The following is a 60,948-nucleotide window of genomic DNA, read 5'->3' as shown; positions in this document are numbered from 1 at the left end:
CTGCAAGCCTGAGTCAGCTGACCCGGGCTCTGAGATTCGTTGCTGTTGGTTTGTCATTGCAGTGTAGATGTACCCTTAGGTGCTTCTGGAAATATTATCCATGTCTCTCCCCTTGATCTATCATTATAGGTGCAGGACTCCCAATAAACTAATCAGTGACTGATATTGCTCAACAGTCCTGATAATTACAGGTCACTAAAGAGTACTGTGTTTAATACCCAATGAATCAGCAGTCAGATTTGAAAACAAAAACCCTGCTGCCTTAGTACATATACAGTCAGCACGAAGTGAGTTTGATTTATTGATTCCTATCAGCTAAGGAGAGGGAGGCAGATCTGATGAAAACCGACCTAAGGAAAAACAGCTTTTTATGTGCAGTTGTGGAAAACAACTCACCCTGGGAAGCATCTAATGCAGAGTCTGGTTACTTGGGGGTGTTTATAGTATTGTTATCTGGGATGATTTTTAAAACCATTCTTCCCTTTAATTTTTTTTTCTCCCAATAAGTGTTTGTCTGGTCACTGTTCTTTAAATATAAGTTTGCAAAACAGCTGTGAAAAGTAACATGTGCCCCATTGTGACCACTAGAGGGCACGATGTGAACACAAATTGTTCCAGCAGTCCAGACTATGAGGGATGCTAGAGGAATAACAAACTCAAGTCAGATGTAAGGTGATGTGCTGTGAAATACAGAGACTGGGTATCATATGGATCCATTAGTTTGCATATTTACAGAGCACCTGACATTCCTCTATTGTGCTGGGCAGCTATAAACAGTTCCCTTTACAGGTTAGAGTCAGTTCTCTAGGATCTGTCAGTGAAGACCTCCAAGATGACAGTTCTCACTCGCTGTCTCTGGTTACTGCTTCTCTGGGCTCAGGGTAAGGAAAATACTTCTCAGTCATTCAAATGAAGTAAGATTGAGTTTAACAGCTTATGCCCACATTTTTTCTCTGTCTTTCTCCATTCTCTCTACCTATCTAGGCTCCAGGGGGCAGATTGTGCTGACTCAGACTCCAGAATCCCTGGCAGTGTCTCCAGGAGACAGAGTCACCATCAACTGCAAAGCCAGCTCCAGTGTTAGCACCAGCTACATGGCCTGGTACCAACAGAAATCAGGGCAAGCTCCTAAGCTCCTTATCTACAGCACTTCCACCCGTCCCTCTGGGATCCCAGACCGGTTCAGTGGCAGTGGGTCTGGCACTGACTACACATTCACAATCAGCCGGGTTGAAGCCGATGATGCTGGAGATTATTACTGCCAGCAGAGTCACAGCTACCCTCTCGCAGTGATAAAGACCAGTACAAAAACCTCCCTGCCATTGTTTCACTTACGTAGAAATCACAGCTTCTATTTAACTGTTCCTGTTTCTGTGAAAATCAATAGGATAGTGATGGAACGAGGACAGCGACTGTTACAAATGGGAGCAGGATGGTTACCAGGAGGCTGCAGGGAGAGTACTGGGTCCATTGTTGTTGGAGATTGTCAGCTTTTGCCGTGGTGGGGCTGGGCTTCAATAGCTCTTAAAGAAGCCATGGGAAGCCCATGCTCATGTAACTATTTCCTGATGTTGACTGTCTAGCTACTACTGACCAGTGTCTCATCTACTGGTGAGAAGGGTTCAGCAGGACAATTCTGGCAGTTTCTTGATTCCTCTGATTTCCTTGACTCAGGTCAGTCTGGCTATAGGCCGGAGCCTGGGGTAGAAATGGCACTGGTTGCACTGGCTGATCATCTCCTCCCAGCCATGGACAAAGAGAAAGGGTGAAATCCTGGCCCTCTTGATGTCAGTGGGAGTTTTGCCGTTGATTTTAATGGAGATAATTGAGGAGACACAGGCTGTCATGCATTCAGCTTGCTGGTGCCACCCAGTTCTAAATCTCCATCACATCCGATCCAGCCGGAGCAGTGGAACAAATGACCAATACATGCAGGAACTCAGAGAATGCAACTTTCAGGAAGCACTTGCTGAGACAGTGTACACAGATGTAGGAATAAAGCCTGAGTATTGCACTCTCCCAGCTCTGGCTATTTTAAACTCAGAAACTGAACAGCCTTTAAAATCCCAGCCTGAGGGCCTGATCCAAAACTCTTTGAAATTAGCAAGAGTCATTCCAATGACATCAGTGGGCTTTGGGTCAGACCCTCAGAACCATGTCTTGCTAGATAAGCAGCATCTCCTGCTCTGTACTGAATATCTTCACACATTGACATAAGCAGTCCTGTGCTGTTTGAGTGATTTGTAGACATAATACAGAAACCAAGATGTACTATAAAATGTACATAAGCTTCACACTGAGGTAACCATTCAACACCCAAATCATCTCACAGTGAACTTTTAAAAGTGTATTTGGGGATCCTGTTTACCAGGGAATTCAGTGAGACCTTTAGCATTGACTTCACACAACATGTGATAGATGTCAATCACTCGCTTAATGCACTTCTGGAAAGTGCTCAGATACTACAGGGATGAGCACGGAATAAGTACCCATATAGAATAGAATAGAATCGGGTCTTCATCAAGTAATAAACCTTTATGCCATGAGTACAGAGTACTACCACAAAGGGACTGTGCTCCCAGGCACTAACATAAAGGAAGTACCTCCATAAGCAGAGAGAATGTGAAACTAGAAATGGAAAATTTGTGATCTTCGAACTCTCGGTATAAGATGAGGGTGGGCTAGAGATGTGGGGTGGATAGCTATAGCAAGGCCCATTCAGAGTTTACTAACTTTGAAACACCTTTGATCATTGCAAGTCCTGTCTTCTTGACAGAGGCAAAACACTTCTTCAAAAATATGTGAATTTGCCTGAGTCAGGACTGCAGGATGAGGTCCTTTGAAGGTAAAGCATCTCTTTCTCATGTACAAAGATCCAGGGATCTTTCTCATGCTAAACTGTACGCTCTCCTGGTCCAGACCCAGGTCTTTCTATCTATTCTGTAAAGTTCCTAGCGTACACTGGAGTGTTGTAAAAGTAATAACCGATAATCAAACTCTAGCCACATACATGTTCTCACATGGCACCCGGCACCATGTTATCTGACCACGCCTGACTGACCATAAAGATATATTTATCTCTATATCAAACTGCCTGAGTAAAATGACTTGTACACAAACAACAGGTGTGGAAAAGTCTCTGTCCTGGGTTAGGGAGTCTTGAATTCTCTTCCTGGCTCTACTGCTGACCTGCAGTGGGACCTTGGGCAAGTTCAACTCATTTCGCAATCATTTAATTCTCTTGGGGAACAGAAATCATCAGAACTTGTGATTTTTATTTTACTAACTGAAGCAAGCAGATTACAGGAAATCCCTAACGATTAACTATTCTTATTGTATATACATTAGAAAAGTTCAGTAAACATCTCTAGATTTCTCAGAGTGTTCTAGGGTGAAAGAGCTGGCGTCACTAAATCTGCTGGATTATTTCCATTTAACTAGGAACGTGCACACACGTCTCCTGTTAACCTATCTCATGCTTAATGAGACAGATTGACAATCAGCTGTTTCCTCCTGATAATAAAGCCCTGAAGCACACAGGAAGCTAGTGAGTATAATTTAGCCCACTCTCTGATTTACATATCTTTCCATACGTGACAGTTAATAAATTCTAAAATTCTTCCCAGTGTTGCAGTTTAACAATTAGTGTCAAAGAAACTGATCTAGAAGGAACATGATTTTACAAATGCATTTGCTCTGGCTGCTGTTCTCTGTGTTTGGAGGTAGGTAACACAGCTCTCTTCATTGATTGAACTTCTCACCACTTGTTTTGATAAGAGATTCAGGGAAAAGGTTTTTATTTCTCTCTTTTCCTAGAATCCAGCGGGCAGATTGTTATCACTCAGACACCTGCTTCTGTGACGGTGCTTCCAGGAGAGACAGTCACCATTCAGTGCAAGGCGTCCAGCTCCATTAGCAATGAAATGGACCTATATCAATTCAGATCAGGAGAGGTTCCCAAGCTCCTAATTTATCATGCCACCAACCGTTTCACCGGGGTCCCCGATCGATTCAGTGGTCGATACAGCGGCACCGACTTCACATTCACCATTAGTGGGGTGCAGGCTGATGATGAAGGTGAATACTACTGTCAGCAGGACTACACAACCCCGCTCACAGTGATACAACTCAATGCAAAAACTTCATTCGTGCTGCAGCCTTCTTGGCGTGAAGGAGAAGGAAACAGCTGCAGTTGTTTCTAAACGAATGCATGTGCAAAGTTTCAAATGAGAATCATCCCTACAGTGGAAGCCTCCCAATGGACTTTCAGATGATTGGATTTATTCCTCTGAAATTCTTTCTGAAATCATTGTCTCAACTAGCAGGGGCAGGCGCTGTACAGGAAGTAGTCAAGATACACCAGCCAATCCCAATATCACACAGTCACGATAACTAAAACCAGATGGCCTTCCCCACTCCCAAAATAATTTCTACTGAATTTTTTTGTAAAATAAACCATATTTTTTCTTTGTGCACATGTCTTCCAGATCCTCTGTGGTTAATATTTTCAGCAACAATCCTCTGTGGTTAATATTTTCAGAACCATGATTATTAGCGCTGCGTTCCCATAGGCTGTCTCGACACTTACGGTGGCATCTAGATCACAGGGACTTCATTTGTAGCTACACGCCACAGTGAAAGGTTCCAGCAGCGGGGAAAGCTCCACCAGCTCCCCTCTGCTGGGGCCTTTCACTGCAGTGAAAAAAGGGTCTGGCTTGGGTAGGCTGCGGGGAAAGGCTCTCGCAGCAGGGAGGCAGTGGGACACGTGCTGTTAAAAATACCGGTGTAGACTTCGGAGGCACTGCTTGGGTCAGCAGAAAGACTGTGAAGGGTGCATACTCTGGTGGTTCAGGTATGTAGGGCATTCTACTCCACTCACCCAAGCCGTGATTTTCTGTCTACACTGCTATTTATACCTGTTCTACCTGGGTACCCAGGGTCTGTACTCCACATGACGCCGTATGTACAGACGTATCTTTAGGGTGACATTGACCCAAGGCTGTTACGGCTGTTCTAGGCCCCACACCATGGGATTTCCACCGCATGGGGATGGGCAATTGCTGAGCAGGTGATTAAATGGAGGGAGAAGAGGCCAGGTTAAATTGGAACTGGGGCCCATGTTCACATGAGCCATGTGGTTACAAACCCCTGTGCAGGGCGTGAGCTGGGGTTACAGCCCTATTGCAGTCCGTAGAGCTGGACAAAAAAATGTTTGACTGAAATGTTGTTGTCGTGGGTTTTTTTGGACAAAAAAATGTGGATTCGGTGATGTTCCTTAATCGCTGATTTAAAAGCATTACTTGAGAATGAACTTCCAAGGGAAATGACCATTCATCTTAGAGCAGGTGTCTGCCAAACTGATCTTTTCTAATAACTGAACTGCGGACGAACATACCCCTCAGTGCAGTCTCAGAGATACACAGGCACATGCCGTCTACTTGACCGCAGTACTCCCTTAGTGCACCTGGAGTATAACAATAATTTTAGCCCTTATACAGCATGTTACAGCCTCCAAGCAGGCAGAGTACAAACATTTACTCACTTGCTTCTAACCTGGATCCCAATTCTAACCCTCTGAAGGGGCAAGTCAATACCCCTGACAGACACAGGCACATTTCCTTCCCTGTCCCAATTCTCCACCCAGCTAACAGGTAAGGTCCAGGGACACTCATCTTCCACTCTCCTCGCCTTCCCACCCTGCTGACTAGACACAGCCATAGGCTCACAAGGCTGCCTAGGCTCATCCAGACTTTCCTTACCAACACCTTGCCACTCCCCACAGATCCCCTGCCCTGCCTGTGTCTCCCCCCACTCAGCTGGGGTCTTATCTTCCCCCTTGCTCAGCACTGCCCTTGCTGTCCCAGTGGGGGTAGGCAGCGAGCTCGCTGCTTTCCTCATAGCATCAGAGCCAGCGTGAGCCCCTTCTCCAGTGTGCAAGGGGGCAGGGAGCATCTCTCTGTCCCACCCAGCCCCAGGGGTCTGGTTACAGGCAGGCAGGTAGCCTGAGCCTAGCCGCTCCTCCCCCATGCCAGCCAGGTCATCTGCATTTTCACTGACCATTTCCCTCTCCACCGATTGGTTCCCTGGGTTCAAATTCAAACCCTTGGCAGTTACAGGAGCAGGGTCTGGATCCTGTCCCAAAGAGACACAGTCACCCCACAACAGGGTCTCGCAGCCGATATCCCGGAGAACCCCAACAACCAGCCAGCCTGACCCCTCCTGGGTCTGCACAGGGATCTGGGCAGTAGGCAGGGCGAGGGGTTTCGTCCCTGGGACCCTCACCCAGCTCACTCAGCCCCTCAGCCTCTGAGGCTGCACCATCCAGGGCCTGACAACAGTTCTCTCTGTCCCAGGATCTCACCACCCCAGGAATGTCTCCCCATTGACCATCACCTTCCGCTCCCCCTGGGGGTCCGAGGGGCCCGACCCCAGGAAACTCCACACAGACATATAGGTTGGGGTCAGGAGTGGGAGCCTGTCCACCTCCCCACCCATCTGGCTGACGGAGTCTACGGCCTTGGGACCCAGCAAGGGAGCTAGACACCGGGGCTTTTCTGCAGGGTCCCCCTGGTTCAAATCTCCAGCCTGCTTAAAGGCAGTAAGGTGGGCATCCACATCCCCCCACTCCTTAACCAGGGGCAGCAATTTAGTCTCGAGGTTCCCTGCGGAACTGGCCCCCCGGGGTCTATCCCCACTCACCCCTGGGAGGTCCCCTAGGCCTCTCCGCTCCCCCACCGCCAGTTCATGCTGCTGCTGCTTCTGCAGCTCTTTCTCGGGCTCTCGCTGTCTCTCACAGTCCTCTGGCTCTCTCGGACTCAGCTCCAATCCATCCATCTCCGATCCCCGGATGGGGAACCCGATCGTGAAGACCCTCGTCTGGTCGGGGACAGGAGTCTTGGCGATGCCTGGCTACCACTCCAGCTGCTCCCAGATCCTGCTATAGCCCCATTTGGGGTCAGGAATCTGTCCCTTAGAGCGGTCATCCTCCTCCAGCTGCATGATGAACTGTGCTTTGGTGAACTTTCCAATGCTCAACCCTCTCTTTCTGCACAGGGTTACAATGTCCTTCTTAAGGAGATGGTGACAGGCCGTCACCCCGCTCTTCCCAAGTTGTTGTGGACTCACAGGCCTGTGTGCTCTCAGCTCCCCACGGTTTCCAGGGAGAACCCCTAGTGTGCCAGCCCTTCTTGAGGTCACCACCTCTTTGCCAGGGTCGAGCTGCAGACTCCTCCGCCCCTTGGACTGCTCGCTGCAATCCCCAGGGGAACCCTGTTACTGCAAAAGTCCTTCTCTCTCCCAGGGCCAAGCCGCAGGCTCCTCCACCCCTGAGCCTGCTCACTGCAGTCCCCAGGGGGACCCCATTACTGCACAGTCCTTCTCGCTGGTCACACACTCCCAGGAGTTAACCACCCCCTGAAACCGTCTCTCTCTGAATCTTCAGCACGCCTGGTCCCCGTCAATCCCCCTTCGTTTTACTGCTCCCCAGTCACTTACTGCAGGAAGCGCCGTCCACGGGGTGCAGTACATCCCACCGCTGCCACCAGTTGTCACGGAGTCCCTGGGCGATACTCTGGAACTGCTCCCCATGAAGCCAGTCAGGACTCTGGGGCAGTCACCTTTCTGTGAGCAGCCTGTCTTCAGGACACACAGCTCCCACAGCTTCCACCTTCCTGGGTAAAGATGTTATTTTGAAGTATGATGTTTTTCCATTCATTGCAATGGCATTACATGGAGACCTTGCTAGAAAATTGGAGCAGACAGAAACCTATTTTTAAACATGATTTGCAACATAAATAATGGATTTCAGAGTAGCAGCCATGTTAGTCTGTATTCACAAAAAGAAAAGGAGTACTTGTGGCACCTTAGAGACTAACAAATGTATTTGAGCATAAGCTTTCGTGAGCTACAACTCACTGCATCCGATGAAGTGAGCTGTAGCTCACGAAAGCTTATGCTCAAATAAATTTGTTAGTCTCTAAGGTGCCACAAGTACTCCTTTTCTTTTAACATAAATAATGAATGTTTATCATAGTTTCAATGTTGTATAAGCACACCGTGAACCACTGTAGCAACTGCATGGTCAATGCACCTCTTCCTATCAGTGCGTGGTAACTGGCTCTTTCTCTTCCCAGTATGTCAAGTCTCTGACTGGTTTTGTCCCTGCTCATTTCCAAGGGCTGTGTCACTGACAGGGTCAGTTTCCTCATTGACTCTTCACTGCAGATGGCACTGAGCCCAGAACAGGGAATTCCCCTCTAGTCCCAGGAGAGCACACAGGTGGCTCAGACTGTATCTGCTGCCTGAGAGACCTCTCCTTTCTCTTCTCATTTTCCTTCTCTCATATCTCTGCCCTTTCTCACTTCCAACTCCTACCCTCTGTCCAGAACCTTTAGACACTTTGTATTTATTTTCCATGGTGATCATTACCCTACTACTGTCCCTGAACCATGACAGACACAGAGATCTCAGATGGCACCTTTAAAAGCTATGCTCAGCATTGCTACTCTCAGAGCAGTGATTGACTTTGTGCATTGGGACCAGAGGAGTTAAGGGCCTGGTTCAAATCTGGCTGTAGTCAGGGGAAAGTTTTTAAAAAAACAAAACAATTTAACAAATAGAAGAACCAACAATATTTTTATGTTTGGGGAAAAAAATGCCCATGGGAAAATTCTAAGCTGTTGTTGTTTTAATTTTACTGTAATCTGGCCCAATTTCAGTTCTTCTGTTCTGACCCAACTCTTCCAATGCGCATTCTCGGGGGTTGATGTCCTCTAAATAGGAGTTTTTAAAAAATCTGTGATAATTAAGTTGAGCCCCATTATCATCACTAGAAGACACCATGGGAACATTAATTCTCCCAGCAATACAGTGTGTACATTGCTAATCACCAATGGGTAGCAGACACATTACTGGCATCATACAGCCAAATCAGATCTAAGGCGATATGCATCGTGAAACACAAAGAGCAACAGTTAGATCGATCCATTGTTTTGCATGTTACTGTTTAAACAGACAGCCACTCAGCGTAGACAGCTGGCATAAATTAAAGCAGCTCCCAGACTGCTCTAACTTGTGCTGGGGCCATGCGACAAAATTCCTGGCAGCCCCACCTCTGCTGCACTGAACAGCAGTTGTGCGCAACTCACAGTCTGTCCCCTGGGGGTCTTTTCATCCTCTGTCCTGGTTTACACCAGTGCAACGTGTGTGCCAAACACTGCTCTTCAGATTGGGTAGAGCTTTCCACCATCATCACTCACTTGGCACAGGTGTAAATGACAACATGGGGCAAAGCAGAGGAGAGCCAGGCTCCAAGGGTGAAGTTCATTTGAACATTCAATTCAAGACTAATGTTTGTGAGACTTCACAATAAACCCTGGGGTTTCCAATGATGTATGCGTATAAGTGAAGCACAAAATACGTAGAGCAGAAACAGCTGGCATGTGATTCTGACCTCAGATCCACTCGTGCTTTCCATGTGCCAATGCACTGGAACTCCACATGCATCTGAGGCCAAAGCAGTGTCTGCCCAGAAGGGTAGCTGTGCCAGGATCCTTCCCTCTTCCAAAAGCACATCAGGTTAGATACACCCATTCAATGCGCTTGGGCGTCAAGATCCCACATGCAGAACATAGTTGTTCCTATCAGCTGGAAACATTCCTCACTCTATTGACTAAGGAACAATCTTTCCAGGTGCCGAGCAACAAATACCTACCGTAGTGACCTGTGCTATTGAAGAGTGACTTGATGACAGAGCACTTGAAACACAAATTCAGTTTCAAACACACCAAACTTCACAATGAACATCTACATCACTGCTGTGAGCACACAAAGCACGGATTTTTTAAGACTATTTTGTTTTTTTAGGGCCTACTCCTTTATCACTGATGTCAACAGACATTTTATCATTGGGTTCAACAGGAGTTGGTCCTTACTGAGCAATGAAACTGGATCTAATGAGCGTACAGTAGAAGCCAGTTAGAACTGGATCAGGCACCCATAAGCCAGGAACTTTCATAGAAGGAAAGTCTATAGCTGAACTAATATCTGAACTAAAGCTGAACTAATAATCAACTTAAAAGAGTTAATGATCTACATACTCATGCTATAGAAGGAGGGTCAGATGATGGCTAAGAAAATGTATCAGCAAATATGGTCATTCATACTGTGCTGATTCAAAAGCACACTGTTCGATTAATACATGCTCTGCTGTCTTGAGTAAGGAAAAATGTGTTGAAATCACTGGGATATTTGCCTAAGCCCCAGCTGGAGGACTGGACCCTTTCTAAGCAGAGCAACTATTTTCCATGCCCATCCTCTGTGCAGTAGACTGGAAACTGTTCAAGGCATGGCCCATCTCTTCCTATTTGTTCTGTAAAAACAGTCTTCCCCCATGGTATCTGAGCCCCTTCAGGAACGTTGCACTGCATATGAAGATAAACATTAAGCCCATTAAGCCCAATCCAAGTCTTTCTGTTAACTTCCCTGGGCAATGTGGGGGTCCCACTCTCTTAATGACCAGCAATAATGTCTTGTGTGCGAGAGGACGCCAGTTTTTGTCTTGAGGACACAATGTACATTCTGTTCCTATTAAGTGATTCTATTTGGAAAACTAAATCATCAGAACTTGGATGTTTTGTTTTTCTACTTTAAAGTATCAAGGCCAAGATTTACGGTTGAATCACTGGGTTATATTGAAAATCTTCCTATTGGTTTTGGGGACTTCACACGGCATTTGAGTATTAAGCATTCAGAGTCACCAAATGATTCCCATTTACACCGGACCATGCACACATGTCTTCATTAAAAGTTGGTCATCCTTGGTGATGCTGACAGTGACATGCATCTGTTTCCTCTTGATAAAACAGCCATGATGTAGACAGGAAGCCTCAAACAGAATTCTGCCCCCCCACCCCATATTTACATAGCTTTCCATATCTGACCGTTAAAAAGAGCTATAGTTCTACTGTGTAGTTATAAACCTCTGCTGCAGTTTAATAATATTGAGCAGTGCCACAAATAAAGAAGCAAGATGATTTTACAAATGCATTTGATCTGGCTCCTCTTTTCTGTGTTTGAAGGTAGGCAGAACAGACATCTTACCATCCAAACTTTAAGGCTGTTATTTCAAAGTCAGATTCACTAAAAGGCTTTTTCTTTCTCCCACTTTCCTAGAATCCAGTGGGCAGATTGTTATCACTCAGACACCTGCTTCTGTGACGGTGCTTCCAGGAGAGACGGTCACCATTCAGTGCAAGGCATCCAGCTCCATGAGTAATGATATGAGCTTATACCAGTTTAAATCGGGACAAAATCCCAAGCTCCTCATCTATGATGTAACCAGCCGGCAAACTGGGGTCCCCGATCGGTTCAGTGGTAGATACAGCGGCACTGACTTCACATTCACCATTACTGGCGTGCATGTGGAAGATGCAGGAGAATACTATTGTGGACAAGACTACAGCCGTCCTCTCACGGTGATACAGTTCAATACTAAAACCTGTTCAGAGCCCCAGCAAACACATGGTGAAGCAGAAGGAAGTGGTGGTGGCTGTTTCTAACCCACCTGTAATGTAACAAATTATTTGGAGTCAGATTTTTTTATTCATTCAGCTTGTTTGGAAAACATTGTTTTTCAGTAAGAGACCTGGGAGGGACAGAATCTCTCAGGGCTCTGAGATACATGTGACACTTATTCAGTATCACACCATTTCCTACCAGCGAGAACATTTTGGCCCAAGTTTTCAGTGGTGTTTGTGAATGCCCAACTTTCCACACTTTTAGGTTTATTTGAACTTTCACGTTCATTCCAAAGCCATCCACCTTATACCAGCCTCACAAATATACCAAATCCCTGCGGAGCGAATTATGGAGATGAAACTATGGCAGACACAACAGTTAGAGTTTAAACACTTTCACGGGCGGGCAGAGGATTCTGACCTCAGATCCAGACATGTCCTTCCTACCCCAAGGCCCTAGAACTTTATATACATCTCAGGCAGACGCACCCCCTAAATGTACATTGGGGCACATACATGTCTTTACGGCTCTTTGGAGTTAGAAACATTCCTCCTTTTAATGATGATGGGCCCAATCTTTCCAGATGCTGAGCGCCTCCTACTGGATGCTCCCAGACTGCACTGAATCAGTGGCCTGTGGCATTTGAGTGATATGAGCGCACATAATCTGAGCACAGCGTTGTCTATAAAATGGAGAGGGGCAGTTTGTGCACTCATTTGGGATTAATTTAATTCTAGCTATGAAAATACACATGTTGAGCGTTTACAGCAGCACATCAGAACTTGGACGTTGTTTATTTCTCATTAAAACAAATAAATTCTCAACTGACATTCAGCTGCAGGGAGTCTGTAAGTACCATACAGCTGGCAGTGTTTCCAATCCAAACACAGGACGGTTTAGAATATCCTCCCCTATTGTTTCTGGACGAATCTGGATTCATCAGCACTCTACAGCCAGAGTTGCGTCGGTCTGAAGCATTCCCATTTATGCCTCAATCCAATGTTAGGAGATCCACTGAAGTCTTGATGCACTGGGACTAGTCGCGTTTAAAGCTCAGTGTTTGCTACCAAGCTTTACTGGATGAGGGTCAGAATGCTTATTACTTTGTAGGATGAGTTCCTTAGTCAATCAGATGAAGATTATGGACTTTCTATTGACTTCAACAGGACTAAAGTTAAAGATAGGTTTACATACTTTGCTGGACACAGTGCTCAGCATGGGCTGTTAATGGGCAACCATCACGTCTCATGGTTTCTCATGCTTGACACTACCAAAACTCACAAGTATCTTCTTCCTCTCGTCTATGTAGCCATGACACAATCAAAAAGCCAGTCAGCCTGAGATTTGCATGTTGTTCTATAAGACAGTGAATTCGTTTCAAATCCTTCTATTTAGTTGTCGATCCTGGACTTAATATTAACAATCAGTGTCAGAAAAATGAATATACTGTATGTAACCCTTCTGCCAGGCCAAGTTGATAGCAGCAAGGGCCGGGTTCAGTACACAGGGGTTCCCTCTCATCAAAGTAAATACAAAACTGGCTCGACAGCGGCGTGTTCGTGAGACGGCGAGCTGAGCAGAGCTGTTCGTGAGACGGCGAGCTGAGCAGAGCTGTTCGTGAGACAGCGAGCGGAGCTGAGCGGAGCTGTTCGTGAGACGGCGAGCTGTGCAGAGCGGAGCTGTTCGTGAGACGGCGAGCTGAGCTGAGCTGAGCGGAGCTGTTCGTGAGACGGCGAGCTGAGCAGAGCGGAGCTGTTCGTGAGACGGCGAGCTGAGCTGAGCAGAGCTGTTCGTGAGACGGCGAGCTGAGCTGAGCAGAGCTGTTCGTGAGACGGCGAGCGGAGCTGAGCGGAGCTGTTCGTGAGACGGCGAGCGGAGCTGAGCGGAGCTGTTCGTGAGACGGCGAGCTGAGCTGAGCTGAGCGGAGCTGTTCGTGAGACGGCGAGCTGTGCAGAGCGGAGCTGTTCGTGAGACGGCGAGCTGAGCTGAGCGGAGCTGTTCGTGAGACGGCGAGCTGTGCAGAGCGGAGCCGGTCGTGGTGGAGCAGAGCCGTTCGTGAGACAGCGTAGCAGAGCAGAGCCCTGTGGGGCAGTCAGCTTCAGGACACGTAAGGTGCCCCTTACCCCTTTCCCCCACACACAGGCATATCTTAGCCAGACTGGGGAGTAACACTCTGCAGATGAACTTTTGAACTCTGGGGCTGGACTTTTTGGATTTTGGGTGATTTGAGGATTGCTGGACTCAAGAGACGTTTGGGTTCTGGGACTCAAGAACCTGAGGGAAAGGATGTGGCCCAATTTTCTGGGGTGGGTCTTTGCTCATGGTTTGGTTAATGAACACTAGTTGTGGTGTTTCCCCAATTTAACGCTGATGTCGTTTACCTCATGTTATTAAAGATTCTCTACTACACCGAGACTCTGTGCTTGCGAGAGGGGAAGTATTGCCTCATTGAGGCGCCCAGAGGGTGTGTAAGATTTTCCCAGGTCACTGGGTGGGGGCTCGAGCCAGTTTTGTATTTACTTTGATGAGAGGGAACCCCTGTGTACTGAACCCATGTCCCTTGCCTAGCGAGTGCTACTCAGTTGATGGTGAGTCCCTCCATCATAACAAAAGGCCAAGTACAGTTCCAAGCACAGTTCCCATAATCAGGGTAATAACAATTTACTCTTCCTGCCCCAATAACAAAGACACTGGGGATCCCACAACAGCCAAAGTGACCATTTGGGCAGTTATGGCCTCATTCTAGGCGGGGTGGGTGTGCCTATGCAAATTGAGATCAGCCCCTGAAGTTCTTTTCCACTACTTGCCACACCTCACCACCAGATGTCAGGGTGGAGCCCATCCTGACTCTGCTTACATCCTCCCCCCAGCCGAGAATTTGGCGTCCCGACAAATCATACTCCCTTTATACCAACTCATTGGTTTCCTCCAAAGGGCCTCAGAAAGCCCACTTTGGCTTCCACAATCCTGTGTGCTAAATGTATTGGCTCCTCACTAGTCACCCCAGGTGCATCATAAGTCAACCGTTTTACTGGTCTTATCACCCTGTCTCGTCTATTGAGAATCTCTGTTGCCGAGGTAGGGGGAACATCCTCTTGATTGACGGATGGAGAGGCTTCCTTTGAGGGTCCCTCGACTACTGGCGTAGGCCCCTGCACTCCTAGTTCTAACGCTGGAGGGTCCAAGGTGCCCAGGACATCCTCTACCTGTGTGTCTCCACTGTCCAATAACCTGTGTGTGTCATCACACGAGGGTCTCATCAGCGGCACAGGGGTGTCAGAAATGGGCCTAAATAATTCCGCCATGGGGTTTAGGGTGGAAGAGGGAAAACTCTCGTTTGGTTCAGCTGATCAAGACTGAAATCTTGTCTCCATCCCAGGATACACCAGGGTTGTGTCTTCCTCCTCAGACTCACTCTCAGATGTGCAGAATAGGGGTAAGTTAGCTGCACGGGGCCCGCTGTCTGTGTTGGATGGCGGCTTTGGTCTAGCACCTCTGTTCTGCCCGGCTGCCCTGTCGTGGCCCGTCTCATAAGGGATGCTTACCAATTCCCCCACAGGGAGCAAAAGGTTTCTATGCACCGTCTTTATTTGCCCTGGACCGTCTTCAGGTTTGATCTTGTAGACTGGCAGATCTCCCAGCTTTTCCATCACCAGGTAAGGTATTGCCTTCCATCTGTCAGCTATCTTGTGTTTGCCAGCAATACCCAAATTTCGCAGCAGGACTCTGTCCCCCGGCTGGAGCTCCTGCGAACGCACTCTAGCATCATATCAATGTTTGTTGCGGTCCGCGTTCTTCCGAGCTGCAGCGGTAGCTAAGCGATAAGCATCCCGCAGCTTTTCTCTTAGTTGGGATACATATTGCTGGTGAGTTTCATAGCTATCTCCATCCTCTGATACACCAAAGCACAAGTCTATGGGTAATCTTGGTTCTCGCCCAAACATCAACAGATATGGGGTGACTCCCGTAGCATCGTTCTTTGTGGCATTGTAGGCATGCACCAGAAATGCGACATGCTGGCTCCAGGTTGCCTTCTGCTCTGGTCGCAAAGTTCCCAACATATCTAATAGGGTTCGGTTGAACCTCTCTGGCTGAGGATCACCTTGGGGGTGATAAGGCGTTGTCCTAGACTTTTTAATTCCTGCTATATTCAGCACCTCCTTCAGAAGGTGACTCTCAAAATCCCGCCCCTGATCAGAGTGTATCCGAGCCGGGAATCCATAGACTGAGAAATATTTGTCCCACAATACTCGAGCGACGGTCGTGGCCCTCTGATCACGTGTGGGATATGCCTGTGCATACCGTGTAAAATGGTCAGTCACTACTAGAATGTTCCCAACATTCCTCTTGTCTACCTCTACAGACAAGAAATCAATGCATACCAGTTCCAAAGGTTTGTTGCTGGTGATGTTCTTGAGATATGCAGCCCTCGTGGGCAGAGTTTTCCTTTGAACACATCGAGCGCAAGTCTCACATTTCCTGCGAACATCTTCAGCCATTCGGGGCCAATAGAACCTACTACGAATAAGTTCCAGGGTCCTCTCCATCCCTAAATGCCCAAAGTCATCATGCAGAGCCCTCATGGCCAGGGCTCTGTACTTTTTTGGCAGCACTAGTTGTGCTCGTTGTTTTTGTAAAGGGTCAGTGGTCATTCGGTGTAGCACTCCCTGAATCAGTTTTAGTTTGGTCCATTCTCTCAATAGTAGTTTACCCTCCGGGTTAGGTGGGACAACCGCAGCTGGGCTTCGCCCCTCCCTTTTGGCAAGTAGTGTATCACGAATGTCAATATCTTGTCGCTGGGCTTCTTGCCAGTCAGCCGCATTGAGCATGGGCAAAGGAGATTGGTCCAAGGCAATATAGTTCACTGAAGCAGAAGGCATGCATTCAGGGGGCAGGCCCAAAGCTTCTGCAACACATCCCTGAAGGCTCTCACGGGCCTCTGGCTCTCGGCGACTCACACTGCAAATAGCTCTCACTCCATCTGTGGGTATCACAGCAACTTCTGGAGCCTGCGGACGCCTGGACAATGCATCTGCATCTACATTGCTTCTCCCTGATCGGTACTGAATGCTGAACTCATAGCTAGCCAAGGCGGCCACCCATCTCTGCCCTGTAGCATCCAGCTTAGCACTTGTTAACACATAAGTCAGTGGATTGTTGTCTGTCCACACCTGGAACTGAGCACCATACAAGTAGTCTCGAAATTTCTCAGTGATGGCCCATTTCAGGGCCAAAAATTCCAGCTTGTGGGTGGGATAGCGAGTTTCACTATCAGACAATCCTCGGCTGGCAAAGGCTACAGGTTTACGTTTGCCTTCCACTTCCTGGTACAGGACTGCTCCCAAACCCTCCAAACTGGCATCAGTATGCAGGATAAATGGTTTGCTTGGGTCAGCAAAAACTAGGACTGGAGCATGAGTTAGGCAAATAATGATTTCTCGAAAAGCCCTTTCACATCTCTCATCCCACCGTGGCCCAAATGGTTCAAATGGGCCATAGTGTCTCTGCACGGGGGGCTTTGGGGACCTCCCCTTATTCTTGGACTTAGATTTGTTCTTGCTGGACTGATGTCCCCTGGTAAGATCATTCAGAGGCTTTACAATTGTAGCATAGTTTTTCACAAATCTGCGGTAGTAGCCACTAAATCCGAGAAAGGTCTTGAGTTCTCTGTAGTTACTTGGACGTGGCCATGTAGTGAGTGCTTCTATTTTATCAGGATCAGTACTCACACCCTCTTGGGACACGATGTGACCCACATACTTCACTGAGGTTCTGCAGAACTGGCATTTGTCAATTGAAAGCTTCAGACCATAATCCTCCAACCTATCAAGCACTTTAAGAAGTCTTTCTTCATGCTCCTCTAAGGTTCTTCCAAACACAATCAGGTCATCCAAATAAACTAACACTTGCAGTAAATTCATGTCTCCCACAACTCTCTCCATGAGACGTTGAAAGGTGGCAGGTGCTCCAGAAATCCCTTGGGGCATGCGTTCAAACTGATAAAACCCTAATGGGCAGATGAAGGCTGTCTTCTCCTTATCTTCTTCTCCCAGAGGGATCTGGTAGTACCCACTTCGAAGATCCAACACAGAGAACCACTGGCTTCCCAGCAAACAGTCTAAGGCATCTTGCACTCGAGGCATAGTGTACTGGTCGACCACAGTACGGCTGTTTAGGGTGCGGTAGTCAATACACATCCGGATTTTCCCATTCTTTTTACGTACTACCACAATGGGTGAGGCGTATGGGCTGCGGGACTCTGTAATGATGCCATTCGCAGCCAGCTCTTGAAGATGATGTCGCACATCTTCCATTTCAGAGAGAGCAATCTTCCTAGATCTCTCCCTGAAAGGTCGAGAGTCATGGAGTCTGATATTGTGTTCTACTCCTTTTGCACATCCCACATCCCACTCATTCAGTGAGAACACCTTGGATCTTTCACAAAGTTTCTTCCTCAGGCGATCTTTCCACTCCTCGGACACTGGTGAATCTCCAAAGTCAAACTTTGCTGGGTCTATCGTTGGAACTTGAGTTTCCCACTGGGGGGTTACAATTGACTCGGGCTCAAAGAGGTCTGCTATCTTTTGTCCTTGCTTCACAAAAATATCACGACTTGTTTCATTAGCAATCAGTATAGTCACCTCTTCCTGGGCTTCAGCAGGTAGGGTTATGACTCCACCAAGAACCAGCACTCCTTCAGGGAGCCCTCCCTCGGTCGGCTGCTCTACCACTGCTAATGTTCTCTTACTGCCTTTCAGGCAGGTACTCATGACAATCACCTCCTTTTCTGTCATTGCAGGCACCACTAAGGGGATCGGGCCTGTGTACCTCAATGCTCCCACCGGCAAATCAGGCATCACTCTTTTTGCGTCCTCAATTTTTCTGTAGGCTGCGGCACAATGTGTGTGTATCACCAAGGTATTCAGGTATTGGTCCCCTGCTCGTTGTCTGCAGTAATCTGCAAGTACCTTAAAGAGGCTGGAGTTGGTCCCTATTAGCACGGACACATCAGAGACACCTTTAGGGTCGGGGCATATTAAAGCTGCAGTGTCCACCTCCTGTCTTACCCCAGCGATCTCTTCTGGGAATTCCAGGTGTACAATGACATACCCCTGATACGGGTATTCATCCATGCTGAGACCACACAGGCCAAGCCCTGTCAAGGGCTGTATAGGCAGATGCATAAGCATCTGCTGGTAGAAGGACTGGAATATGATAGTCACTTGGGATCCCGTGTCAAGCACTGCTCTACATTCTGTCCCTTCAACCTTTACAGTGACCTCTGCTCGAGGTCCTATCAATCCTGGTGGGATTCGGGTGGCATGGTTCTTCGCAGGGGAGCCTCCAAACCCTGCAGGCCTAGGCGGCTCCCTTCCCAGGCCCTGGGGCCGTTTCCCGACTTTCCCCAGGTGGTCCTCAGCTTTTGGTATACTAGCGGGGGATTCTCTGCATTCTGACACCTGGCAGCAATGTGCCCATCCTGGCCACACCGGTAGCAGAAGGAGGATTGCCCTTTCCTGTGTTGCCGGGGTGGGGCAGAGGTTCTAAATGTAGTCTTCTGGACCGCGGTAACGCGGGGTTCCTTGTACCCTGAAGTCTTTGCTGAATCGATAGTATTCTCTAGTTCAGCCACTTTCTGTGTCAGGACCTGCACTCGTTGGGTAAGTTCCTCTTGAGGATTCACCATCAGCGTCTTGGGCATTCGTATGGATGTTGTGGCAGTTGCCTGGGGTGGCTGAACCTCCCAAACCTCACCAGCTGCCTGCCTCTCTTCCTCCTCTCGGACCTCTTTTATCAGTCGAGAGTAACCCGGTGGATTGTCTTGGCGCTCCCTTAATCGAAGGTGGAGAAGGATTGGGTTCTGATATTGAATTCCCCTCACAATCTGAGCCAATCTAGTCCGGTCCATTTGCTCAACCGCTACTGCTCCCCTCATGATGGCTCTCTGTAATAATTTCTCCAACCTCTGCATGTAGGCAGAAACTTTCTCTCCCTTCTGTTGCCTGGCATTGAGGAACTTGCAATAAACATCCTCTGAGCCCTCGGTTCTCCCAAAGGCATGATCAAGGGCCTCTAGGCAGTCCTTTACCTTGACCCCAGGGTTACTGAGCTTCAGGGTGCGAATCACATCTAGGGCTGGCCCCCTGAGGCACTCTACTAGTCGCCTTCTCTTTTCAGCATCAGGTACTGCCCACTCCTGCAGCATTTCAGTGGTGTGTTCCAGCCAGGGTTCAAATGCTTCCTCCCCAGGTATTGGGGTGGGACCCCCAGAAAACAACCTTAGTTTACGATAGGGGCTTGACTCAGGATGGGGTGGCACAACCTTCTCTAATGCTTGCCCCAAAGCCTTCACCCACTCATCAGGTGATGGAGCAGCCTCCCGGGGTGGGACTCCTGGGTCAAGGCCCAACAGACCCGGCATATCAGCCAAGGTCTTCCCCTCCTTCCCCAAAAAGGCTGACATTTTCTTTAAAAACTCCACTTCAGAGGCAGGGGCTGGTGAGGGCTGGCTCCCAGTAGTTATTACCTTCCACTCACCATCTTCCACTGCTATCGTGCCTGGAACCTGTAGAGGGTCCACAGCCGACGGCAGTTCACACAGTACCGCAAAATCTCCATCCTCCCTCACAAATATGCGCCCACGCATTTTACACTTACTCAGGTACTCAGTGGATGCCCTTAAGGTAGGTTCTATCGAGCCTTCATCGAACGCCTCCGGCACCCCGGTCACCAGGACACAGTTCCTAGGGTTAATATTCATCCCCCTGCACCAATCCTCTAGCAAATGTAGAGCCATTATACAAACTGTAATTTCTTTCCCAAATATAACAGATCAAAACAACAACAACCAGATGCTGGGTTTTCCCAATTTAATGACTCACCTAAGATGTGCTTGCGAGGGGTACTGACCCAGTCTTATCCCGGACGAGCCCCCAAAAATGTAACCCTTCTGCCAGGCCAAGTTGATAGCAGCAAGGGCCGGGTTCAGTACACAGGGGTTCCCTCTCATCAAAGTAAATACAAAACTGGCTCGAGCCCCCACCCAGTGACCTGGGAAAATCTTACACACCCTCTGGGCGCCTCAATGAGGCAATACTTCCCCTCTCGCAAGCACAGAGTCTCGGTGTAGTAGAGAATCTTTAATAACATGAGGTAAACGACATCAGCGTTAAATTGGGGAAACACCACAACTAGTGTTCATTAACCAAACCATGAGCAAAGACCCACCCCAGAAAATTGGGCCACATCCTTTCCCTCAGGTTCTTGAGTCCCAGAACCCAAACGTCTCTTGAGTCCAGCAATCCTCAAATCACCCAAAATCCAAAAAGTCCAGCCCCAGAGTTCAAAAGTTCATCTGCAGAGTGTTACTCCCCAGTCTGGCTAAGATATGCCTGTGTGTGGGGGAAAGGGGTAAGGGGCACCTTACGTGTCCTGAAGCTGACTGCCCCACAGGGCTCTGCTCTGCTACGCTGTCTCACGAACGGCTCTGCTCCACCACGACCGGCTCCGCTCTGCACAGCTCGCCGTCTCACGAACAGCTCCGCTCAGCTCAGCTCGCCGTCTCACGAACAGCTCCGCTCTGCACAGCTCGCCGTCTCACGAACAGCTCCGCTCAGCTCAGCTCAGCTCGCCGTCTCACGAACAGCTCCGCTCAGCTCCGCTCGCCGTCTCACGAACAGCTCCGCTCAGCTCCGCTCGCCGTCTCACGAACAGCTCTGCTCAGCTCAGCTCGCCGTCTCACGAACAGCTCTGCTCAGCTCAGCTCGCCGTCTCACGAACAGCTCCGCTCTGCTCAGCTCGCCGTCTCACGAACAGCTCCGCTCAGCTCAGCTCAGCTCGCCGTCTCACGAACAGCTCCGCTCTGCACAGCTCGCCGTCTCACGAACAGCTCCGCTCAGCTCCGCTCGCTGTCTCACGAACAGCTCTGCTCAGCTCGCCGTCTCACGAACAGCTCTGCTCAGCTCGCCGTCTCACGAACACGCCGCTGTCTCACGAACAGCACCACTGCACTCTAGATCTTCTGGCTCCCCACTACTTGACACAGAGCTCTTAGTGATTTCAGCTCTTAGTGATTTCAGCTCATAGTAGTGGGGGCCTTAGTGCTGGTGCACCATAAGGCCAAAGTGAATGCAGCACAGTGCCTGCAGCAAGACTCTTAATAGACCCAAAATTAGCTCTGACATTCCACAGTGGAGAGAGACAGAGGTGCAATTGGTGCTTCAGGCCCTCACAAAGGGGCCCACACCACCAGGTACTAATACCTGTCTCAAGTCTCTCTCAATTCACAGAGTTTTGGAACCCATGTCCCTTGCCTAGCGAGTGCTACTCAGTTGATGGTGAGTCCCTCCATCATAACAAAAGGCCAAGTACAGTTCCAAGCACAGTTCCCATAATCAGGGTAATAACAATTTACTCTTCCTGCCCCAATAACAAAGACACTGGGGATCCCACAACAGCCAAAGTGACCATTTGGGCAGTTATGGCCTCATTCTAGGCGGGGTGGGTGTGCCTATGCAAATTGAGATCAGCCCCTGAAGTTCTTTTCCACTACTTGCCACACCTCACCACCAGATGTCAGGGTGGAGCCCATCCTGACTCTGCTTACATGTACAAGAAATAGGATTTCACAAATGCATTTGATCTTGCTGCCCATGTTTGAAGGTCAGTAGCTCAGTCATTTTTCATTCACAACCTCTGAGACAGATGTTCCAAACAGATTTTCATTAAAAGCCTTTTTCTTCCTCCCACTTTTCTAGAATCCAGCAGGCAAATTGTTACCAAACGACTGCTTCTGTGACGTTGCTTCCAGGAGAAATGATCACCATTCAGTGCAAGGCTTCCACTTCTGTTAGCAATCCAATGAACTTCTCTCAGCTTAGCTCAGGAGAGGTTCCCAAACTCACCGTTTTTATGGCTAAAAAGCATTTCACTGGGGTCCCTTTCAGTGGCCATTGCAGTGGGAAGGACTTCACGCTCCCCATTAGCAATGTGCAGGCTGATGATGCAGGAGAATACTACTGTGGAAATGATGTTGCCAACCCATTCACAGTGCTACGAACCAGTACAAAACCCCCTTGAAGCCATAGGCTTCTGGGTGTTATAGCAGAAGCAAGCAGCTGTGGATGTGTCAGAACCAGTGGATTCGAGCAGTTCAATTTGAAAATAGTTCCAGTGATGGACTCATGTAAGGGGACTCTCCGGTTTGGGGAGTAATTTCTGTCAGAGATTTTTGGGAACAGTTACCGTTTGTAACAGAATAAACAGGGAAAGAAGATCTGAGGTCAATAGAACGTAGGCTTTTCAGTTATTTGGTCCCCTCTCCTCCTCTTCTCATTAATTCTCTTTTTGGCACTCAGCACAGCAGAATAAGGGCTGTCCTGTGGCTTTTGGGTTTGTTTTTTCCACTTCCTTTTTCCATTTCTCCTTTTTGCCGCGCTGTAACTTTGGTTACATATATCTCTGGTTAACATGTTCTTTTTTCTTGGCTTTGTGATATTCATCGTCCTGGAGGTGATGGAGAAAGCACTGATTAAAAAATGTACAAGGAAAATAATAAAACTCTCTCCATAACACATTAGGACAAGTGGCACAGGAAGGGGAAACAAATGACCCTGGGATCATGTAAAATTGTTGTTTGTGTATCATTACACTGTTGTAATCTGCACCAGCATTTTTATTAAATCTTCCATTTTTAATTTTCATGCAATATGCTCTTTTGAGAGGTCACTGCCTTTTAAATGGGAGTTTTTGCAACATCGCTGCTAAATAAACTGAACATCATCCTGGCCACAACTAGAGGGCACCATGTGAACGCTCAGCAGTCGTGTTTGAACAACGCCGCGTACAGGGCTGAACACGAATGGGAATATGAGATGTTACGAGAATTATACACCCAAATCAGCTCAAAAGTGCTAGGCACCACGACACAGCGAGCGCTTATTATATTGAGCCATTACTTTGCATATTCACAGTGTTGACCCCAGCAGCTATAAATACTTAATTTTGGACTTTAGACTCACATCTGCAGGCTCTATCAGTGAAGATCCTCCAAGATAACATTTCCCGCTCACTGTATCTGGTTACTGCTGCTCTGGGTTCAGGGTAGAGAAAGAATTGCTTATTGATTAAAATTAAAACTTGCTCCAAAAGCTAAAATTGCTTCCTAGCCCTAATCAGAGAACATGATTGATCCTTTATACCTATGTGTCAATGAATTAAACAAGTCTTTCCCCTCCATATTTTATTTGTATCTAAGCATTCTCTCTATATATCTAGAGTGTGCAGAAAGTGATGACTCAGATTCTAGAATCCCTGTCAGAGTCTTGAGGGGACAGTCACCATCAACTGCAAAGCCAGTTCAAGCATTGGTAGTGCCATAGCCTGATACCAACAGAAATCAGGAGAAATTGCTAAGCTCCTGGCTACAACTCTTCCTCCCACCCTTCTGGGATCTCAGACCAGTACAGTGGCAGTGGGACTGGCACTCACTTCACTTTTACAATCAGTAGGGTGGCAGCAGATAATGATGGAGAATATATTGTCAGCAATATAATAGCACCTCTGTCGCACAGCGATATAGACCGGCACAAAAACCTCCCAGCAATTGCCTTCCTATAAGAAACTATTGATCATTGTTATTATTTATTGTGTTTTAAACATTTAGTTTTCTTCCAAGATGAGAGGGATGGACTCTCTAGGGTGGGTTGTATTTCCATATTCTAATTTGACTGGGGTGAAATTGTTTTATTTTTGGCATGATGTTCTTTCAAGTCTCTTGCGGGTTAAGTATCAAATCTCTGGTTTCTCATGACCACACCATACAGATGAGTCTGTGAGACAGAAAACTTAGGCCCAATGCCAAAGCGTGACACCTACACCAAGTGGTGAGGTTGGACGCTGGGCAGACACATGAGGCACCATTCTCCCCATAAGCCTGAGGAGCAGCTACAAAGCCCTTCCTTGGAGTCTACCTCAGCTATTCAGCACATGGTAATAGGCCATATAACAGCCAATTCCATGCCTCGACCCCCAGTTGAAGACCCCTGAGCCTCCAACCCACCTGACATCTCAGATTAACACACCCTTCCCAGTTTCACTGCCACGTGAGCCTGATTGGTTGTGGAGGTGGAGGCAGGCGTTGTACTTTGGAGCTCAGACGCTTGGGGTATGATTCCCATCTCAGATCCCCATGTGACTTGCCCAAGGCATTGAACAACCTCCCATTCAAGTCAAAAACAGCCTCCACCTACAATCTCAGCTGTGCTGGGAAACATCTGTCCTCCCAAAGGCATATTAGCTCAGTGGCACCTGGTTGGGGAATACGCGCTTTGAGCCAATGGGCAGAGTTGCTTCTAGGCATTTGAAGTATTCTTCATTTTATTGACCAAGAGCCCAGTCTTCAGGTGCTCAGGGCCCTCCATTCCCAGCACCTGGAAGGATGGGGCTCTAAGGTATCTGGGATCCCCTACTGCATAAAATATCACTGGAGGGAGCATTAACCTAGTGTACGGCTTGGGAAGCTGTTTGTGATGAATCATTCCCTCCTTTCCAGGAACATGGGGTGTCAGGGATTAGGGAGGAGACTCCATGGAAGGGCCAAGTGACCAGCCTGAATTGCTTGCCTAGCAAAGGAGAACCCATTCCTGACTAGAGGCCACAAGGGTCTCTCGATTTATGCTCCTCTGTTCCTGCCCATCCCAAGCAACATCACACAAACTGGCCTCATATGAGCCGCGGGGCTATGCTCATTAGATTTAAATGTTTATAGAATTTTTTTGTTTTCAATATATTTTTCTGGTGGTTTGTTTCTCTCTCTCTCTCTCTCTCACACACACATACAGACTCCCACCCCCCTCTCATTTTCCGCTAAAAAGAAGTAAAATAGAAAAAAAAATAAAAGAGGGAGGGCAGGGGAAGGAAAATTGACAAACTGAAAACAAAACCCCAAAGCGCTAATTTTTCATTTTCTGATTTCATCAAAAAACTGGAACATTTTCCTGAATATTTTCAGTTTAGAAAACAGGCCATTTTTTTTTAATGGAAAACAAATAATTGAAAAAGTCAATCAGCTCTGGGAATTAGCTGATTATTTCAACAGTATAAAGCCACTGATTGATTCCTGTACAACTCTTGTTATGGTTTCTCATGCATCATGATTCCGAGTCTCATGTGCATCTGTGGGGGGCATGGATCAGCATTCGCAGAATCATGTCGCAGTACCCATCAATACCTGGGCCAAGATGGGGAAGCTAATAATCCAACCAGTAGACCAAATTCGGTGATGAATCCTGGTCACGTGCCATCTGAGGCACATTGTGCATACGCTAAGAAAATGTACATCTCTTTCCTCTTGATCATATAGCTATAAAGTATATAGGAAACCTGTTGAGACCAGCTCAGATTTGCATATCTTTCCATACATGACAGTTAATAAGTTCCATGCTAATGGGTTGTAAGATATGGGAATTCACTCCTCTGAAAGCACTAAGTCCCACTGAAATCAATGGGATTTAGATGCCTAAATACCTTTGAGGATCTGGGCTCCAGGCTCTGATCCAAAGCCCATTGAAGTCACTGAGAGTTTTTCTATTGATTTCAATAGCCTCTGGATTGGGCTCAGACTATATGCATAAAATAATCTCTCATCTAATGACTGAATTGCCAAGACTAAAGTTCTGTGCAATAACTGTAGCAGAACATTTAGAGAAATGGAAAAGATAGAAGCTGTGAAAGTAGAATGAATTATATTGAAATTTTAATCCATTAAAGAAATGCTACTTCAAGGGTTTGTTGAAATATAGTTGTCAGGAAGAGAAACATTAAGGAGTGTGAGACAATCGGTCCTCAAACTAATTAACTTAGAGCTCCTACTGAGCTAGGAGATTGGTACACGTTAGTATGCAAATAAGATATGTATGTATATTTGTCAGTTTCTGTTTCCTTTTGTCTCTTATGTTAAATTGGCTTTGGCTTGTCTGTATAAATAAGTTAGCTTGAGCTTTTGCAGGGACTCACATATCTGGGTGCATTGGCAAAGCGCTTTGCTAATAAACAGAGTGGTCTGACAAATTATGTGAGTCCTGAATCTGACTTTGACAAAGCACATAATTCATAATTTAAACATAATTTGCAAAACACACTATGCCATTGCTGCTACCCCCTTAGATTTGCATTTTACTAATTAGGTTTAAATAGCATATGACTCACTTATATATTCGGATGTAAAGCCCAATATGAAATAATGACCATTCAGTATCCCAGGCCCTTGTCATTAACTAACAGTGCGATAGAAAAATAATTATGACAAAACAGCTGCACACTTCCTTTCTTCCAGCCCGTACTGCCACCATTTAACAAGCCCCAGTCAGCAAACATATTACTTACCAGAGCGCCCATTCCTCACATTGGACAGACGCTCTCTCTTACCCCGGATTGCCCCAGCCTTCCCCAAATTCTTGTTCAAATAGATGTGCATTGGAGCAATCAGTTTGGGTGCTTTTGAACTTGGTGGGGAGTAAGTTGCAAAGACAAAGAGTCCTTAAGGAGAACCCCTACACTTATAGTGTAACATTTTTGTTGCAATGTGCAGTCTGTTGGTGATGATGCTGGGTAGCATTAGGTCTCTTCACCCGCTCTGTGGCACTGGCAGTAAACTGAGACTGTAGCTCTGTTCATTTATCATCTCTAACCACAGCAACTCTCTGGCAAGGAAGTTTTGGGCATCCTTCTGTTTGAAAGCACCAGATAGTTGCTTTCCAAAAATAACTTCACTGAAGCAAGCGCTTTGTGATTTATTAAACAAATTATTTTTTTACGCCTAAATCTTCAAAGGTCTTTAGGCTCCTTAAATTTCATTGATTTCAAGTGTCTAGCCAGATTAGAACAGAGAAAACACAGAGAAGGACAGGATGTAGTGCTGCCAACACTCACAATTTTATTATGAGTCTTACGCTACTTAGTGCTTTTCTAAAAGCCCCAGCTCCTGGATTCCTGTGATTAGGCAAAAACCTCAACCTTCATTTTCTAAAAAAAGTAAGTTTTTAGCCCTCATGGCTGTGGAGGAAAACTTGAAAATATGAACTCAGAAGGCTGCAACACCAGAAAGCAAATGACAAGAATCCAGGAGTTGCTCTTTTTAAAAGTCTTATGATTTTAAATGAAATCTTGTGATTTTTTTAGGACCCAGATCATGATTCCTGAGTGCCTGGGGTTGGCAGTGCTGAGGATGATAAATATTAAACCCAATCCATGGACTCCTTAGGACATCTAGTAAAGCTTGTCTAGAGGGTTGCAAATCTCAGATATTCAAACCCCAGGGTGGAACAGCCTGTATCCCTCCCCGTCTGGCTTGGAAAAATTCAACTGGCTCTACTGATGGGGATGTTTCTTCTTTTGGTTATTCCAAAGTCCTAAATAAGAACATCCCCCAGGATTTTCCATACAGGTCACACAACTGACAGACAGTAGCACGGTAGCCAGCGCACTAAATGAAACTGTTCCAGTCCAGGTGCACCCTAATTTGGGGACTGAGGAGGGTAGGGCTGGGCCTGGGAGTTATAAATGAGAATTCAGAATCCTGAGAGGGGCGTTCAGAACCCAGAGTCCCAAGAGAGAGACAGAGCTTAGAGGGAGAGTATAAGACAAGGGAGAGTCCAGAGTCCTGAGAGTAAAGACAGCTCAGATCGAGAGCTTCATGGAGGGGCTGCCCCTGGAGGAGGGCGTGGTGAGGGCCCCCTCATTGCTCAGGGGAGCCAGATCAGGCTGGTGAAAGCAGAAGGCAATCAGAGGGTCACCTACAAATTTCCCCCACTATTTACCTCTCTCCATTCTGAAAACGGACCATTTATTCCTCCCCTTTGGATTGTGTCTTTTAAGCAGTTACTGATCCATGAGAGGACCTTCCCTCTTATCCCATGACTGCTTACTTTGCTTACGGGCCTTTGGTGAGAACCATTATCAAAATATACTATATATACTTGATCATCCTTGTCCGTGTGTTTGATGACCTCCCTCAAAGGATTCTAATAGATTGATCAGGCATGATTTCCCTTTCCAAAAACCAGGTCGCCTCTTCCCCAACGATTCGTTTTCATCAATGTGTCTGATCAGTGTGTTCTTTACTATAGTTTCAACGAATTTGCCTGATAGCAAAGTTAAGCTTCCTGTCCTGTAATTGCCAGGATCACCTCTGGAGCCTTTTTAAAAAGTTAGCATCACATTAGCTACCCTCCAGTCATCTGGTCCTTAGGCTGATCGAAGTGACATTGTACATACCACATTTAGTAGTTCTGCAATTTCATATTTGAGTTCCTTCTGGAACGTATGTTTTGGGCTGTGCCAGTGGGATTCTGGTTTATGATAAGTGGGACGTTTGGTAATAAATTAACCCTACAAAAGGGCAATTATTATACTTTGAAGGCTGTATTGAGTTTATTTGAGGAATCAGGACAGCTGCTCTTAGGCCCCATGGGGCTGCTTGGGAGGAGGCCACGTGTTTACACAGACCATACCCAACTATTCATTAGGTGGAATGCTCTTTTGGGGCTTGGAAATCCCTTTTTGACCGTTCAGTAATATGCACTCGCATAAAACCAGAAGCCAAGCATTGGCCAGCCGATACTCAGCACGAGTCAGCTGACCGAAAGCTCAGTCATGGCATTCAACAGACTTACAATTCCATTTGGCTGCCCCCGTTGGTTCCGTATTGAAGAATGTGAGAGCACACATGGACGCTGTGCCCAAGGACCGACTCATGCCATGGGTGCCATGACTACAGGGGGCTCTCGGGCAGCAGAACTAGGTTGGTTCAATGGCACAAAGGGCACAGGGTGGATTCAGGAGGATATGTAGGGAGTACATGACCCCCGCATCCCCACCATGCAGCACAGAGACCTGCTGTATGAGGACTCCATGTGGCAATTGCATGCAAAGGGCAAGTGGGGGCAGAGCAGAAAACAAGAACTGGTCCTGGGATATGTCACTCAGGGCAGAACCTAACAGAATGGCTGCCTACTGAACGTACAAGATGTGCCTGTATAGCTGGAGCATTAGGTCATCCCCTCAAACAAGAAACCTGTCATAATTGTGCGGTAAGATATTTGTATGACCAGAGCCAACAATGAGAGGAAGAAAGGATCACAGCTGTACTACCAGAGAGAGCAACCGTAAGTGCATAATTATATTTACATAGATCAAAAACTTTGCATACAGCAACCCAAGTTATTTCCTCGCTGTGCTGCAGTGATAAATGTCGCCTCCTTTTACAATGCACTGATCAGCACAGTCCAGGTCCTAGCAAGATGACCTCCCATATGAATTTTCTCTGCCTGCTACTACTCTGTATGGAGGGTAAGGATAATATAAACTGGGTGAGAAGTTGGTACTAAATTGGAGGAGGGGAAATCTCAGCTCCTTAAATTAACTGAAAATGTAATGAGTTAGTCTCTAAGGTGCCACAAGTCCTCCTTTTCTTTTTGCGAATACAGACTAACACGGCTGTCAATAGTATAATACTGAATTCCCTTGGTAGTAGAGACAAATGATCCACTGAAAGTATGAAAAAACTTTCTGCCTGCATGAGTCTCTGTATCCAACTCTGGAAATCATTTTCTGCCTCTGCAAAAAAAGTGTCTATAAATTGCTCTCTCTCATGCTTTACACCTCTGTAAAGAATATTGTGATACTTCATAACAGACAGACACTATCAGCAATTCAGTTGCCTTTCTATTTTCACTCTCTTCCTTCCTCCAGGCTCCAGTGAGCAGATTGTGATGACTAAGTCACCAGAATGGCTACGTGGCTCTGGGAAGAAGGATAAAGGAGTTGGAGGCGCAAGTGGTGTTCTCGTCCATCCTCCCCGTGGAAGGAAAAGGCCTGGGTAGGGACCGTCGAATCGTGGAAGTCAACGAATGGCTAAGCAGGTGGTGTCGGAGAGAAGGCTTTGGATTCTTTGACCATGGGATGGTGTTCCATGAAGGAGGAGTGCTGGGCAGAGACGGGCTCCATCTTACGAAGAGAGGGAAGAGCATCTTTGCCAGCAGGCTGGCTAACCTAGTGAGGAGGGCTTTAAACTAGGTTCACCGGGGGAAGGAGACCAAAGCCCTGAGGTAAGTGGGAAAGCGGGATACCGGGAGGAAGCACAGGCAGGAATGTCTGTGAGGGGAGGGTTCCTGCCTCATACTGGGAATGAGGGGCGATCAACAGGTTATCTCAAGTGCTTATATACAAATGCACAAAGCCTTGGAAACAAGCAGGGAGAACTGGAGGTCCTGGTGATGTCAAGGAACTATGACGTGATCGGAATAACAGAGACTTGGTGGGATAACTCACATGACTGGAGTACAGTCATGGATGGTTATAAACTGTTCAGGAAGGACAGGCAGGGCAGAAAAGGTGGGGGAGTAGCACTGTATGTAAGGGAGCAGTATGACTGCTCAGAGCTCCGGTACGAAACTGTGGAAAAACCTGAGTGTCTCTGGATTAAGTTTAGAAGTGTGTGCAACAAGAGTGATGTAGTGGTGGGAGTCTGCTATAGACCACCGGACCAGGGGGATGAGGTGGATGAGGCTTTCTTCCGGCAACTCACGGAAGCTACTAGATCGCATGCCCTGATTCTCATGGGTGACTTTAATTTTCCTGATATCTGCTGGGAGAGCAATACAGCGGTGCATAGACAATCCAGGAAGTTTTTGGAAAGCATAGGGGACAATTTCCTGGCGCAAGTGCTAGGGGAGCCAACTAGGGGGGGCACTTTTCTTGACCTGCTGCTCACAAACCGGGTAGAATTAGTGGGGGAAGCAAAAGTGGATGGGAATCTGGGAAGCAGTGACCATGAGTTGGTTGAGTTCAGGATCCTGACGCAGGGAAGAAAGGTAAGCAGCAGGATACGGACCCTGGACTTCAGGAAAGCAGACTTCAACTCCCTCAGGGAACAGATGGCCAGGATCCCCTGGGGGACTAACATGAAGGGGAAGGGAGTCCAGGAGAGCTGGCTGTATTTCAAGGAATCCCTGTTGAGGTTACAGGGACAAACCATCCCGATGAGTCGAAAGAATAGTAAATATGGCAGGCGACCAGCTTGGCTTAATGGTGAAATCCTAGCGGATCTTAAACATAAAAAAGAAGCTTACAAGAAGTGGAAGGTTGGACATATGACCAGGGAAGAGTATAAAAATATTGCTCGGGCATGTAGGAAAGATATCAGGAGGGCCAAATCGCACCTGGAGCTGCAGCTAGCAAGAGATGTCAAGAGTAACAAGAAGGGTTTCTTCAGGTATGTTGGCAACAAGAAGAAAGCCAAGGAAAGTGTGGGCCCCTTACTGAATGAGGGAGGCAACCTAGTGACAGAGGATGTGGAAAAAGCTAATGTACTCAATGCTTTTTTTGCCTCTGTTTTCACTAACAAGGTCAGCTCCCAGACTGCTGCGCTGGGCATCACAAAATGGGGAAGAGATGGCCAGCCCTCTGTGGAGACAGAGGTGGTTAGGGACTATTTAGAAAAGCTGGACGTGCACAAGTCCATGGGGCCGGACGAGTTGCATCCGAGAGTGCTGAAGGAATTGGCGGCTGTGATTGCAGAGCCCTTGGCCATTATCTTTGAAAACTCGTGGCGAACGGGGGAAGTCCCTGATGACTGGAAAAAGGCTAATGTAGTGCCAATCTTTAAAAAAGGGAAGAAGGAGGATCCTGGGAACTACAGGCCAGTCAGCCTCACCTCAGTCCCTGGAAAAATCATGGAGCAGGTCCTCAAAGAATCAATCCTGAAGCACTTACATGAGAGGAAAGTGATCAGGAACAATCAGCATGGATTCACCAAGGGAAGGTCATGCCTGACTAATCTAATTGCCTTTTATGATGAGATTACTGGTTCTGTGGATGAAGGGAAAGCAGTAGATGTATTGTTTCTTGACTTTAGCAAAGCTTTTGACACGGTCTCCTACAGTATTCTTGTCAGCAAGTTAAGGAAGTATGGGCTGGATGAATGCACTATAAGGTGGGTAGAAAGCTGGCTAGATTGTCGGGCTCAACGGGTAGTGATCAATGGCTCCATGTCTAGTTGGCAGCCGGTGTCAAGTGGAGTGCCCCAGGGGTCGGTCCTGGGGCCGGTTTTGTTCAATATCTTCATAAATGATCTGGAGGATGGTGTGGATTGCACTCTCAGCAAATTTGCAGATGATACTAAACTGGGAGGAGTGGTAGATACGCTGGAGGGGAGGGATAGGATACAGAAGGACCTAGACAAATTGGAGGATTGGGCCAAAAGAAATCTGATGAGGTTCAATAAGGATAAGTGCAGGGTCCTGCACTTAGGATGGAAGAATCCAATGCACCGCTACAGACTAGGGACCGAATGGCTAGGCAGCAGTTCTGCGGAAAAGGACCTAGGGGTGACAGTGGACGAGAAGCTGGATATGAGTCAGCAGTGTGCCCTTGTTGCCAAGAAGGCCAATGGCATTTTGGGATGTATAAGTAGGGGCATAGCGAGCAGATCGAGGGACGTGATCGTTCCCGTCTATTCGACACTGGTGAGGCCTCATCTGGAGTACTGTGTCCAGTTTTGGACACTACAAGAAGGATGTGGATAAATTGGAGAGAGTCCAGCGAAGGGCAACAAAAATGATTAGGGGTCTAGAGCACATGACTTATGAGGAGAGGCTGAGGGAGCTGGGATTGTTTAGTCTGCAGAAGAGAAGAATGAGGGGGGATTTGATAGCTGCTTTCAACTACCTGAAAGGGGGTTCCAAAGAGGATGGCTCTAGACTGTTCTCAATGGTAGCATATGACAGAACGAGGAGTAATGGTCTCAAGTTGCAATGGGGGAGGTTTAGATTGGATATTAGGAAAAACTTTTTCACTAAGAGGGTGGTGAAACACTGGAATGCGTTACCTAGGGAGGTGGTAGAATCTCCTTCCTTAGAGGTTTTTAAGGTCAGGCTTGACAAAGCCCTGGCTGGGATGATTTAACTGGGAATTGGTCCTGCTTCGAGCAGGGGGTTGTACTAGATGACCTTCTGGGGTCCCTTCCAACCCTGATATTCTATGATTCTATGAATCCCTGACAGTGACTCTAGGAGACAAAATCACGATAAACTGCAAAGCTAGTTCTGACCCTCTCGCCTATGTAGCTTGGTACGAGCAGAAATCAGGACAACCACCTAAGCTTCTTATTTATGCTGTTTCTATTCGTCCCTCTGGGGTTCCAGAACGGTTCAGTGGCAGTCGATCTGGGAACGATTTCATTCTCACAGTCAACAGGGTTGACATTGACGATATTGGAGATTATTATTGTGAGCAAAGTAGGAACTTCCAGTCCTTACGGTGATACAGACCAGTAAAAACAGCTCCTTCTTCTGTTCACTACGTATTACAGTGCTGATGATTTGGCCCAATTATGGAGAGGATAGGGTGTATTAGGGCCCAATACTGGGAGGTGCTGAAGACTTCCCAGAAATTCCTAAGCACCTTCCAATGCCCTGAGGCCAGATCCTCAGCTGGCATAAATCAGCAAAGCTTCACTGAGTTAAATGGAGCTCCACTGATTTTCACTAGCAGAGGATTGGCCCTTTGACTTCAGTGGGTGTTGCTCACACTCAGTATCTCCCAGGAGATGCGCATCATCGGGCAGGATGAGCCTTGAAAAGACAAACAACAAGACTCAGATACACCAAGCCCCAGCTGACCAGAAAAAGGATACATCACCAAGGGCTGGTTTTGTTTGTTTTTTAAATGAGCCAGAGACATCAACAGCAAATTTACCTGTATCCGTGGACTAAAAAGCATTACTGTCTGAGAAACAAAAACAGCATGCACCGAGCAGAACTATACTTACTATTCAGTAGCTTCCAGTAATAGCCTTGTAGTTTCGGGTCAGTGCTTCCATTGTCCATCATCTCTATCCAGTAGGGAGAATGTAATCCAGGGTGAAATGAGATGTGCAGGCTCACAGCTTTGGAGTGGTTCTGTTTCGACATTCAGGCTCAAACCCTGCCTGGTTTCCTGCTGAAACCATGAATTGTACATGACTATTCTGTGCATACAGGGCAACAAACAAAACACAAAATCACATCAATGGGAGTTTGCCTAACACAACTGCAGGATGAGGTACTTTGAAAATAGATTTCAGAGTAGCAGCCGTGTTAGTCTGTATCCGCAAAAAGAAAAGGAGGACTTGTGGCACCTTAGAGACTAACAAATTTATTTGAGCATGAGCTTTCGTGAGCTACAGCTCACTTCATTGGATGCATGCAATGGAAAATACAGTGGGGAGATTTATATACTCAGAGAACATGAAACAATGGGTGTTACCATACACACTGTAACAAGAGTGATCAGGTAAAGTGAGCTATTACCAGCAGGAGAGCGGGGTGGGGAGGGAGGGGACCTTTTGTAGTAATAATCAAGGTGGGCCATTTCCAGCAGTTGACAAGAACGTCTGAGGAACAGTTGGGCGGGGGAGGGGGGGGAATAAACATGGGGAAATAGTTTTACTTTGTGTAATGACCCATCCACTCCCAGTCTGGGTACAATTAACTGGATACAATTAATTTAGGCTTGAATAAATTAATGGAGACTAAATAAATGAATTAATAAATAAATCAAATTATATATGAATAAATATTCATATATAATTTGAGTGGATGGGTCATTACACACAGTGGGAGTGCATGGGTCATTACACACAGTAAAACTATTTCCCCATGTTTATTCCCCCCCACACACACACTGTTCCCCAGCCGTTCTTGTCAACTGCTAGAAATGGCCCACCTTGATTATCACTACACAAGTTCCCCTCCCCCCCCCCCGCCCCGCTGGTAATAGCTCACCTTACCTGATCACTCTCGTTACAGTGTGTATGGTAACACCCATTGTTTCCTGTTCTCTGTGTATATAAATCTCCCCCCTGTATTTTCCACAGTATGCATCCGATGAAGTGGCTGTAGCTCACGAAAGCTTATGCTCAAATAAATTTGTTAGTCTCTAAGGTGCCACAAGTCCTCCTGCTCTTTTTGAAAATAGAGCAACTTTTCCTTATGCACAGAAGTGCATAGTCAAGGCCAAGAGTTTTTTTTTTAAAAGGTGACTACGGTTAAGTTCCTAAATCCAGTTTCAGGCACGTAGGTAAGTGGCCTGCTTTATCAAAGTCCCAGTCAACTGGCAGTAGCCATGGAGTTGAAGAGGAACTGCTGCCTGCCCACCATTTTTGAAAAATCAAGCCATTGATTTAGGTACGTCAATATGGGGTTAGGAGTCTAACTTTAGGCAGCTCTTTTTGAAAATTGGCCACACATAAGCTTTAATGTCTAGGCAAAAACACAAACAGTACTACATTTTGGGGTGTGTTTGGGGGCAAATATTACACTTATAATAACAGACTGATAGAGCTTAGAAATAAATTGTGTTGCTGTTTTGTGGTAGCTCATCAGAGCTTGGATTTTTTTTCCCCGATAAACGCGAACAAATGATAGGAACTAGCGAATTATGACAAACCAGTGCTCATTGTTCATACATGGGATGAAGTAAAATGCTTCTGTATTTTCTTGTGGACATAACTGAATATGTCAATGCAAAGCCAGAGTCACCTACCTACTAAATTATTCCCATAGAATTACAAATGCACATATGGCCCTTCAGTTCCTGTGCTTGATGGGACTCAAATATATCTGCTTCCTCTTGATCACATAGCTGTGAAGCAAACAGGAATCCTGTTGACCATCATTCAGGCCAGCCTCAGATTTATATATAATAATGAGTACGTTCCACAATCCTCCTGAGCTGTTATAAAACTTAGCTTCGTTTTTTAATAATTAGCATCAGAGCAACTAATGTAGAAGCAACGTTATTTTAAAGATGCATTTGATGTGGCTCCTCTCTCCAACGTTTGTAGCTAGGTAGTGCAGCCATCTTATTATTTGACCTCTAAGGCAATTGTTTCAAAAAAAGATTTGCTAAAGGCTTTCGATTTCTCCCTACAGTAATGAGACACTCATAGATATAATTCATCAGCTCATTCTCAGAGGAATTGGAAGCAAGGTTGTTTATCTGAACCAAACCAGGATTTTGTTCTCTCTTGGTATAACTCCCCCACAGACTGCAAAAATTAATCAAAATTAGGTTACTTTTGTTACAATCTTGATTGAGGAAACAATCCGCCATTGGAAACTGAGCTGGCACACACCATACATAGCTGAAAAAGCCAGACGCATAGGAAGTAAATGGCATTGCTGCCAGATTCACTCAGACTAACCACTAAGTGGTGCAATTGGACTAGAAATCAGTATTTTCCCTAGTGACAATGCCTGTGTCTACAAGTCTGTCGTGTCAAACACATGGTCTTTTATGGTTTATCCCCTGAGCAGCCATGCCAAGAAGCCAAGCCAGTAACTGATTTCTGCATTTTTGAAATTAATAGTGTATTACATAAGTCAGTTTTACAAAGAACTCCAGATTGTCTATTACAAAAAACAACATTGTATTTACACATCCACCAGTAAGTGACGATGGTTATTTTCCTATACGGTTGTTTGTTCTACTAAGATATATAATTGTCTAAAAACCAAAGCTGTATTATATTGAACTGATCAAACTACAAAACTCTAATGGTGTGATTTTTTTTTAAAAGAAGCTGCAGCAGAATCCCCCATTTGCAGCAGCATTACGTTGTGGTATGTAGGATCCATGCCATAGAATTTAGGCCTAGTTTGCGCTGGGGTGCCCAGAGCTTTGTCTGTAGGAGTCTGCTTCTCTTCACCCATCACCAAAACGCAGCTGCCTGAAGTGCAGTAATATGCAGCAGGTGTAGACAGAATTACGTTAATTTGTAGGAAGGATCAGGATTTGCACCATCTCTGATGGAACTCTTCCCCGGTGCCATGCACTGATAAGGCACCCCTAGCTTTTATCACAGAGCTGACTTCTGAATCGTGATTTACTTTGCACCCAGCTGCGCCAGGCAGCAGGTTTCTATTCCTTTTCACTTGGAGGGATAGCATGTCCCCATCCTTCCCTACACAGAATTCATTTTCTCTCTTCATTTTCCAGGCTGGTCAAAGACAACATGCAGGCTACCTTGCAGCTTCCACACAAACCAAAATCTTTCAATATAATGCTCTATCAGAGCCTGACCTCCCATGCCAACACTCACCAAGATCAAGGGGTGAATGAGGTGGGCAGGGAACCTTGGTCATGACAATTCATTACAGCGTTAGAGAAGTGGGGGGTATAAAACTGGGGCATGGGGGAAAATGAATGGTAAGGCATTCCTAGGTTGTATGCCCTAAATTTCCTAGGCCCTTCCTTCAGTACCTGAGAGAAGGGGTTACTGAGGGACAATGTGTATGGATCTGCAGACAGCCAAGTATAGAGTAATAGGTCCAGGTCAGGCCCTGATCCAGTAAAACACTTAAACGTACACATAATTTCAATCAATGAGACTCCTCACTTCAAGTTAGACACATCAATGTTTTGCAGGATTAGGGCCTAAATGAGTCCTTTAAAAATTCAATCCCCAGATCCCCCTGCTAACAGGAAGTTTGAGGGCTAGGAGCATAGGTAGAAACTATTTCGCTAAAGTTGATCACAAAAGGACCTACAGACTGAGAGAAAATCTCATCTCTTACTGGTTTCTTAATCCCATTCCCATGACTAGAAGAGCAGAGGGGTCATTTCTATTGGCTCATATTTATCTCTCTGTAATTTTCAGGATCCTGTATTAATTGCAAGGAAAATCCAAGGTCAATACACACAACCCGTTCCTTCATTTGGGCAAGCAGGCCCTGGATGTTCTGGGGTTCTTCACACATTCTCTGAAGATCATCCGATCACCAGAAGAGAGAACCAGCCAAGATTTCTATAGTGAAATCACAATGGGGAGAAAAACTGTACTATCATTATGTTTGTTAAGCATCCACGCTGTTTGGCTGTCCGCTACAAGACAGCAAGCGTGGCCCATGTTTGCACTCTGGATAGATTGACAACGTTTAAAACTCTGGGAAACTCACAAGTAGGTTCTGTCTTACAGCGCCTTGGTGTGTTTTTATTTTAGTAACACAGATGGGTGACCACATCTGGAAAGAAGAGAAAGTGCATGCCTGAAAACTGAATTAGGGGCCCAGTTCAGCAAAACACTTAAGCATCTGCTTAACTTTAAGCAGCTGAGTAATCCAGCCCCTATTCAGTAAAGCAATTAAGCACATGCTGAACTGGGCTAGATGACTCAGGTCTTTTGTCCCTCTGATTTCTATGATTTTTATGCATGTGAGTCTGTATTGGGAGGGTAAATACATTCACTTACCTTAGACATGAATTTTAATATGCTAAAAATTGTACCACTAACGGAGGATGTTTCTTACTCTACATGAGGGTTGGCTTGTTGTAGAAGGATTCCATATGGCTGGAGATGAGCAGGCTGGCCCGGTGAGGTGCTGAGCAACTGCGGCAACGGGAGTTGAGGTGACTCAGCACCTCACAGGATCAGTTCCATGAAAAGCTCGGATGGTTCTTCAATGTCATTGCTAAGCGTCTCTTTGCCATAGACTCGCCCAGCAATGTAAGCTCCTGGAAGCGTTAATATTTCCGGACTCTGTCCTGAAACTCAGAGGCAGCTTAAATCACGCAGTCACTTTGCCTAGTCACACCCAGTGCCATCGCCTTGCTGCCCTGAGCGGTCGGTATAAATCCAGCAGCCTGCACTGCACATTTCACTGGGGAGTTTCTAGCAAGCCAGGTAACAGGCAGCATGAGATCGCAGATGCTACTTGTTTTAATGCTCTTGCTGTGGATTCAAGGTAGGAGGGGTAATGAACGTGTGAAATGTGGCAACCATTTAGTGGTTCAGCTGCTGTTGCGCTGAATCATTGGTATGTTTAATTTCTAGTCTCTTTAAACTTTTGCAAAGTGGATTTCCAAACCATGTGTGATCCTTGCGCATTTTCTTTCCACATCTAGACTCCAGTGGGCAGGTTGTGTTGACTCAGTCTCCAGAGTCTCTCTCGGTCCTCGCTGGAGAAACTGTTACTATCAAATGCCAGTCTGATACAGCCATTGATGATGACATGAACTGGTACCAGCAGAAATCCGGAGCTGCTCCTAAGCTCCTTATCTATGAAGTTTCTAATCGCCACACGGGGGGTCCCAGCCCGGTTCAGCAGCAGTGGCTATGGGACAGACTTCACTTTCACAATCAGCAGTGTCGAAAATGATGATGCTGGAGATTATTACTGCCAGCAAAGTGATCGTACCCCACTCACAGTGATGCAGACCAATACAAAAACCACTCCCTGACACACACAGTATGTTCTGCCCGGGCCATCTGTTCTATAGCAGTTACACGGGGGGCACTTCTCAGCTCTACGGCACTTCCCTTCTCAGACATGCATGCACAGTAAACCATATAACATTTTGCATTGTTTTCTCTCAAGCCATCTCAGCTCTTCCTGAACAGTCTCCCTTGCCTGAAAGTCATTTCCATGGAAGGATCTAGGGTTTTATCCCCTCTTGAGAAAATAAAATATTTCACCTGGGAAAACAAATTAACTGATGCTTAACTCTCTACTTTGTTCCTTAAATTTGCAACTAATCAGGCAATACTTTAACTAGGTGATATTGGGAAAATCTGAGACCCGTGAATATACACTAGCAATGGAAAAGAGGTTGTTTTTTCCAAAACAGAAGCCAGCGGAAAATTCTGTTCATGAGTGCCCTGTGCATGTGTGCAGAGCTAGTTACTTTTGCGCTGGAAGGAATAATCCAGTGATCTGAATATAAACTTGCCTGGACTCCTCTCTCAGGAAACGTGGCTCTGGTTAATCTGAAAGCTCAACCATCTCCACCTCTCTGCGGCCAACAGGCCTCAAGGCCTAGTAGACTTTCCCCAGAGCTTCATTCTGCCTCATGGAGCACGCTGCACCAGGGCCAGGCTCACCTGCAGTCCATGCATACCCAAGGGACTGCTCTCTCTGTGACACTAACGTAATTGTCCCAAAGGGAGCAGGGAGGTATGGGAAGGAGGTGGGAGCAGGATGGTTGTGCCCAAGGAAACAGGCTGTATCACTTTAAAGGTGATTGAAGCCTGGTTTCCCTGCACACTACAGTGGGGATGTGGTGATTCTGAAGTCAGTTTGTCCTCTCCCGCCCCACAAACACACACACTCTCAGAGCAGTGCCTGCCTATCAAGCACATTCTAGTCATAGCTTACTATAGATAGGGTAAAGCTGCCAGTTGTTTACTTTTAAATGAGGGAAAATTGTAATTGGTGACCATCCCGTGAGCTAGAGGCAACGGCAGAGGATGAGAAGAAAGGATTAGGAAAGTGATTTATTTTCCCAATGAACAACATGCAGCCTCCTAGCCAAGAAAGGAGGGAAAGGCCGGGTAATCCTTCTGTACTACTAATTTCTGATAACCCTCAGCCATTCACACATCAGTTCACACCTATGGTGGAGCCCAATCAAAATGGAACCAAAATGTGGTCCCTTGGAGGCTTGGTTCAAGTCAGGAACCAAAACCACCAAGACATTTTGGATCCACCTCACTGAATCTGACCCACCACTTTCCAGGCTCTAGAGACACCCAGTGGAGTTCCAGTTTTGTCCCATCTCTAATCATTTCTTGTAAGTACCATATTATTTGGGAAGGCAATTGTTTGTAGGTGCTGTGGGCCATGTTCTGCTCTCACAATCAGTGTGAGTCCTAAGTGACTCCATTGACATTAGTGGACATTTCTCTGGATGGAGCTAATATCCGTCTGGCCCACCTGGCTGTGACTTTATTTCATGCTGGGTGAAAGGAGCGGAGACTCCTGCAGGGGACGCAGAGAGGGGAGTCCCAGGGCCTAGGCAGAAGGCTCCGGAGGCCTGTGGCAGTTGGCGAGAGAAGCTGACAGTTGGGCGAAGTGACAGGGAGCGTGAAGCTGCTCAGGAACCAGCCTCCCCAGCACTGGGGCTCCAGACGGAATCTGAGGCTCAAAACCTGCAGCCTGGCAGCAGTTTGCTGGTGCCAAATAAAACTAATGTCTCCTTCAACCTTCCCCAGTTCCAGCAGGTCCTTGATCCGAGCTAGGGCTGACACAACCCAGGTGTTACCCAGGAGAACAACACCGCATCAGGAGCAAGCAGCCAGGGCTATGACTGTAGACGCACCAGGGAACTGAAAAGGCAGTTGGAGCAGTTGTGACTGGAGCTGACATGGGATACGAGGCTGCCCAGGAGCCGGCGGTCATTATGGCGCCTGTTTTAAGGGCGGGAATGGAAGCTGATGCTGGTGCCCAGCATGATCCCATGCAACAGCTGCTCCAAGGGGAGGCCGGGCAAGAATTGCTGCGTCACGTCCTGTATCTGGCCACGCGCGAGTGGCTGCAAGGAGTGCTCCAGGACGAGGACACCCAAGAGGTGTTGCGTCAGGCACTGCACTGGGAGCTGGAAGGGTGTCTGCAGGATGAGGCCATGCGGGCGTTGCTGCATCAGGCCCTGCAAGACAGGATGCGAGAGGCTCTCCACGGTGAAGCCATTGAAGAGCTGCTGCCTTTGGCCCCACATTTGCAGCTATATTGGATTTTCCTGGTGGAGGTCCTGCAAAGACAGCTTCGTCGGATCATGCGTCTGCAGCTGCAGATGGCTCTCCAGCATGAGGCTGTGCAAGAGTTGCTGCTTCAGGGCCTGCAAGAGAGGATACGAGAGCTAGTCCACCATGAAGCCCTGCAAGAGCTGCGGCGTCAGGCCCAGTGTCAAACAAGGCCAGGGCAGTTGTGAGTGCTGCTCAGTGATGAAACCACGCAAGAGCAGCTGCCTCATGGCCTGCCTGAGACACTGCACTATTGGAGCCCGTCTGCATTCAGCTGTGTCATTAATTGGTTCCACATGTGGACCTTTATGGCCTGTGGGCCACGTCCGCCACTGCTGTAAAACAGAACTCCATTGACTTCAGTGGAACTGACCTAAACCAGTGGATTGGCCCTGTGCATTATGAACAGTGACACTCTTTGGAGCATCCTTGTCCTCCCAGCACCAGAACAGCTCTCTTACCAATCAGACACAAAGAGACTCAGTCAGAATCCCCATTTACAAGGTTTCTAGCTGTACAATACCCCATACGTTGACGATTTCTTTTATCTGACTTTTCTTGCAAACCTCACAAAACAAATTACAGCCAACCTTTGCACTGAGCAAGCTGGCACAAAGAAAATGGATGCAGCCAAAAATTCATCTTCCACAGCTGTGCACGATTCATTCCACAGCGTGGAAATCCAATCATTTTTTTTTTAACTAAACTAGGAGCATAATTCTTATCTGAGTGGGCCAGATCCTCAGCTGGTATAGCTCAAGATAAAGGTAGCTCCATTAAGGTGAATGGAGATACTTTTATTTATAGCAACAGGATCTGCTCAATGTCTTTTTCAGATACTACTATATAAAAGCACTTACCCTAAGACAGCTATCAGCAGAGATATTTAAAACTTGAGTGGGAGGTAACTCAGCAAAGGTCTTTTCCATCTCTAATTTCTAGGATAGTATAAAGTTTTTGGCTACCATGGGGATGTAAAAAGCTTGGCTTAGGTCAGTGATGAATGTCAATATGCTCTGTCATATTTTTATTTTCATTCCTACTCAAGGATGTGTCACAGAAAAAACAAAGAAGGGCGGTTGATGTTGTACAAAGAAGCAATGTGAGAAAGCTGAAAAGGTAACAGGTTATAAGTGTCAATTGAAAAGGGTCCATTTTCATTTTTCCTGGGCTGTGCTTGATTAAATTCTGCTCTCGAGGCAAACCCTGGCTTCTGATGATCCACACATACCAGCGTTTTCAAACTACACTCTACATCTCAAAAACAATTTCCATCGCTCAGTCATTTTGCATATTCACCCTTGAGTGTCATTTCCTTACTGCTCTGAGTAGGGATTATAAATCTGTCAGACTGCATTTGAGATTTCACTGCAGGGCTCTGAGCAAATCGTAACTCAGCATGGCCAAAATGATTCCATATGCACGATTTTTCTTGATGTTGTTTTTCGGGATTCGAGATAGGATAATGAAAATATTAACACTGAGAATGGCGTATTGGGTTGTGCACTGTAATGTGCAATTACTGCTATGTTTTAACTTCTAGTACATTTAAAGTACATTTCAGAATATTGTCTATTATGTGCATTTTCTTTCTACTTCTAGATTGCAGTGGAGAGATAGCAATGACACAGTCACCAGCATCCCTATCAGTCAGTGTAGGAGAAAGCGTTGCTATCATCTGCAAAGCCACTTTGAGCATTTATGATAACATAGCCTGGTACCACCAGAAACCCGGAGAAGCTCCTAAGCTTCTTATCTATGAAGCTTCTGACCGTCACACAGGGTTCCCAGGCCGATTCAGCGGCAGTGGCTCTGGAACTGATTTCACCTTTACAATCAGCAAGGTTGAAGCTGTTGATGCAGGAGATTATTATTGTCAGCGGTATGATGAGCGGCCTCTCACAGTGATACAGACCAAAACAAAAACTTCCCTATGCTGTGAAGTGTGTATTGTCCTGGCCATCAGTTCTATACTCAATACATGGAAGACACTTCTGGCCTTAGATTGTTTTGAAGTTAAATCTCATATGAACAGAAAACAAAATCAATTTAAAAATGCAATCCATGTCTACTTTTATTCTGTAGTCTCCCAAAAGAAATGCAGTTTCCATCAGTTTTCATATCCTTATGAACATTTAAGATTTCATATATGAAATATTTAAGACAAACGGGATGTATGTATCCACTTTGCTTAACACTTAGGCTGCATTATAGTCAGATTTAATCTGAAGGGATCATGAAAAGTATAATATACCTATTTTTATTGGAATGAATTTCTTCAGAGCATAGTGAAGCTGCACAGTTACGGAGAAGTCATCACCCTGTCTGATATTATTGTTGCGGTTGTAATGATTAATTATTATACCTCGGTATTACATCCTGGGGATATTTTTAAACAAATAGCCTGCAAAACATACAAGATCTTTGAGCATAAAAAGGGGGAAACTACTGTCTAAAATTTATCCCCATGACTCACTAGTAAATCTGGACTGTCAAACTGTCTGGCAGTGGGTCAAGAGCATGAATACCAACCTCAGAGCGGACCGTTAAGAAGCGGGGCACAAACCCCAAATTGGCTGTGAGTTCTATACTTAGAGTTCACCAAGCACGTATCAAGTGTAAATTCCCCAGGCACTATAGCAGTTTAAAAATGGAGTCACAGACAGTCCCCTTGGGTACGCCTGTCTATCTTGCAACCCAGGTGAGTCTACCTTTGTGATAGATGGTGCCTTACACCAAAAATCACAACAATATTCAGGTTACTCCCAGTCCCAAAGGGCCAGTCACTTACCCCAGGTCAATTGCACCTTAGATCTCACACCAAAGACAACACTTGTAGTCAATCCTATAATAAACTAGCTAAAGATTTATTAACTAGGAAAAGGAAATAAGAGAGTTACCTGCAAGGTTAAAGCAGGTAAACATATATACACACAAATGAGTTCCAATCTTAAGTTTCAAAAAGTAATAGAAACTTCTATAATAAGCAAGCTCCATATGTCCTTTCAGGGTAGCCCAGGTCATGCACTCAGGACCCTTTGCTTTTGCATAGTAATCCTTGCCACTCAGAGTCCAAGCAGCATAAAAGATACATAAAAGATGCATCCGATGAAGTGAGCTGTAGCTCACGAAAGCTCATGCTCAAATAAATTGGTTAGTCTCTAAGGTGCCACAAGTACTCCTTTTCTTTTTGAGAATACAGACTAACACGGCTGTTACTCTGAAACCATAAAAGCTACTGTTCATCCTTGTTAGAGTTTTTTATGCTTTCCCCCATTCTGCTTCTTGTGGCTAATTCAGTGGTTGGGAGGAATTCATTTCCATGCCTCCTCTTCCTCCGGGCAGAGGGAACAAATCAACAAAGTCTTCTGTTTTCTGATGTTCATCTGGTGTTGATGGGCCTCCTTTGTTCGGCAGTTGGGAATTACTATTTCACGCTAGTTAATGCTTCTATCCTGTCTGGTGATTTACAGTGACAGAGCAAACACTTAAATATTCCCTTATAACATGGGATACAGCTATCATAAGTGAGATTAATGCATGCAGCATAAGTCTAAACACTAAACACATTCTAATAATTCAAATACTTATTTTAACAATCCTAACACACAGGTGAGCCAGACTGGTTCCAGCTATGCACTTGTCAGTGTTCACTTGACACCTACCGGCCTTGGCATAAATTGGCACCTGATCTGCCAACATCACCCTGATCATAAACAGACTCTGTAGGTTTGGCTTGTCAGGAGTTTTGTTAAACCCGCCACAGAATTCCTTCATTTTAGGTGCTCAAACGCACTTTCCTTAAAATTCTCACAGTGCCTAAGAGGGCTGTCTCCTGGAGGCCACTGATTGTGATGTCTAGCACTCCTAATTTATTCTTAAACTGCTCATTCATACACCCAGGGATTGCTCCAAGTGTTCCAGTAATCACTGGGATCATCTTTGTTCTAGTTTTCCATAATTGTTCTACTTCACAGCAGAGCTCTCTATATTTCGCTGCCTTCTTTTCTTGTTTCTTTTTTATGTTTCCATCTGTTGGTAGGGCAACATCAATTAGCAAGGTCTTATTTGTCTCCTTTTCTACAACAGCTCTATCCAGCCTGTTTGCCTGCACCATTCAGTCTATGTCAATTGCCAGATCCCATAAAATCTTAGCCTTTTCATTCTCTAGAGCACCTTCAATTTGGTGGTCGTAGTACCACATGGTTGGTTTAAATCCATACTTGCCCCAGAAGCTCCAATTCAGACACTTGGTAACCTCAGTATGCTTGTTCATACAGCTTCTCCCAGCCAGGTTCCCGCAGGTGCTCAAGACATGATCTGCTGTCTTTTCCTCCCCAGAGCACATTCTGCAGTTCAGGGAGCAGTTCTGTCAGTCAATTTTCTTCTTTAGGCCAGAAGGACTGTTCTTGCGCACTCATAATGAGGTTGTCTCTCTTTTGAGGTCCTTCCACAAGCCTTGAGTTTGTTAATGTTAAGTCACTAATGGGTTTGCTCTCTCTCCACCACTGTCTGTGAACTGATTTCTGTACAAATCTTTCAAGTCTTTCTTTGGTGATTTGCTTTCTCCTTTCTTTTATGCTTTCTTGGGCTGGGGTGCACACTTGGTCATTGCTTGTTATTGCAGATGAATTTCACTCTGACTCCTCATATATTTTGAGGTCATTGTCACTTGCTTCCTCCACAGATAACAGGCCTTTTCCTCCATCACATCGTTGGATGTGCATCCTGTCCATGTCTTGATTGATATTCATTATTGTATGCATTGCCAGGTGCTTAACTCAGATCACATTCTTCAAGTTGAGTTTTGTCTGTAAAGTAGTTCGTATTCATCTGTAATATTCTTTCCTCACTTCTTTGATTTCCTTATGTTGTAAATCTGACAGTTCCCCCATTCCAAGGTATTTGTAGGGGCCATGCTGAGAAATCTTAGACAGTACCTTTCATGCCATCTGATTGTATCAGTTTGTCCCTCTTTACAGATGCCAACACACATTCGGCCAAACCAACCTGTTGCTTTATATCTTCAAACTTTTGTACACATCATCAATCTCTGTATCTTCTTTTGTGACCATCCACACAGGCTCAGATCTTTCACGTATAACCCATGCATTACTATTTGCATTATGGTAGCCCCTAAAGACATAGACATGGATAAGAGACTCATTGTGCTAATTGCTGTATAAACACAGAACAAATATATGGTGCTTGCCCTGAACAACTTACACTCTAAGTGTAAGGTATGAGACAACTGAGGGGGAGGGCAGGACTGTGGGATTTGAAACGTGTTAATAACATCATACAGGGGAATCTTATAATTTCACATACAATCTTGCCACATATTTTACCAGGACAATACTGACCAGCAAATTATGAGTTTTCAAATGATACTTCACAAGGCATACTTTGTACAAAGGTTATTACAATAGTATGTGGCGTGTGAATATACGGGTGTATTCCATCACAGCCAGTCCTGTAAGGCTCCCATCAACCCCACCAGACAGCTCTGTTGTAGCTGATGTAACACAAGAATGCTTGGCCCATCTGGATGCATCTCTGGTTTGGGCTTTACACACAAACAATGTGCAAGGCCAAGGGCTAAATTGTTCCAGACACGTCAGTGCCCAAATTAGGAGACCTCATTTTCAAACAATGGGGTCTCAGTGGGACGCCCAACTTGCACATCTTAGTGCTCAGATCAACACACAGGAGCATAAATTCCCCTTCCATGAGCATAAATCCCAAACCGAGCATCAACATGTGGGGTTTGGACTAAGACAGCTCTCTGGTGGAAAACTGGCTCCACGGTATCAACTGCCTATTGAAATGTACAGCTGGAGACATAAAAGGGGAGACACGCATCACAGGGAAGAGATGCAGCAGACCATACAGTACTGCACTCCCCAGGGAAATGTGCTCACACCGGCTTGGCATACTACTTTGATTGATTACGTTGTGTGGACCATTCTGTCACTGAGCACGAGATGGCAATAGAAAGACAGAGCACTTCAGGAATGGACATTTCAGTCAAACAACAGGATGATGTTTGTTTAATATAATCCAGCTAAAAACATAAGAATGGCCTCACTAGGTTAGACCAATGGTCCATCTAGCCCAGTATCCTGTCTTCTGACAGTGGCCAGTGCCAGATGCTTCAGAGAGAATGAACAGAACAGGGCAATTTATAAAGTGATCCATCCCCTGTTGTCCAGTCCCAACCTCATGGCAGTCAGACAGAGCTTTAGGGACACCCAGAGAATGGGGTTGCATCCCTGACCAGCTTGACTAATAGCCATTGATGCACATATCCTCCATGAACTTATCTTATTCTTTTTTGAACCCAGTTATACTTTTGACCTTCACAACGTCCCCTGGCAATACGTTCTACAGACTGTGTGTTGTGTGGAGAAGTACTTCCTTATGTTTGTTTTAAACCTGCTGCCTATTAATGTCTTTGGTTGACCACTGGTTCTTGTGTTATGTGAAGGGGTAAATAACACTTCCATATTCATTTTCTTCACACCAGTCATGATTTTATAGATCTCTATTTTATCCCCCCTTAGTCATCTCTTTTCTAAGATGAACCATCCAAATCTATTTAATCTCTCCTCATATGGAAACTGTTCCATAACCCTAATCATTTGTGTTGCCCTTCTCTGTACTTTTTCCCGTTTTAATATATCTTTTTTGACATGGGACCTGGACATGGTATTCAAGGTGTGGGCTTACCATGGATTTATATAGTGGCATTATGATATTTTCTGTCTTATTATCTATCCCTTTCCTAATGGTTCCTATCATCGAGTTAGCTTTTTTGCCTGCTGCTTCACAGTGAAGTATCACAAAAAATCACAATGACTCCAAGATCTCTTTCATGAGTGGTAACAGCTAATTTAGACCCCATCATTTTGTATATACAATTGGGATTATGTTTTCCATTATGCATTACTTTGCATTTATCAGCACTGAATGTCATCTGCCATTTTGTTGCCCAGTCATCCAGGTTTGTGAGACCCCTATGTAATTCTTTGCAGTCAGCTTTGGACTTTGCTGAGCTAATGCCACACTAAAGGTCTCTGGTGAGACAAGAAACTGTTCCTGAAGCACTTGGGGTTGGGACAGTCTGATTTCCTTTTTCCTAAGAACACTATTATTGTTGTACTTTGGTCCCCCTTGTGCAGCAATGCCCATGGCACTGATACTGTGAGGGAGTCAACATTCAGAGAGAGAAAAAGCAAATTCTTTGTGTCCCTGTCCAAGCTGAATGAACCTACTCCAAAGTTTTTTTTAATCTCTTCTCCTGGTGAAAGCTGCTGGTCAATAATGAGCCCATTGGGGATACCTGTCCCACCTACTGGTCAATTACAGCCTCAGTGTGACTTGTTTTTAACTGTGTAACTAACAAAAAATAATTCACCCAATTACCAGCAAAATCTTTGATCATTTATTGACTAGATATTTCCCCCCTTGTGTTACATGTGCATCTTTCACTTGAAACAAGGGTTGACTGCTTCAGAAGCAGAGAACTAATGTCTACCCCCTGTATCGCTGCATTCACGGTATTGATGTGATATCTGGAACCACTCAATACAGCTACACCTACCTACACACACACACACACACACTCTCTCTCTCAACAAATGGACCAACAATATTCCCAGCTATACTACAATATACTACAGTTGATATACTAGAGTCACAGCACTTATCCTAAATCAGACCCACCACTAATGTCAATTCAAACTGGACACTCAAGAGATAAAATGGAAAAGTCCAGTAGGAATCTTATCTCCTACTATTTATCTAACAGCCCGTGAGAGGGGATGATCTAAGATAATTAACATCTCTAGAGACAATTTACATAGCTCATCCTCTTTGCATTTTCACACCCGAGTGCCATTTCCTCACTGCTCTGAGCAGGGATTATAAATCTACCAGATTGCATTTTAGATTTCACTGCTGGGCTCTCAGCTTCTAGTCACCCAGAAGAGTCAAGATGATTTCCCACAACCTGCTTTTCTTCATGATGGTATTTTTATGGATTCAGGGTAAGAAAGAATAAAAATATGACATTTGAAAATGGTTTGGGGTTTATCTGGAGTGACACAGAATTCCTAGTATGTTTAATACCGAGTAAATTTAATCAAGTGAAACGTACTTTTAAAAATATTGTGACAGACACAGATTTTCTTTTTCTTTTTAGACTCCAGCGGTGATATTGTGATGACTCAGTCACCAGAGTCCCTATCAGTCAGTGTAGGAGAAAGTGTTAGTATCAGTTGCAAAGCCAGTTCGGGTATTACTAATGACATAGCCTGGTACCAACAGAAATCTGGGAAAGCTCCTAAACTCCTTATTTATGAAGCCTCTTCCCGTGAGACGGGGGTTCCAGCCCGGTTCAGTGGCAGTGGATCTGGCACTGCTTTCACATTCACCATCAGCAGTGTTGAAGTTGATGATGCTGGAGATTATTACTGCCAGCAGTATAACAGCTGGCCTCTCACAGTGATACAGACCATAACAAAAACCTCCGTATGATATGCCGGGTCTTTTGTGCTGGTCACTTGTTCTACACTCACTATGTGGAAGGCACATCTAGCTCTCCCAATTCAACTCTGGACACACATGAAGTAAAATAAAAAAAAAAATGATAAAAGTTTTTTTTTCCCTTTCTTTTCCCCCCCGCCCTCCGCAACCTGTGATGGGTCGGACTCCCCATCCGGGATGCCACCAGATGTACTGGGGTTTCACTGAGCCTGCCTGCTCCACTAGCCTGGGCTGCCTCTCCTTGTTTTGCTGAATCAGGGTCTCCGGCCTCTGGCAGCACACACACACAGGCAGGGACGCACCTGCCGTAGAATCAAGCAGAGTGTGCGAGCAGCTCTCTATGGAAAGATTCAAATAGGAAATTGCCCAGAACTCACATGCACACCTCCTTTCGGGAGTAAATGCAAAATAATATTGTCTTGCACTGTATAGAAAGATCTGCACAGCACAAGTTCATAAAAATTCGCCCTCTCCCTCAATGTGGAAAGAGATGTGCACAGCTCTCCTCTCCCCTCCCCCCCCCCATATGAATTGCACAAACTGGGTTTTGGAATAAACTAAAAACAAGTTTATTAACTATAAAAGGAAAATTTTAAGTGATTATAAGGGACAGCAAACAGAACAAAGCAGATTACTAAGCAAATTAAACAAAACTCACAAACTAAGCTTGATTTACTAAAGAAAAAGGTTACAAAATGCAATTTCTCACCCCAAATGTTGACCTAGGCAGAATGCAGAGTCTCTGTAGCTGAGAGTTCCAGTTATTTCTCTTTACAGACTAGACTCCTCGGTCTCAGTCTGCATTCAGCCCTTGTCTTTCCCTCAGCTTAGTTTCTTTGTCTCTTTGGGTACTTTTAGCAGTCTTTCTTCTTGGGTGGGATGGCAGTGAAGGGAGACTCCTGTTTGCCTTACTCCCCAGCCTTAAAGAGAATTTATGTAAGATGGGAATCTTTTGTTTCCCAGTCTTGACCTTTCCCTCCTTTTAGTGGAAAATCACTAGAAGTCCAAGATGGGGTTTAGTACCAGGTGACAGAACCACCTGACCTAATAGTGTCACAGCTATGTCCCAGGATGCCTCTCAGGAAGGAGAGAGATTAGTATCTTCAAAGTCTTATTGTTTCTTCCTAATGGCCCAAAAAGGCAGATGGCCTGTTGTCTGGTGGGTGTCTCACAAATACACACACAGTTGTAATTGTTACATACTCAATATTCCTAACGTAAGATACAGAAAAGATACATGTATACAAATTGGATAATCACATTCAGTAAATTATAACCTGTCCAATGATACCTTCCAAGACCCATCTTCCATAAAATATATCTCAGTTATGCCATATCCATATCATAAGCATATTTCCATAAAGAATATGGGGCGTAACGTCACACAACCAATTTCTGCTGTTTATGTGTCTTCCCCCAGATCTATGATACTCACATTAAAATGTCAGGTTTGATTAGTTTTTGATTATATATAGATTTCTTATACAAAACTTTAAAAATGATGATGATGTAAGTAACCATTTTTATTAACAATCAGCCTGTAGCAGAGCTAAATTATATTGGAAATTACAATTTTACCCTCTTTTGCTTAAAAGTAGTTGCCTCAGCCAATCAGATCTCAGGAACGTGGCACAGTGCCTGAGCCATCTGTCCTGTTGAGCCATCTGACCAACAAATCCACTCCTCTAGCACATGGCAACTCTCAGGCTCATCTGTGCAGGAGAAAGAGCTATTGCATACTGAAATGTAGAACTGCAGAATTAAAAGGAGAGACACGTATCACAATAAAGAGATGCAGCCAACTATACAGTGAGTACTGTATTCCTCAGGGGAATGCACTAACACCTGCTTGGGCTGTCCTTTGACAATTAAATTCAATGGTGAAAATCTTGGGTCAATAGTGGTCCCATAATGGCCAGCCATTGGGGATATCTTTCCCGCCCACCTGGCCAATAATACCTAAGTGATTCATGATCATTTCTAACTATGTAACCGACAACAAACAACTCCCACAATTATCAGTGAAAACTTTGAACCCTAATTTACTAGACATTATTCCTCTTGTATCATGTGCACACACAGCCCTTTAAACAATTAGTGAGAGTTGCCTCCCTCACAGCATAGAGCATGAGTTGATGCACTGTCCAGATGTCATTATACTTGAAACTACTCAAAACAGCTGCAGACAGATACACACACACACACACACCAAATGAACCAAAAATATTCTCAGAAAAACAGATCTGTCTTTGCCCAGCAAAGCAGTTTCAGGAGTGAGTAAACCATCCGAAGACAATCGGTGCTTAACGGTTTAAGGTTGCTTTACGGTTTAAGACAGGACAGTGCAAATGCCTGTCCACAAAGTAGATTCCAGGCTATTAGCGTTCATCAGCAATAAGTGATGCAGCAGGCAGGCAGAATTGTAGGGAAGAGACCTCTGTTCAATACGCTGAGAGGCCAGTGTTACAAGCAGAGGCTCTGTCTGGCAGCCTTGCCTCTGCTTGTTTTCCTGAGTCCAGCAACAGCTCCTCCTCAAACCTTACCCTCCAGCTCCAGTTCCACTCACCATACTATGGTCAGGAGGTTTGTTTAACAGATACTTTGATGTAGTAGGTGAGGAAAGCAGCACCCAGCAAAGGCCTAACACCTGGCTCCCGGCACACACTGTCAATCCCGTCTCTCACTCCAACCCATCCTTGCGCCATGGCCAGCCAAAGGACAACCCATGTCCGGTGGCCACAGAAGACATTATTGTGACCTCTGATCACACGCTGTCTCAGAGTCAGCCATTCCACATTAGTAAAGAAGATGAAGAGTCTCCCCACAGCTCACAAAAGCCCCAAATGGGCAGTGAGAGCTTGATTGTCCAAGGTGCTGAGCACCCAGTTTCCATTCACTGTTATGGGAGATGCAGGGGCTGAAAATGAGACCCAGGGTTCTTTAACTCTTCTGTGGCTAGAGCTTCCAAGCTAACAGACACCGCTTTGTGATAGTATGAGGAATACTTTGATGAGGAGGCCAACCATTTTGGATCATTGCTTTGCCTAAGAATGGTGAGGTGCGCTCCAAAGGAATGAAACCAGATCTGCAGAGAGGTCTTAGTATGTTACCATCTCAGTCCTGGAAATATGTGACATCATTGTAACATACAACAGCGGAAGGAAATAAGCCAAATACTGACATTTCATAACTCTTTGTTGAAACTGAAGGGCAGTAAATTTACATGCATTTTGCATATAGTTTTTTCTCACTGAGCACATATAACTATTAAATTTTCCACTGCATGGTTTATGAACAAACCTTTCTAGCTACAGTCAGGCAAGATGATCGCGCACACAGCACTTCTCTGGCTGCTGGTTCTCTGGATTCAAGGTAGGAAATTAAAAACAAAGAATTTGAAAATGTAATTTTAAGTGAGATGGATGTAAGAAATGTTGGCACTCTGATCCATTTGATTAATATTCTATGTGTTGTATTTAGTAGAAATTCAAAGTGGAAAATTCAAATTGTGTTTCAGTGTCTGAGCATGTGTCAAATCCAGCATTGTATCATTGTTCATTCCCTTCCCACCCTCTCTCTCCATCCAGACTCCTCTGGGCAAACTGTGGTGACTCAGTCTCCGGAATCTCTGGCAGTGCCTGTGGGAGGGAGAGTCTCTATCAACTGCAAAGCCAGTGCAAATATTGGCAGTTACTTAAATTGGTACCAACAGAAACCTGGACAAGCTCCGAAACTTCTTATCTATGGCGCTAGCACCCGCCAGTCGGGGGTCCCAGCCCGGTTCAGCGGCAGTGGGTCTGGCACTGATTTCACATTGACAATCAGCAGCGTAGAAGCAGATGATGCTGGAGATTATTACTGCCAGAAGGGTAATGATGTGCCTCTCACAGTGATACAGACCAATACAAAAAGCTCCCCACTCTCTGCAGCATGCAAGGCAGTTACCGATTGCTGCAGTTACATCGAATCACCCTGCTCCCTGTGACGTAAACCTGTTCCTGTGTGTCTCATACCAAACTACAGGGCAAAGTTATCAATAACTCTCACAATTACCCATCACTGTCAATCAATCCACCTACATCAGATTCACCAAATGCAGCAAGTGCAGGAGCATGCAACAGCAGGACAGTATGTCAGACCTCTAATCACCGTGTCATGCATAAGTTTCACTATCCTGTCCCAGACCAACAAAGTCCAGCTCCCTACAGAGCACAGCCACACAATAAAACTGCTTCTAATGGGCACATGCAAATCGTTCCATACGTGTGCGCAGATGATCAGCAAAACGCTCTCCCAGAGACTGTCCCACCCAGCTGGACAAAACCCCACACTGCATTTAGATGTGCAAACCGTGAGCAACGTTTTGTAACCCTGATCCCTGAATTGCCGACCCCGGCCATTCACAAATCATGAGTTTGAGCTCAACAAATCATGAGATTTTTTTTTCAAAAGCATATATATGGACATTTTCTTTGCCTTCAGAATTTCACATTTTCAAACTTTTCTGCACAACCATGTGAGCTAGAAACTGGCTCTTCCTTTTTTGAAGGACAGTGGAGAGTCTCACCTAATCACATGATTCCCAGAGCTGGGACATTAAGAAAAATGTCAACGATCACACGACTTTGCCCATCTTACTGTGTAGTGTGAGGGGCAGCCAGCATTGCTCACCTCCCCCGGGGGACGTGCAGGGGTTAGGCCAATGCACACCCTCTGCACTAATTTAGCACCAGCCACCTGAGGATCTAAAAGCACTTTACAAACACTGATCAGTAAGGCTGTAAAAAAGTTGTGCCGTTTTTGGTTCAAAAGTTGCAGCCACAGTTTGGTAAAGTTGCAGGTTTGGTTTGGTCACCTACACATAAGCTCCACATCTTCTTCCAAGGCACGGGCCTGCCTGCCAAAGCAGGGCAAGGGCATAGAACAGACAGTGTGTGTCCTGCTTGGCTCTCGAAGGTTGGAAGGTGGTTATTTGGGGGTTCAGTGGGAACGAGGGGCTGGCGGACTACGGTGGGGGTTATTTGGGGGGGTCTATAGCAGGGTGGTGGGAGCTGTTGCAAGGTTTCAGGGGAGGGCTATAGCAGGGTGGTAGACGGTTCTGGGAAGTTATTTGGGGGTGTATGGAGGGGTCGGAGTGCTGTGGAAGGGGCAGGAGGAGGCTGCAAGCTGTGTGACATTGCTGGGGGCCACAGCTGAGTCTGGCTGTGTCTGGCTCCCTCCTCCACAGCCACTTTGCCCTCACCTCTTCTCCCTCTGTTGCACTCGCTCCCTCCCTCCGTCCCTGGCTCCAGCTCCATGTGCAGGCACCAGGGATGGACCCTCCACCACCTACCCATGGACAGGGCGGGCTCACTGGAGCTGGTCACACTTGGGATAGATGAACTTTGCCAAGGCACCATGCTGGGCACCACGGACTTGCCATGCCACCGCTGCCGGGCTCCGGGGATTCTCCTGGCTTGTCCTGCTGTTGGGCAGCCAGACCACTCAGCACCTAGCTGGCCCTGGCACTGCCAGACATGGTGCTTGGACAGCCGAGCTGGGCGGTACTTGCAGGCAATGGGGTGGCTCACATTTGGAGGAGCTGAGCCCCCCCTAGCCACCTCCCACCTATGGTGGCTGGACCAAATTTGCATGGTGTTGTGACCCCGGGTGCCAGGTTGTAACGTCACTCAGTCAGATAGATTTGGCCTGGCTGCCCCCTCTCAGTGAATGGTGTTCAGACTTGGCACACAGGATCACAACCCAAGTAAAATTTGTGGCAACAATTAAAAGCTGCGGTATCTGTTAAAAGTTCCAGTTTCCACAAAAAATCCTGCCCCATGATTTTCTTAGATCCTCACCAGCTCTATGTCTAGTCAGAGCAGGAGGCCAGGATCCCGCACACATGGGCTGCTTTGCATGTGAACTCCCCAGTGACGCTGCCCTGTTGCTCTGGGGGCTAGAAAAATTTTGTTCCACTCTCCACGGTTTATTGAACAGCACCTGCCAGCTCAGATGTATCAAGATGTTCTCCCAGGCTCAACTCCTCTGGTTACTAGTGCTTTGGAGTCCAGGTCAAAATCAGAACTGGACGGCACTGGCTTAAAAGCACAAAGATCCACTGACATTTTAAAAAATGTGAATCATTGTAGCTATATTGGCTATTAAATAACCCATTCATCAGATTATGGCTAGAATATGACGACTGTGAACATGCTCTATTATATGATGCACTTAATGCCATGATCTAAAGATGCAAATGTCAATCATTTATTAGCACACAATATTGCTGACTATCAATGACCTTTTATCCGGATTTATTTATATTTTATAATTAATCCAGACTCCTTTGGGCCCATCACTGTGACTCAGTCTCCAGAATCCCTCTCATGTCTCCAGGACAAAATGTCACCATCAGATGTACAGCCAGCTCTAGACGTGGCAACGACTATCTCTTGGTACCAATAGAAATCAGAACAAGCTCCTGAGCGCCGTACATATTATGGCTCCTCCCCTGCCTCTGAGGTCCCAGCCCAGTTCAGTGGTGGTGGGTCTGGCACCAATTACACTCTCACAGTCAGCAGCGTTGAAGCTGATGATGCAGCAGATTACTATTGTCCGCAGGCTGAGCGCTTACCTCTCACAGTGATACAGACCAATACAACAACCTCCCGGTTCTGGAGATGTGAGTGGAGACATGTCAGATCAGTAAATACACATATAAAATCCAGTGAGATGTCTATATTAGCATCCACATCCTACAAGTGCATAACCTTAATTCTAACAGACACTAGCAGCATGAAACGAACGGGCTAAATATTAACATCCCGAATCTCTGCCCTGGAACTAAAGTGCAGGACATTTATATGTATTTTGGATAGTCCGACATGGGGGACATTGCCTTGCTGAGCCGCTGAGTACTTATAAATGTTTTTCTTAGAGAATAATTGACAAATCTTTTCAATCTCAAGCTGTCAAGATGATCTCACACACTTCCCTCCTTTGGCTGCTGGCTTTCTGGATTCAGGGTAAGAAATAAAACAAGAGTTTGAATGGTATATACTTAATAGAATAACATTTTGAAATGCTGAATAATTAACTTCATAGTTTTGTTGCATTTTAACAACTTATATTAGCAACTTAAAAGGGTTTCAATGTAAAGCTTGGTATAGTTATCATACACAATATCGTATCATTGTTCGATTCCCTACCCATTGTTTTTCCTATGCCTAGACTTCTCTGGGCAGATTGTGAAGACTCAAACTCCAGAAGCCCTGAGAGCATCAGCAGGAGATAGAGTCACTATCAACTGCAAAGCCAGGACAGACACTGGCACTTGCAAACACTAGTACCAACAGAAACCTGGACAAGCTACTAAACTTCTTATTAATGGGGCTTCCTCTCTGCATCCCTGCTCTGGTTGCCATTTCTTCCTTGTACAAAAGTTTAATTTTAAAACGTTCCATCCAACTTGAAAGAGGAGAGTAACTTACCCCAGTCTAACAGATGGCAAAAAAAACCGTAACACTGAGTTACTACACAAAGCGTCTAGCTGATTACATAGATATTTGTATTAGGAGTACTGAAAATCTCTCTAGCTTTATCCCACTCATGAATCCCAATGCATCAGAGACTCTGATTTCTCTTTCAGTGCAAATCATTAACAGCTGCTTTGCCTCCTATCTGCCAATTGAAAATGATGCTGTCTTACAATACATTCATTTCATTCCAATAGGAATGCATTTCAAAAATTGCCTGCAGCATTCCTTTCCCAGTATAAGCGGGGGAATAGTCCCGCTATTGTGGGGAACTTTCCTGGCTTCTGCACTACCCCGGTGAAGTGGGCTAACGAAAGGATCTGAGTCCTCACTCCCACTTCCTTTACCCAGTGGCCTCCCTGCCCTCGAGGACTCCCCTTCCACTCTCCTGTCTGGCAGAGTCCTCGTAACCCCAACAAGGCTGGGCCCAGGATTCCTGGGTGGCTCGACCCCCAACCCTGCTGTGGTCACCTAGGACAGGGGCTAGGGTGTCCCCACTCGGGGGTACTCTCTCTGCACTGGGCACTTCTCTGACCCACTGACCATTCCATACAAATTAAAGCAAATGCAAGTTATTTAATCAACAATTAATTTTAAAAAGAATAAGGAAAAATGGGAAAGGTTAAAGGAAACACATCAACCCGCTCTGTGGCAGGGAACATCACAAACAGTGTCTCTGGAACGTCCGGGCCGTTCACAGTCTGTTCCTTGTAAGTCCCCGGCCTTCTTCTCAGGGCCTGGCTGTGCTGCAGGGATGCTGTGGGTTGGACACTCGCTCTGGTGGTGGCCACACGCTCTCAGGCTCTAAGTGGTAGGACCCTTCTTCCCAGTGTCGCCCCCCGCCCTGTCGGGGTTACGATCCAAGACTAGCCTGCAGAGCCCCTTGGCTGAGGTGTCTCCCTGTGCTGGGCCCACTGCCCAGGGTCCCCCTCGCTCTCCCCAGCTGCTCACCGCACCCAGCTCCGGACTGCTCCAGCCCCAGCTCCAAGACTCGATCTCTGCACTGCTGCTGCTGCTCTGCCTCCAGCTCCCTGGGCTGCTTCTCTGGCCCCTCTGGCTCTGGTTGCTGCAGCTCTGCTCCCAGGACAGGTCTGCTCTGCAGGCTGCTTCTGTGACTCGGCTCCCAGCACTGACCTGCTTCCTGGGCTGCTTTTCTGGGCCCTCTGGATCTGGCCCAGCTCTGCTCCCCAGCTTAGCTTGGGCCCCTGCTTTCTCCTTAGCTCGGCCCCATGCTGTCTGACCCAGGCAAATCCAGCTCACACGGAGGACGGGACCTCCCCGGCCTCCTGACTCTCTGATTAGCCTGCCCGCCCTGTCATTCAGGCTGACCTGGAGCATTGGCCTCTCCCCGTTGTTCCTGGGGACTATCAGTCTCATTGTCCTGGTTTCCCATAGACCCTTCCCCTTTTAGTACTGGGAGCTAGCCAACCAAAACACCCCCACTGACTGTTAGTAAGGGGGCAACAGTCCCCTTGCACTAGCAACAGACACGATACAAATCTCTTTGTGAAGGTTTCTCATAAACATTGCTAAAATACTCAGATTACAGATTCCTTTATTGAATAGATTTGCTAACATCAGGAGAACATTCACTCAGTTTGTAGAGTGTAAGACTAGACCTTGTGGGGCCAATTTTTCAGAGATCTCATGTCAGCAGAAAGAATCCCACTGACTTCAATGAGCTTTGGATCAAGTCTCAAATGCACACGAGCTGTGGGACACAAGAGAAGATGAGCCTGGACAGGATTTTCAAAACAGTATCAGGGCAGGTCTAGAGCACGGAGACCCCAAAGGATGTGTGCACATGAATGGGCACGAGCGTGTCCATGGCGGTTAATGCAACCACCCCTTCCCAGTTCCACCCATACAAAACCCTCCCCACGTGCTGTGCAGGGTGTAACATACTGACCATCTGTTCACCAGTCACTACGGGCAAGACACTTTTAGTTCTGGGTACTTCTCAATTCCGTCTGTTACATGCAGAAAGCAATTTCGTCAAGCTCCAACAGATACATTTCATATATTTAAAAACAGAAATATGATGGAAGTATTTGCTTTGCTTAATAAGGAGTCTGTACAATAATGAAATTACAGTGGAAATTATGCAAAAAGAAAAGGAGTACTTGTGGCACCTTAGAGACTAACAAATTTATTTGAGCATAAGCTCATAAATTGCATCCGATGAAGGGAGCTGTAGCTCACGAAAGCTTATGCTCAGATAAATTTGTTCGTCTCTAAGGTGCCACAAGTTCTCCTTTTCTTTTTGCGAATACAGAGTAACACGGCTGCTACTCTGAAACCAGTGGAAATTATGAAAATTATAATTCTAGCTTCTTTTGTTGAAAAGGAATTGTCTGAGTCCATCAGATCTCGGGGATGTTGTCCTATTCCTGACATATGCCAGTCCTGTAGGATTCCCATCATCTCCACCCAACAGCTCTGCTGTAGTTGCAGTAACACAAGAATGTCTGGCCCGCCTCGATGCACCTCTGACTTCGGCCTCACACACAAACACAAAAAGAATGTACAAGGCCTAGGGCCAGATTGTTCCAGACACGGCCTGGCCCAAACTGGGAGACTTCATTTTCAAAGAATGGTGCCTCAGTAGGTCTCCTGTATGGCACTTCTGGGTGCTCAGATCAACACACAGGAGCCTAAATTCCCTTTCCATGTGGGGTTTGGACTATGACAGCTTCTGTGGTGGAAAACTGGCTTCACAGTATCAACAGCATATTGAAATGTACAGTTGGATACAAAAACGGGAAGATGCATCACAGTAAAGAGATGCAGCAGACCGTACAGTACTGCAAC

General features: G+C 46.0%; 1 pseudogene and 3 gene segments (V, D, J or C); all 4 read left to right on the top strand.

The window, feature by feature from the left end:
* Window positions 1-245: 245 nt before the first annotated feature.
* Window positions 246-1,889, top strand: LOC122465517. The segment is given in 2 exon segments: window positions 246-881; window positions 985-1,889. Coding segments are annotated over 2 exon segments (648 nt in total).
* A 940-nt stretch (window positions 1,890-2,829) lies between these two features.
* On the top strand, window positions 2,830-4,202 carry LOC119566004. The segment is given in 2 exon segments: window positions 2,830-2,845; window positions 3,817-4,202. Coding segments are annotated over 2 exon segments (402 nt in total).
* A 6,764-nt stretch (window positions 4,203-10,966) lies between these two features.
* On the top strand, window positions 10,967-11,558 carry LOC119566176. The segment is given in 2 exon segments: window positions 10,967-11,078; window positions 11,173-11,558. Coding segments are annotated over 2 exon segments (435 nt in total).
* Window positions 11,559-38,821: 27,263 nt separating this feature from the next.
* On the top strand, window positions 38,822-39,795 carry LOC114020266 (annotated as a pseudogene).
* Window positions 39,796-60,948: the final 21,153 nt, after the last annotated feature.

Source organism: Chelonia mydas, chromosome 4, assembly GCF_015237465.2.
Source record: "Chelonia mydas isolate rCheMyd1 chromosome 4, rCheMyd1.pri.v2, whole genome shotgun sequence".
Lineage (NCBI taxonomy): Eukaryota > Metazoa > Chordata > Testudines > Cheloniidae > Chelonia > Chelonia mydas.
This window is presented reverse-complemented; position numbering and strand designations above follow the sequence as displayed.